The sequence below is a fragment of the Gossypium raimondii genome, chromosome 3, assembly GCF_025698545.1.
Source record: "Gossypium raimondii isolate GPD5lz chromosome 3, ASM2569854v1, whole genome shotgun sequence".
Taxonomy (NCBI): domain Eukaryota; kingdom Viridiplantae; phylum Streptophyta; class Magnoliopsida; order Malvales; family Malvaceae; genus Gossypium; species Gossypium raimondii.
Genome location: NC_068567.1, coordinates 55763700 through 55835788, shown reverse-complemented (window position 1 = coordinate 55835788; position 72089 = coordinate 55763700). Strand labels below are relative to the sequence as shown.

Sequence of the window (72089 nt, the reverse complement as noted above, 5' to 3'; positions counted from 1 at the left end):
GATTGATAAATTATTCTATTTGTTATGGTCACTGTGTTGATGTCTCTACATCTTACTGTATTTTTATATGTTTACTTAAATAAATCTTAAACTCACTTGCCCACAGTGTTTAACTTTTCATGTAAACCTAAAATCTAGGACCTGGCATACGGAGTATCTCTTTAAACATGAGACTGTTTTTAAATAAGCATATTTAATAAGTTCTTTGTTGGTTTTGAATTGTAATTTTATGTTTTTGATCTGTGGCTTGATTATTTTGTTTTAGGAATTTTTATGCATGCATTATTCATTCGAATGGTTTGGACTTAATAATCATTGATTGTATGTTATTTGGCCTAAGTAAAGTTTGACTCAATAAATGTTTTTCTGTTGCATTAGATTACATTGAGTTTTTGCAAAGTAAAGCGATAAACCAACTGATTTTCTAAAAATATCACTAGTAACAATAAAATGAAGTCTAAAGTATATATGACCTAATAAATGAATGTTTAACCTAACTCAAAGTAACAAACACGATTTTCCTAAAATAAGTCAGATTAGGGGTGTTAAAAGTATTAGTAAGATAGCCTAGCCATTTCTGTGGCTAATGTAGCCTTCTCAATCTGGTCATAACATCTAGGCCGGGTTAGGGAGGTTACAATTTGCATATAAGAGCTGCTAGAAAATGAGTGGATGAACCACCAATGTTGCAGGTTGATACGCTACTAGATAATTTGTGGATGAACCACTAGAGTTGCAGATTATTAATCTGTCAGAACTTCTTCCTTTCAAAGCGTCCCGCCCCATACAATATAATATGATATGTTTATAACAGATCAAAATGGTAACAAATAATATGCTTATAATATATTGATACGACAACAATAAATATGCTTTTAAAAAAAACTAATCAGTACAATAGCAAAACATATGCTTTTCATAGGCTCAATTTAACGGTATCATGAAGCATATTGAGCATACAATCAGAAATATAGATCCAACAGACATATATATTATTCTCATATCATGCATATATATAAGAATTTAATCAATTAGATCATAGATTCTAACATTATTCATATTATCAAGGACTCAATTGAATAAAATAAAACACTAAAAATAGTTTTGGGAATATCCAAGGACTAAACTGCACATAACATAAATTTCTTGGGAAAAATTGTAAAGTAGAGAACACAATCATATGGACAAGCCGTGTGGAAGGGTTACACACACGGTTGTGTAACAGATTGTGGTTGTGTGGAATTTGTAAAATTAACCTACAGGAGAGACACGACCGTGTAGAGGGTTCTTGGCTGTGTGAGATTCGAACTAGCCTAGGGTTCCAAAGGTAAATGGTTGTATGAGAGGCCGTGTAGTCCACACGCTCGTATGGAAGACTATGTGGCCTTATTCCTAAACATGGTTTGCCTCGATTTACTAGTAAAAGAGCACACACTTTTCATTGGAAGCCCGAACGACGTTCCTTACATTCAAATGTAATATGATGCACCTAAAATAAGTCATTCAAATGAAATTTATGCACGATTTAATGATTGGTTTCAAGATTTATCAAGATTATTGAAAGATTCGGTAAGAACCAAAAAAGATTGATTAATCGAATGTAAGATTAACATCAGATAGAAATATTATGAAAATTTAGGATCCAAGCATCAGAAACGAGATGTACTTATTGATTCTTGGCAAAGGTAGGGATGTTATTAATGACAATTACAAAATCGATAGAAAGAACGACTAAATGGAGGATGATTTGTTTCGGGAAAACAAAATAATTATCCACAATTAGGATGAAAATATGGTTTAAAGAAAAAAAAAAGGAAATAAAAAGAGAATAAATGGAAAGATGGAGGGCAAATTCTATTAGGATTTGAAAAGGGGAAAATATGAAAACATAATTAGGAAAAGAAGAGAAAAAGATGGAATTTTGAGGAAGGGCAAGATATAAATTCTAATTAGGAAAGAATTGGGTCAATTCCTAGGATTTACAAACCCTAGGGGCGTCACTTGTAATTTCCCTAATCTTTTGCTGAAATTTGGAATTAAAATGAAAGGAAATGGAGGCTCAAACTTGAGTTACTTGGGGCTTTAGAGTTTTAAACGTTAGGCATGAGACCTATTTCTTGTTTATTTTTGGCACTTAATCATATAGATATGTTGTGGAGTGTCTTTGGTGAAATTATGAAATAAAAAAAATGAGGGGGCTCAAACTTGGATAAACAAAACGGAAAGAGTGGCATGCTAATCATTAGACCTAAGGCCTATTTCTTGCTTAATTTTTAAGCCAAATAATATTTGTTTTAGTGTGACTTTTATCCTATGTTGTTAAAAATTAAAAAAAAATAAATGGGAGAAATTTGACTCAAACCTTAACGCCTAACCAATTAATCTATATCTTATTTCTTACTTATTTTAGTCACTGAATTATATATATTTATTTCGGCTCAACTTACATATTCTTTATTAGCTTACACATTTACTCAATTTTTTATTAATTTATTTAACTTTATAGTTCTTAGCACATTTCACTTTAGTTTATATATAATAATTATTACTCGTAGTTAAATTTCATTATTAATATTTTAATTCATTTCACCCGTTTCCAATTAGGTCCTAACTCAATTAAAACACACTATTTTCAAATTAAACCTTGTAATGAAGTTTCATTCTAGATTAATTAATATAATAATACCTGATTATATTATTGTAATACTTTAATTAATCATTTATGACCCTAATTTCGGTATCCATTTCAAACTCTCGGTTTATTTACAATGCACAAAGATAACTTTATAAATCGGGGCGTGACCACTCTTGGTTTTCACAAACTCAATTTTTTGAATCCTATTTTTGGGGTGTGACAGTATGCGCAAATACTATGCATGTAAGTCTATCAAATATGAAGATATATTTCGATTTTTAATTTATCGTATTTTGTATTAAATTAATTTTAGTTTTAATAGATTAGAGGAATGCTTTGTGACTTATACAATAGTGTACTTGCAAACTTCGTTAAAAAAAATTCATTTAACTTGTAATAATATAAATCTAAAAAAGGGGTTTGTAGAGTGTGCGTTGCCCAGGGCCAGGGTCCAATACTCATGCATTAAAACAAAGATCGAGTCAAAAAAGGGGTTTGAACTGTGTAAACTAACAAAACTAATGGCAAAAGTAAAAAAAAAAAAAAAAGTAATTCAAGTAAAAGCTACATATGGTGTGATTATATAGAAGAGTAAGGTTGGGAATATATTATGCATATATATGTTGAATCAAAATTGAGCTTTCCCGGAGACAGAGAAATAGTTAGCTTGGGAAAATGTGCAGGGGGAAACGAGAAGGGAAGTGGAGCATACAGCTTTTACGCCTTTGTGAGTGGTGGTGGACTCTGTCTTCAACTGCAAGCAAAGTTATGTTTCCATCATTTTGGTTTCTTCTCTTTTTCCCTTCTCCTTCAAATCAATACTGTATATTAATAACATAGAGTGCAAAAGCTAGTTAACTTTTTTTTCATTTATTAAAAAACAAAAAAGATTAACAATATCCCATATTGAACTCTCTCTCTCGTATCTAGAGTGGACAGTTTTTTAGCTAGAAATAAAGACCCCACAACGCAATATATGCCTTTCAATATCCTTCAATCATAGTTTTTTATATTATTTTTCTCCCTAAATTCTTTTTGCTTTTGGACCTGATATAATCACTTGATAGCTTTAAAAAAGGGCTTTTTGCCTTTGGGATGATTGGCCTTTTGGTAAAGATGAAGATAATGTATACAATCACTTGATCTGATCTACCATTCAAAAGGCCATTCCCAACAGTCCAAGCTTAGCTACTGACGGATGCGAAGGGTGAAGTTAGTTTGTTTGCAGGAGAAAGGACATGGAAATGTGAGACAAGAAGACTGTATCATCTCCTCTGCCAGCCAATTTGCTTCAAAACTTTGACAAAAGAAACAATTGTAGCTGGTTCAGTTATTAACATAGATACAAGTATTTTGACTTTGAGAATTCCTGCATTTGATGGAGGATTTTTACAAGATTAGGTGCAACTTCAACAAAAGTCAATTTGATAAACTGACTCTTTGTCTATTTCCCATATAAAATGCTTATAGAAAAAACAAACGTAATTGCTGACGATAAAAAAGCTGGACAGGAATACTGGAGAGTGGAGAGAAAAAAGTTAATAATAACACAAAAAATTTGAACACTATTTTTTTAATCAGGCTAGTAAAGATGTAAAATAAGAAAACCGCATCTATTTATACCCTTTTATTATTTACCATGTATTTTTTATTAAAATAATTTATTATCATCATTTAAAAAGTTTGAATGAAAAATAAATTTATTAAATAACAAAGAAAATAAATTGATTATATGTGTGACATGGCTTGTTGGCTAAATTTGTGAAATTTCATTACTTCAAACTTTTGTCAAGTTATATCTATCTTGATAGACATTGAGTGCAATGATAAAATACGTTGCATTCTAAAAACTATATATTATTATTTGAATTACCTGTTTCTTTGTTAAAATAGATTACCCCTATACATATCCCGAGAATTAAACTCTTTCTCTTTGTGAGTCTCTCCTTTTTTTTTTACATTAATTTTATTATAGGTTTTTATAATATCTGTTCTTTTTTATACAATGCTTAAACTAATCATAACCTCTCCTCAACCCTTAAAATAGGAGGATAATACGCACTTGAACCCACAACCTCCTACACTAGCAACATATATAAATAATTTTATATCATTTATTAATTTTGTAAACTCTAAACCCTATATACCAAAAATTTACAAATTAAAATGAAAGTTTTGAAAAATATTTTATTTAATATTTACAATTTAATAAAGTATTAACCAATTAAATATGACACGAAACACTATCTACAAGTTTAATATTTATTTAATGGAGTAATTAATGTTGAATTTATTTAAATAGAAAATTGGTGGTATACTTCGAAACTAGTTTCTAAATATATGTATTGTAATATTGATTTTGATTCAATAATTTTAATGTGAAATATGCATTAAATTTGGTTTATTATTATTAATTACAATAAAATCATATTTAAAATTTAATTTAAAAATATGACTTACTTTAAATATAATTTTAAAAAGAAATTTTGAAATCCAAATAATTATTTCGGAACTCAAAGTTTGAATATATACTTCAATAATAAATAAATAAAATGTTGCAAGCAAATATTAGAACATGAAAAATTTGGGAATACTCCGAATATATATATATATATATATATTCACATAGACATTGCTAACCTTGTCTTCTATAAATCCCTTGGCTCCTTTGTTCTCCAGTTATGTTCAGTGTAAAATTTATTTGAAGAAAATCTTCGTCTATGGCGCGATACGATATGCAAATTCTTTCTTATGTCGTTCGTTTTGCGCTTTGACAGTTTGAGAAACTTGTGCATCACTCGTCCTTTGTTTCCACGCCAATTGAGCTTATAGATCTTCATTCTACACACTCAATTAAGCATATTAGTACTACTTAATACTTGTGTTGGCCTATTGGGTCACAACACTTACAAAATAGTTATTTTATTAATATTTAATCATAAGGCCTAAATACCGAAAACGTAATATTAAATACTAAATTGCCTAGAAAATAAGCTCTTTAGGTGCAGAATTGACCTAAAATAACTACTACATTTGACAGCAGGTCAACTACTAACATTGCTTTAAATTTATCAATGGTTCTATTGACTTTCATTTTCTTTTTGAAGGTCTATTTACTACCTATTGGTTTGGAACCAAGTGGAAGATCAATTGAGGTCCAAGTTTGATTTTTCTATTATTGAATCTATCTCATCATTTATAGTTTCTTTCCAAAAAGTAAAGTCTTGAGATTTTATTGCCTCTTCAAATTTAATAGGATTAGATTTCGTATTATAGCAACAAGATATCTTGTTGCCTATACTTTCACCTTTACCTTCTACAATGAGCATAATGAAATCGGTCCAAAATCTTTGACCTTTTAATCATTTTACTTCTTAATTATTGACAAGATTCATCATTATTATCAATTTGTTCCAATGGAATCTCATTCTCATTTGAAGAATGAATTAATTGTTGTGGTTGTAATTGCCTTGAAATAGAAATTTATTTTCATAAAAATAACATCTCTTGATTTAATAACAATATTAATTGAAATTGAATCATTTGGTTCAATTACCATGAACTATATGCCTTGCTATTATGTGCATATCCTATAAATATGCATTCAATTCCTCATTCACTTAACTTTTTTACGTTTAGGTATAGAAACTTTGACAATAGCTCTACAGCCCCAAACTTTCAAATAATTAAGGTTTGATTTCCTTTTCTTCCATTGTTCATACGGGTTATTTTAGTTTTCTTATTAGGAACTCTATTCAATATGTGGCAATCTATTTAAATAACTTCTCCCCAAAAATCTTATTCAAGACTTGAATATGATAACATTGAATTTACCATTTTAGTCAAGACTCTATTTTTCCTTTCAGCTACACCATTTTGTTGTGGTGTGCAAGGAGCTGAAACTTGATGAATAATCCCAGTGGATTCAAAATAACTTGGATTATAATATTCTCCACCTCTATCCGATCTTAAGCACTTGATAAATGATTCACACTGAAATTCAACTTTAGATTTATGAACTTTAAATTTATCAAGCGCTTCATCTTTTGAATACAATAAATATACATAGCAATATCTAGAACAATCATCAATAAAAGTTATAAAATATTTCTTTCTACCTAATGTAGGAGTATTATGCATGTCACATAAATTGTGTATCAAATCAAGCATTTTATTTTCCTTTTAACCTTAGGGAAAGGGTTTCTAGTAATTTTAGTTAACATACGTGTATTGTATTTTTCAATATTATTATTAAAAACAAGAATTAAATTTTACTTATGCATGCCATTAAATTTTCTATAATTCAAATGATCTAATCTATAATGTGATAAATAAGAAGATTCAACCTATAAGCGAAACAATATATATATTCTTATTAATAATATTGAGTTTGAACATGCCTTCATACATATATCATTTTCCTTCAAAAATTCCTTTCTTAAACATAATAAACTTGTCTACCTCAAAAACAAGTTTGAAACCAAACTTATTCAACAGACTTCCATACACTAAAATCTTCCTAACTTCTGGTACATAATACACATCATTTAAGGTGAAAACCTTTCCAGAAGTGAATTGTAGTTCAATAGACCCTTTGCCTTTGATTGCTGTGGTGGAAGAATTTTTCATGTACAAGTCATTGTCATATTCACATTGTGTGAACTTTGTGAACATGCTTTTGTCACATGTTTGGTTGCTCCAGTATCAATCCACCATGCATTATCATCTTATGCCATATTAATTTCAAAAATCATGACAACGAACTTTCGTTAGTATCAACCTTAGAAGAATATTTCTTCTTTAAAAATCGACATTCACTCTTGAAATGTCCTAGCTTACCAAAATGGTAACATGAACTCTTTTGTTTCTTTTTGAACTTAGGTGCTCTAGTAGTCTATTTGAACTTTCTCTTGGATGGTTTAGTAGTTTATACTTCCTCCTAACATGCACATTGGCTTTTTCAGAATCTAGGTTCTGATCTTGCTTTCGATATTATTCTTTAATACGAATATAATTTGCCAAAACCTCAAGAGATATTTTATCTTTATTATGTTTTAGACTTCTTTTAAAGTCTTTCCACGGTGGAGGAAGTTTGTCTATAATTGTGGATACAAAAATCATTTGATAATTATTGAAACAACAAACAAGAAATTTCTTATAGCATCTTTAGTCATGTATCTTATCTCCAATTTGTCTCATAATTCCTTAGCGGTGACCTTGTTTTGGTAGGTGTTGAACAAACCATCGGATAAATCATTTAATATGTGGCCTATGCACATGTAATCAGCATTGTAATATTTTTGCCTTTCTCGGGTTGCAGCAACAGATTTGTTTTCATTCTCTTCTGGTCTTGGAGTATCCAAAACATAAACAATCTTCAAAGTTAATATTAAGAAATGTATATTTTCTGTCATCGTCGAAAAATGCCACCATCAAACCGATCAAACTTAACAAAGTTGGAAGTCAACTCCCTTAGTCTGTCCACTTTCATGTGTTGTAGTAGCTATCATGAAAATGAATAGAACCTTAAAATTTTTAACGCTAAACATCGGTGAGGAAAGTCTCGAACACACGACTGGAACATGAACAACAACTCAAACAGAAAAATGAAGCAATAGAACTAGGCTCCAAGGTGTGTATCAAGCCACTATCTTTAAGGTTCTATTCATCTCTAGCTATACTCGGTGTGCAAATGATTTCAAGCAAATGAACCTTAAAGATACAATAAAATCCGGTGACTATTTGCATTTTGCACTGATGAAAATAATCCATTAAGCACTGAGCAGAGTACAACGAGAAAATCAATTTCTATAAAGAATTCTTGCAATAATTCTTTATAGAACAATCTAATAATAGTAGAAGATGAAGGAAGGATAGAAAGAACTTTAAAGATTTTTTTTTTCCAAATGAAATCTCACTCCTATTTATAGGAATTTTCATATCTCTTCATAGAGGAATAACTTTCAAAAGGTGTTTTATCTCAATAATCACATCTTTAAAAGAGACATAATTATTCAACTAATACCTCATAACTATTCAAGTAATATTGATAGTATAGTTATAATTCTTTGTCAAAAATAAGTGGTATAACTCTTGATCAATAACTAAAAATATTACACCCTTTCATTTATAGTTATTGAAACACTATAAATATTTAAAAATGTTTCAATAATTAATGTAATTACAAAATATTATATCTCAAATGACATGCGTTAATATAATATTTTCAAAGAAAAAACCAGAAACTAAAAGTCCTAAAATATGTAATTTAAAATGATTTTTCAAAATAGCATATTTATACCAAAATTTTGGCTATATATTAGAAAATATATTTTTAATTGAATTGGATTTTTTTTGCTTTTTAAGGTTTCGTATCTTTTAGTTTCTTTTTCCTTATTTACCATTTTTATTTTAAAAATCTGATATGATGGCATATAAAAATCAATAAAAGAAGAGAAAATTGAAAATCAAGAAAATTAAGAAATAGAATCAAAGAAATTCTTTGAATATATTAATAAATTCTTTTCATTTTGCCTTTATGTTTTTATATAAATTGGATTTTCACCGTAAAAAACCATAAAAATCAAAAGTTATTTTCAATCTAATTTATTGATATTGATTTTATGCTTAAAGTCAAGTTTTCACTTTAATTTCAGAGAACATCATCACATATTTTAATTTTTAAATTAATAATATTGAATATAAGCTTATACATTAATCTTCTATATAACTGCTACATGACCTATAGTCAAAGATTCCAAATCAATACATTTACATGGATGTATTTGAAAATATATTTCCACAAATAAACTAACTTTAAAAATCAATTTTGGAAATAAAATATTTTATTATTAATATCAACTTTTAAATATTATAACTTAGAAAAGAGTTGTATAAAAAAATGGAAATCAGTACCTCCTTTGGGTAAATTTACTATCACTATTAACATGTATTCTGAGATTCTTTTATAAAATAATTATATATAGATTTCAACAACTGTGCAATTGAAATTATGAACATAAATTTGTATTTCTAAGCTTAAATTGAGAAAATTGGCAAAGCTTTATTAGGTAGTAGTAATTTTACATGAATTATTTACTTAAATAGCAAAAATCCACATGTCATAATATTATGGTGCCAAATGGCAGAATTGTAACATAAACAGTGTTTTCTAAAATGAAACCTAAAATTGGGTTAGTATATATGTGAAAGATTAGATTTGTTTGCTCATGTCATATTTTGGTTGTGTCTTAATTTATAACATATTATGCACAATTTAGCAAAAATAATAATAAATCATTTGTGGTGTTTATCTCTAATGTGGAAAATAATATGATTTTGGCGTAAAAGATGAGAGTTTGCATAAAGAACTGAACCAAATGTGAAGATTTGGAAATCGCCTAGATCAGTGGGAGATAAATACACGCAGAGAAAGCAGTTTGGGGAATTGGCCTTGTTTGTCTTTTTATTGGGTTAGGGTCAAGATGCCAATGATTTGCACTCGAGTGTTTGGAGAAAACCTCTTCAATGCCTTCATCATGCCAAAAGCCAGGGAATGGCATGCATTCCTTCTTTCATCTCAATACTTCCCTAGTTCCTACACACAAAAAGGAAGTCATACCCCAACACAAAGCACCACTAATGGATTGGATTGGACCACCTCAACTAACTTCAATACTATGTGAATTTATTTGAAGGGTACTTGAAGATTAGTTGCACTTCCACATTTTAATCATTCCATTGCAATAATTATGAATGAAACAAATAAATTTATTAGATTATTTTATGGACAACCTTCTTAAGTTATGGTAATGGACAATGAAAGATTAATTTAAATAGAAACAAGTTAAAAAGTGAATGGTAGGCTTCTTGGTCTTGGGTTTAATATTGTAAAAGCAAGGCAAAGGGTCCCTAATCCCATTTTCACAAACAGAAAAAGTGAAAAACTGTTGGATATGAGGGATGGGATTAGGTCAAAAAATAAATGCAGCTTTAAGAAATGTAACTTGTAGAGGCTCTCTTCTTTCCCCATGCGCACCTTTTTACAAAAAAGAAATCAATTTTTGCCTCCCATTATAAAATTCTAGTGCACATGAGCATGAGTGCAGGCAGGGGGGGGGTACCCACCTATATGGGCCCATCCCATGCCTTTATCTAGTTAGGGAGACTACAGGGCGCGTGGTGAGTGCCATACCCTGCTGCGTGACAGTGGCTGCAGTTGGTGGATTCTTCAGTCTCAACGATACAATACGTATTAATTGAAGGATAGCTGCACAAGTAACTGACATTTTGCAACGGTACATTAGAAAACTGACAAAATTTAAATACCAATGTTAAATATGAATATGATGCGCCGCAGGTTTTGCAGTAACCCCAACACTTCATTCCTCGTTAGGTTTTTTTTTTTTTTTTAATTATAAGAGAAAGATAAAACTCTAATAACAACGCGATTAGTACGACTCTGGACCCAGGTCACACCTGAGGCGATGAACATCTTAACTATCAGGCCAACATATTGGAGTAATATATACACATAAATTGATTTGATTTGAATTAATTTGTTTGTATTGATTAAAAATTAGTTTGAATTGACTTAATTTTATGAATTAATTATTCAATTAGTTTATTTTTATGGCAAATATTGATATAGTAATAAGTTAACTTGAAGAAATAAGTTAAATTATACTATTACTCTTTATATTACGCAAATGTTGTGGATTTAGTCTCTATATTTTAATTTGATTATTTTAGTTCCTATACTTTTAGAATTTTAAAATTACAGTCCTTATCAAATAGTAAATGTCAAATTCATTAAATTAAATTATGTTATTTTTAAAATTTGACGCGACAAACATATTACTACATGTGTAATGTTGTGTTAACTTTTTAATTCCACATATTACTAAAGAAAAGCCAATTAATGGATTTGACTGTTGTCGTTTGCGTCAATACCGGAATTTTGGAGTAAGAATAATCCATTTGGAGAACATGGATTAAATTTACAACTTTTACATGGTACAAGATTAATAGCACAATTTAACTTGAAAAGTGGAAAGGCTAAAAGTGACCAAATAAAAAAACACAAAAAATAAATTTGTTGAACTTATAAAACTAAATTTAGAACTTATGTATAATAAAGAAAGTTTAAGCCAAAAATAATAATGTAGCTAAAATTAATGGAATAATATTTATTGATTGATTGATTGAATAAACGGATGAAACGAATGAACAACATTAAAATCATTCTCAAAAACTACCCCAAACCTTAAACCGAGGGCAGAAAGATATTAGGAAATGAAATGTCATATAGTTATCATAGTGGTAGAGGTAGATTAGGAAAAGGGAATTATAAAGTTAATAGAACCTTACACAGACTGAAATATTATTACAAGAGACAGCTATATGCCTAAACAAATCAATCTATATATATCCTTCTTCATTTCATATGTTTGACATTAAACCTTTTGTCCCATTCCTGCATGAAAAAAAAAAAAACTTTTAACCTTCTAATTAATTACAAGAATGTGAATACTGCATCAAGATCTTTTCAATTTGAAAGAAGATTAGGCCTTCTCTTTCACTAAATCTAGTATTCTAAGTCAAACTACCAGAAAAACCCTAATGCTAATGCTTGATTTATTGGTGCTTAGCATATGTTAAATATACATAGATAATTGTGTCACATGGTAGCTAACAAACATATCTAATGAACAAATATTTGTGCCTCTTCAGCACTGTTATCAAAACTATGATTTATGAATACAATGATGTAAAGCATATGCAGAATAGTGGGTGTATAATCAACATGGCGATAGGAATTAAATATTCATATATGTTGAATGAAGCGCCGTCGTCAACCAAAAACATGAAACTCAAACTGTGGGAAGAACATACATAGGTAAAATAAACATGTTAAGCAAATATTTGTGGTTGAATCCAATAGAGAAATGACTGCTTTCTTCCTATGAATAAGTAGTAAACCTTTGGAAAAACGTTTCCTCACTGTCCATAACTTTTCTTCACTCTCACCCATAAATTTAAGCCACCTTTTTTATCCGGTTAATACACAATAAGCTGGGCTAATTTATGTATATATGCTGAAAAAAAAATAATTGAAAAATTATACTGAATCTTAAAAATTTATTGACCTACACTATTTTTAGAGAGAAAGAAAAAATGCGTATTACAAGGCGCGTTTTCGTTGCCACATCAGTGAAAATGTGCCACTTAGGATGTGTTTTCCTTTCTGTCTCTAAAAAATGCGTCCTACAGGGCGCGGATGTGGGTGAAAACATGCCTTGTAGGACGCGTTTTCACTTTACTAAATTTTTTTTCTTGCAGTTGAAAATTAGAAGTTGGTAGATATATTTTTATCCGTATTTGAGATAGATATGGTTATAGTTTAAGGAATGTTTGAATTTACGGTAGTGCCATGGAACTAGGTGACCTACAAATTTCATTTGTCATGTGAGTATGGACCATCACCCAGGAAGTCGGATCGTGTTGCAACTCAAGGTCCCAGTTAACGGTGATTATACAGTCTATGGTTGAAGTGTAACTAGAGGTTCAAGTTTACAAAGGTTATGCTGTTAAAGGATGGAGCATAAATGGGCCTCCAGTTGGCAGTGGTTATGCAGGCAGGACAACTAGTTTTTTCCCGTCAGAGGAGGACGGTTTATAAAACCCAAAAAGAATACGAGGAAGTAAAGCCAGTGACCTTTTAGTATAATAAGTATTTCTTTTTATCCATATCCACTAAAGGTGGTGGCCTCGTTATTATAACCTATGACATATTTAGGGTGTAACAAGTTTTACTAATAGGGTCTCTACCTTTGGTGGACATGGACAACACGAATTACATGATTATATTGGTTGTTGTGTCCGCATAACCACCGTCAACTAAGGCCCTAGTTATGCTCCATCTTTTGACAGTATAACCATTGTAACCTTGAAACCCTAGTTACACTTTAATCTGAGACATATAATCACCCCAACTTGGACCTCGAGTTGCAAAGCAATATCGGTTTCTCAAGTGATAGCATCATATTTACACAACAGGTGAAATTTGTAGGTCATCGAGCTCTATGACATCATCGTGAACTCAAACACAACTTAAAACTATAATTATGTCTCCCTCAAAGTGAGATAAATAAATCTTTAAACCCCGAAAAATTTAATACGCAAGAAAAAAGAAAAAAAATTTCGTTTACTGAATTTAGGGGATGACAATATGCATTTATATAAGCGATGGAGCGGGGTAAAATGAGAAAACGCACCCTATAGGAGGTGTTTTTGTCTAACATGTCAGTAAAAGAGCTTACTGTAGGGAGCGTTTTTAAGCGTTTTATTGTCACATGCCAATTAAAAATACTTTTTGCAGGGAGTGTTTTCATTGTTGTGTCAAATGAAAATACCTCATATAGGGAGCGTTTTCTCTTTGGCCATTTCAACCCAACCCACATCCATTGCTTTTGCCTTTGAGCCCCTGCAACTCAGGATTCTCGGGATAGAAAAAGAAATTTTTTTCCACGCTTCATGCCTTTGTGGGGAAGCATTTTTTCCCTCATAAAAGAGCTTTATAGAAAGAGCTCAATACAAACCTTTCATTTTCCATACTGGCTTTCAAAGCAAATTGTTGATCTAAATGATACTAGGAACTAGGAGTAATTGGCATTGTCGTGAAAACTTGAATTTCGTCCTTACGTTGTTGTCGAAGCAAAGGTAATTATTTAATTTACGTATAGGTTTAAGGTTTTGGGTGATGAGTACTATATTTTTTACTATTTTCTCAGTTTTAAACATGTGAAACAGGTTATTTCATTGAAGATGAACAAACGAGTGAGAGTTCTTATCCATTACAACAGTCAAATTTGTGAGATTGAAATTGACCTTATTTTTGTATCATTATAAATTGAAGATTTGATATTCAACCGGACCATAACGTTAAAGGAGCTTCGGACAAGGATTAGGTGCAAAGTGGGGGCCCGGAGAAGAATTTCAAGCCTCAAATATAGATATATTTCGTCATTGAAACTCGCTAGATATGCCATTTTTGAGATTAAGCAGGATAATGATCTCGAGCAGGTGATCAACTCTTATTGCTCAAGTGGGAATATAGTGCTGGAGTTGTATGCTGACTTCGTCGAGAAGGAAAAATAGGGTTCGAGCTCACAGACACCCTGCTCATCAAATCCCACGCCCAATGAAAAAGTTGAAAGTCCACCCACAAGGTTGTACGGTGGAATGACATCATTGCTACAAAGCTCATACTAAGACCCGCCAGAATCATCATCAATGGTGAGGCATTCATTGGTTTCACCCCTCAAACATTAGGGTGGGGGATAGTTGGGGGTATTTTGTCAACGGGCCTATGATACTCCCGCACGATATTCTATAAGTGCCTTTGATTTTAATTTCGGCACACCGATGTTGAACACTAGTAACACTTAGACGGACACACAATCAAATTACTATGGTGGGTCAAACATAAGTGGTTCTGGGGTTGGCTGTGAGTTTACAAAAATGGATGATCTACTCTCGACAACATCGATCAACGAGGGCACATCCAACCCTAGATTTGCAAAATGGGTTGATAACGAAGATGGAGAAGAGAACGAAGAGGTTGAAAAGAACAAACAAATAAATAATGACCCAATAAAGGAAGCGAGGCCCGGTGGTGAGAAAATTACGATAATTTTAGATCCGGATCTCATTCCTACTGAACCTAAGGATGGTAGATTTGATAATGAAGCTGCGACCATTACTCGATGGGATGAACCGAGTTTCATGGCTTACTAACCCCACCACACATGCGAACTCTTGATCTTGCTACAGAGAGAGGTCTAGAATTCCCAGACCTCCCTCATAGAAGACTAGGGCATGCATCATTGTCAACAAATTTCAGGCATTTAGAAGTTAGGATGGAATTTGACTTCAAAGATGCTTTTATAGTTGTTGTCAAGCGATATAACATACAACTTGTTAATTTCATTATTACGTGCTCTCGGTCCGATAAATATAACGTGAAGTATGCAATGCGTGCAATAGGATGTACATGAAAAATCATGGCATCTCTGAGGAAGAAGTCGCTTTAAAGGATTTAGAAGTTTATCGCGCCACATACATGTGTTGTAATTGACATGTACCATGGTTACCAATATTGAGTCGATTTTTGACATTTTTTCTTGACTTTCTACTACGTATGGTGATGATATTTAATTTTTTTGGCATGTCGAACGATCATCCGAAATTAGATTTGGATATGATATCTAACTTTATATTACCATTGTAGCTGTAAAATTTTACCCGGGCCCAGTGCCAAACTAAACCAAATGGCCCAAACCCAAAATAACAGGCCCAAAAAAATTAAAAAAACAGTAGCCCAAAAACACTAACCCATTTTCAGAAAAAAAGCTTTTGACCCCTGGCCGCCGCATGTCTGCCATTGCCATTGTTGCGCTGCACCTGCCACCACCTGCTTCACCGACTTGCCTGCAAGAAGTGACAACAAATAGATTAAAAAAACCTTGTAAAAATGGCTATAAAAGCCATGATAAATCGATTGTTATAGGGGGAGGATTTTTTTTGAAATAAAAGAAAAGAGACAGATTCAAACACATAAAGAACAAACAGTAGATCGAAGAAAAATAAGTTAGAGCGCGCAAAGGTCGTGTTTTTATTTCCGAAACTATTTAAATCTCTTTATATTCTTTTTTTTAAAAAGAACTATATATATAAATATATATCAAAATATAAAAAACCTTACCTTTTTATTTTTTTTACCGTGGACGACAATATGAATTCTTAGGATTCCATGGCCACTACGACTCTCCTCACCAGATTTTGGGCAATACTCAGAGGAAAAATGGAGAGAAAGAAGCTTTTTTTTGAAAACATGAAACAAATGATTTTTATTTTAAATTTTTTACTTATATTATGATTTTTATTTTAAAATTTTTACTTATATTGGCACTCAAAATGACGTCGTTTTGAGGCTGGCCTTAAACGCCCAAAACGACGTCGTTTTGCCCTTGACCCGCGCGTTGACCCTGTAACACCCCTAACCCGTATTCGTTGCCAGATTAGGGTTATAAGGCATTACGAACATAGCATGATAAAATACAGACATTGAACATTCAAAGAACATGAGTTCAATTCAAATTTTATTCGAATAAGCAATATTATGATATGAACATAAATATCTTTTCTATTATTTACCATACAAAATCATTTCTTAACAAATCCAAACATTAACCAAATATATATATATCCTATTATCCATTAGCACCAAATAGTTATTCAACAATATAACAAATCACAAATCAACTCTCAACCACTTGCATATTCGAATTAAACATAATTTAATACGTTCCATATGTATATTCATTATGTCTAAATATTTAATTAGCACAAACATATTCTTAGTTAACTCACGCAAACTAAAAACTTGCTTCCTCCAATTAATTAAACAAACCCAAATTTATTTTGTATATTATTTACTAACTTTATTTTCGTTTAAAAGGAAATCATACAACATTATATATAAACCAAAACATGTTTATTTATCTATCATAATCTTATGCATATAAACTATTAATGAGCCATTTCTCAAATAACAATATTTATTTATCAAGACTATACATACAACTCATATTATGTAACATATAAAACGACTAAAGATAAGTTATTAAAACTAACTTTAATATGTATAATTATAAACTCTATTTTAATGACTATTAAAACTATATATATAGACACCAAAATAGATCAAACAAGTAAGCCATTTTTCACATGACTTTTGATTACATTAATAAGTACTTAAACCAAAATCAACCTTTCAACTAAACTACACATGCCATATACTCAAAAACAACTTAGTGAAATACCAAAAGAAATTGTCGATAGTGTGATAAACTTTGCTGACGATCCCCGAGTACGTAGCAATCTCAAAGAAAAATCTATAAAACAAAAACAAATAAAAGACAATACAATACAAAGTAAGCTATCTTAGCTTAGAAAGTCTTGAGCAAAATATGATATATTTTATTGAATGAAACAATTTCTTAGATATTTTAATTAAAGCTGAATACAACATAAAAACATTATCAAAAGATTCATTAATCTCAATACATTTCAGTCATAACTATTTCACATTAAATAAACTTTCAATCTTGCACCTATCATTAGCATAATGTCGCATATATTCATCAAATATATATATACACATATAAGTATCTTTTTGTTAAATACAATCAACCAAATGTACTTACTTAATCATTAGATGAGTTTAGACATAACACATACCTGATTATTATACCTCAAAATCCCTTTTGACATCGCATTCACATTAAAAATTTCTAAGCACGTATCTTTGAATGACATACCAACACGAAGTCTGTTAAGTCTAAAGCTTACTGAAGTACACCAGCACGAAGCCTGCTAGACAATAAGTCTGAAATAATTCACCGGCATCAAGCTTGCTAGACATAAAGTCTGAAGTAATTCACCGGCATCAAGCCTGCTAGACATTAAGCCTGAAAACCAATTATATTCCAATATTCATAACCAACATACATTCGAATAACCTAACAATAGTTCATACCACTAAATTCAACTCATCAAACTCAATATATACATTCGGTCATTATCTATATCTATATCTATATATCTTATACTATTAGCTTCAAATTATAAAACTCAAATCATACTTTGGCTAGCATACATATAATTTATATAATTAATTTCAGCCTTTCAATTCAATACATACCTTGAATAACATATATGATATTCATAAAATTTCTTCCAACGTACAAAACACAACACATATATTCGGTTAAATATATATATTTATACAATTCATACATTTTACTTTAACTTAAAAATTCAAAACATATTGACCTATATATATGTACATTCGGCTAACACTTTTACACAATTCAAACTATTATATTTTTACTTATAAAACATATATATATACTAATGCAATGATATTTAATTGCTATTAGACTTACCTCGGATATCGACGGACAATATTGACTACTCGATTACATTCGTTTTTCCCCGATCCTAATCCGTTTTCTTCGTTTCTTGATATAAACATATTCAAATTTAGCCTTTTTAATTATTAACACATTCAATTTAGTCCAAAAATACATAAATGGGCAAATTACCATTTTTCCCTTGATATTTACATTTTTTTAATTTAGTCCCTATTGCATAAAACATAATATACACAAAATTTGCCCATACCATAAAAGAGCCGAATATTCATGGTTCTCATACAAGTCCACACATTTCATTTATTTCACATTTTAGTCCCCCATAAATTTAAATTTCACAATTTAGCCTTAAATATTCAATTTCACTAAAAATTCAAATACAAAACATATTAATCTTTCACCTGTCTTTCATATTTCATCAACAACTAACAAAAAGCTCAAGTATTCATCAATGGTAAAACTCAAAATCACCATCACATTCTAAAATTAAAACATGGGCTAAATAGTATACGAAACAACGATCACAAAAACATAAAAATCATTAAAAACCGGGACCAAAATATACCTCAATTAAACCAAGCAATTGTCGAAACCCTAAAGGCCATGGTTGAGTTCTTCCTAGCTTAGTTTCGGCTTTGGAGAAGATGAATGACACAAATTTTTGACTTTATTTTAATTATAAACCTTAATTTGTTAATTACCAAATTAACCTTATTATTATTAATTTATAAAACATATATAATAAGGTTAGTAATGTAATATGCCACCCACTAACTAGTTTATGGACTAATTACTATTCAAATTCTTCCACTTTAAAAGACAACCTCATTTTAGTACTTTTAAAATTTAACCTCTAAATTTTTATTTTTCGCGATTAAGCCCTTTTTATCAAATTGAGCCTTCAAACTATCAAATTTTCACACGAAATTTTCACACATATAACTTAGCATGCAATAGACATTAAAAACATTATAAAAATATTTTTCTGACTCGGATTCATGGTCCCGAAACCACTCAGTCCGATTAAGGTCAAATTGGGTTGTTACAACTCTCCCCCATTTAGGGATTTTCGTCCCCGAAAATCTTACCAGTGAATAAGTGTGGGTAACATTCTTTCATTGCATCCTGTAGCTCCCAGTTTGCTTCTTCAACTCCGTGTTTATGCCACTGTACTTTGACTAACGAAATTTTCTTATTTCGTAATTCTTTAACCTCACGAGCCAAAATGCTAATCGGTTTTTCTTCATATGACATATCAGACTTAATTTCAATCTCGGTCGGACTAATCACATGCGAAGGATCAGATCGATATCTACGAAGTATTGAAACATGGAATACATTGTGAATCTTTTCTAACTCAGGTGGCAACAACAATTTATAAGCAACCGACCCAATACGCTCTATAATCTCATACGGTCCAATGAATCTCGGACTTAATTTGCCTTTGCGACCAAATCTGAGTATTTTCTTCCACAGTGAGACTTTTAAAAACACTTTGTCTCTAATCTGAAATTTTATATCATTTCTTTTCAAGTTTGCATATGACTTTTGACGATCCGATGCTGCTTTCAAATTATCCCGAATCACTTTCACTTTCTGCTGAGTTTCTTTAATCAAATCAACCCCGTGTATCTTATTCCCGCTAAGCTTGGTCCAATACAATGGTGTGCGATATTTACGACTATATAATGCCTCGTACGGTGCCATTTTGATACTAGATTGAAAACTATTATTATATGCAAATTCAATCAAAGGTAAGTATCGATCCCACGTAACTTCAAACTTGAGAATGCAACATCTCAACATATCTTCAAGTATCTGAATGATTCGTTCAGATTGGCCATCTGTTTGAGGATGGAAAGCTGTGCTAAAGTGTAATTTCGTTCCTAAAGCATCTTGCAGTTTCTTCCAAAACCGCGATGTGAAGCTTGGGTCTTTGTCTGAAACAATAGAAATAGGCACCCAGTGAAACCTCACAATTTGAGAAATGTATAATTCAGCAAGTTTATCAAATGAATAATTAGTACGGACCGGAACAAAGTGAGCCGATTTTGTCAATCTATCAACAATAACCCAGATTGCATCTTTCTTGCTCGGTGTCATCGGTAAACCGAATACAAAATCCATCGTGACTCGGTTCCATTTCAATTTAGGTATCATGATCGGCTGAAGCAATCCAGAAGGTGCCTGATGCTTGGCTTTTACTTACTGACATATTAAACATTTCGAAACAAAGTCAGAAATGTCTCATTTCATACCATGCCACTAATAGTGTTGTTTCAGATCGTTATACATTTTCGTGCTACCCGGATGAATAGATAATCGACTATTATGAGCTTTATTCAATGTCATCTGAATTAACTTTGAATTTTTCGGAACACATAATCGGTTTCTAAATCTCAAACAATCCTAAACATCAACTAGAAACTCTGAATCAACATTCAAGTCACACTGAGCATGTTTTGCAATTAAATCATCATCGACTTTCTGAGCTTCACAAATCTGTTGAACAAATAACGGTTTTGCTTTTAATTCAACTATTATCGCCCCATCATCATACATAGCTATATACGTGTTCATTGCACACAAAGCAAACAATGATTTTCGACTTAGGGCATCAGCAACAACATTAGCCTTTCCCGGATGATAGTCAATTACAAGCTCGTAGTCTTTTAGTAACTCTAACCACCGTCGTTGTCTCAAATTTAGATCCTTCTGAGTCATCAAAATATTTTAGGCTTTTGTGATCAGAATAAACATGACATTTTTCACTGAATAAATAGTGGCGCCATATTTTCAAAGCAAAATCAATGGCGGCCAATTCGAGATCGTGCGTCGGATAGTTCTTTTTATGTGGCTTTAATTGTCTCGAGGCATAAGCTACAACTTTGGCTCCCTGCATCAAAACACAGCCCAAACAGTTCAAAGATGCATCACTAAAAATAACAAATTCTTTACCCGTTTCTGGCTGAACTAGTATTGGAGCTTCGATCAAAAGGGCTTTCAACTGATCAAAGCTTTTCTGACACTTTTCTGACCACTCAAACTTAACATCTTTCTGTAACAACTTCGTCATCGGGGTCGCAATCATAGAAAAACCTTTCACAAATCGTCTACAGTAACCAGTGAGTCCCAGAAAACTCCAAACTTCAGAGACACTTCTCGGAGGTTTCCAATCAAGTATAGCTGAAACTTTACTCGGATCAACAATAATACCCGATGCTGATACAACATGACCCAGAAAATCAACTTCATGCAACTAGAACTCACATTTACTGAACTTTGCATACAATTGTTTATCTCGTAAAGTCTGTAACACAAGTTTCAGATGTTCGGCATTCTCGGTTTCATCACGAGAGTAGATCAAAATGTCATCTATGAATACTATCACAAACTGATCCAGATACTGTCTAAATATCTGATTCATCAAATCCATGAAAACAACATGTGCATTAGTAAGGCCGAAAGGCATAACTAGGAACTCATAATTTTCGTACCTCGTTCGGAAAGCTGTCTTTGGCACATCAGAGTCTTAAACTCGCAACTGATAGTAACCCGATCTCAAATCTATCTTCGAAAACACTGAAGCCCCTTTTAGTTGATCGAACAAATCATCAGTACGTGGCAACGGATATTTATTCTTTATAGTCACCTTATTAAGCTGCCGATAATCAATACACATTCTCATCGTTTCGTCTTTCTTTTTCACGAATAGAACTGGCGCACCCTAGGGAGAGAACTCTGTCGTGCAAAACCTTTATCTGTCAACTCTTGCAGCAGTGCTTTCAACTCTTTTAATTCAGTCGGTGCCATACGGTACGGAGATATCGAAATTGAAGTCGTCCCCGGTACTAACTCAATGCCAAATTCTACCTCTCGAATAGGTGGCAAACCCGGTAATTCTTCGGGAAACACATCTGAATACTCACACACAACTGGTACAGATTCAATCTTCTTTTCGGTCACTTTACTATCAAGAACATATGCAAGGTAAGCTTCACACCCTTTTCTCAGATACTTTTGAGCCAACATCGAGGATATCACTGCTGGTAAACCATTCAGATCATTAGATTCAATCCGAATAATCTCGCCATTCTGGCACCTTAAATCGATAGTCTTTCTTTTGTAGTTAACCACAGCATCGTGTAAAGTCAACAAGTCCATACCCAGAATAATATCAAACTCGTCGAATGGCAACAACATCAAATCAGCCGGAAAACACAAATCTCGAATCATCAGCAGTCAATTCTTACACACATTGTCAACCAAAACACACTGGCCTAGGGGGTTTGATACTCTAATCACAAACTCAGTAAACTTAATAGGCAAAGTCTTACTGGATACTAAAGTCTCACAGACATATGAATGAGTCGAACCAGGATCAATCAATGAAATAACATTAGTATCATAGAGAGTGAAAGTACCAGTAATAACATCTAGAAAAGAAGCCTTCTCACGAGCACGGATGGCATATGCTCTAGCATGTGCACGAGCCTCAAATCGAACTGTTGTGTCATTTTTTCCTCTCTGACTACCACTTACATATTTCAATTTAGCCTTAAATATTCAATTTCACCAAAAATTCAAATACAAAACATATTACTATTTGTAATACCTCGAAAATTTTTACAATAAGATATTATTTTTGATATAGTAAGGAAATAAAGTGACAAAAAGGAGAATTTTGAGTTATGACAACATTGGGAAGTATATTATGACATATTAATTCAAGAAAGGATTAAATTGTAAAAGTGAGAAAAGTTTTGTTACCCAATCATAAATACTCAAAATTTGAGGGGTTAAAATGTAAATATGAAAAAGTTGAAGGATCAATAGTGTAATTATTTTAAGGGTGGGATAATCTAGAACCTAAGGAAAATGGATGAATTGGGACCAAACTGAATAGATGAAGAATTATGAGGGACCAAATTGTAATTTTACCAAATTAAGTGATGACTCAATGATGGAATTTAAGATCTAAAGGGAAAAATGGTCACTTAGAAGAGAGAGAAATCTAGAAAATAATGATGATGTTGGAGATATTTTAGATTAAATAAATAAATAAATATTAGTTTATTATATTTTGATTTGATTTTTTTTTCTGAATGATATTTTATTATTTGATTTAGTGTATATATATATGTGGAAAGAAAGATGGAAGCCATCATCCAACCATTTTCCATACGTCAACGTGAGAAGAAGAGAGAAAGAAAGAAAGTTTTGCTTTCTTTACAATTTGGTCCACACACCAAAAATTCACCATTTTCACTTAGAATTCAAAGAAATTTCTATAGCCACCAAGAGAGAAAATTGATAAGGAGACTATGGGGAGCTAGAATATCAAGTTAGATTCAAGTAATAGAGGCTAGAGGAGAGAAAAAATCAAGTTAAAGATTGAAATCAATGGAGCAAGGTAAGAACATCAAGATTTCAATATATTTTTGAGTTTGATATTATTGAAAAAGTATGAAATTGATGTTAATGTAGGGTTTTATTATATAAGGTTCTATGTTCTTGATATGTTAGTGAAGAAAAATAAGAGAAAGTGATGGGAAATACTATAGAGAAAGGGAATAAGGGTGTTATAAATTTAGTAATCAACATTTTGTGCTAAAATAGTTTTGGATGAAATAGTAGGTTAACTTTGAAAAATAACCATAAATCATGGAAATTGAATTAGAGTATGAAAAAATATTAAATTAAATCTTATTGAGTCTAGTTTCTCATAGAAGAAACGGTGTAATCAATGGAATTGTAAATTATTAGATATAATAAATTTTGTGAGACAAGGTTAGAATGAATTCGGGTTCCCCTATTCGACTTTGGAAAATCATTAAAATTGTACAAAAATTATTATGAGTTATAATTTATATGATTAGAATCCTTAATAAGTCTATTTTAAAAAGGAACAAACATCATCCGAATCCTATACAATGAGATAATTAATTTTTAGTGAAGAAAGGTCAAAACTGTCAGACAGCAGAATTGGGATGACTTTAAAGAATAAATTGTACGTATTGGCTGAACCAAAAATTATGAAACTTTTATGGTAAAAATATATGTGAGTCTAGTTTCATATAAAATTTACGGATCTCAATTCGGGGTTCTGTAGCTTAAGATATGATTAATTTAGTGACTATAAAACAAGTGAACAACTTGTCATGAGTAAACAAGTAAATAGTGGTAATATATATATCAAGGATTCGGAATGGAGTGGAGGAGGAAAAATAATATATGTGAATATTTAGCTAATATGAGTTTATTTTAAAATAGCTAATTTACATGTTTTAGGTTCGAGACTAAATTGAATAAAAGTAAAATTTTAAGGGTAATTTTGTAAAATGTCAAAATGACCAAATTGCATGAAATGAATTGTTTTATCATTTAAATTAATAAATTGAATGAAATATTAATTTAGATCATGATTTGGGTGGAAATTCGAAAAAATGGAAAATTACCAAAATGTCCCTGAATTTTGATATTTCTGCAATTTAGCTCGATAAGTTCGTGTAACTTGAATTATATTCTTAGATGATTGAAATGTATGTTATTGATGAAACATTGATATATTTGATAAAAAGAAAAAAAATCCCGGTTGAATGGAAGGAAAATTCGATGGATCTCTGAAAAGGAATTGACAGTAAAAATGATCTAGCCCGGACGGGTGATCCTATCCTGATATAGCCCTCCCGAAGAATATGTGTGAAAAAGATCTAGCCCGGACGGGTGATATTGATATAGCCCTCCCGAAGAATATGTGGAAAATTGATTTAGTCCGGACGGGTAATCCGAATTAGGGTCTGAATTTAGCCTGGACTGGTAATCCCGACAATACTCTATGAGTTTATATTACAGGGGATTTAGCCTGGACTGGTAATCCCACTGTAAGAAATGAGGTTTGAGGGAGTGTGCTCTCTGAATTGAAAAATGCGCACATGAATATGAATTGATTGAACCAATTTGTACACTAAAGTGTACCTTGAAAATCAATCGAAATTTCGAGAAATTCAACTGGATAAAATAGAAATTGATAAGTACATAAAATCATGAAATTAAACTTGAAATACATAGAAATGATAATTATTTGATATACTAAAATATGACATGGAAAATACATGTATGTGAAACTTACGATAATTATGCATATTCAAGATTATGAACTCATGGAATAAATATTTATTGAACTTATAAAAAATTATGGTATATGAAATATTGTCATAATGAATTGAATAATTTATATTTAAGAAGAAACAACAAGAAAATGATATGTGTCATGACATGTAAATATGAGACTATCTTTGATACGTTGATACAAGGAAAGTTATGTGTATTAAGACGAGTAATAAATTTAAGTGAGACATGGCGAGAAAATAAGTTTGTCAATATTAAAGTACGCTAACCAATGTTGTTGTTTGAAGTTTAGGCAAGTGCCAAATTACTGTTGAATGATAATATGTTTAATTATAAGGTGCATTGGAATGGTAAGTGCTTAGATGAAAATATAATTGAGCTTATGAAAGAGTGGAAATGTTTCAGTTATGCAATTTCTTATGAAAAGATTTGTTATGTGATACGCCCGTATGAACCCTACACCTAATTCGGAAATAAAAAAATTTAAAATCTATATATATATATATATATATATATATAGGATTCTGCGAAAAAATTTCTTATGATTCCGATTTAATCCCAGTAGGTTCCTAATAAATGTTTTGGGCTTCGAGAGCCCAATAGAGGGAGATTATGATTATTTTCAGAATATGAATAATAAATGATTTAGAATTATTGAAAATGTTCAGTAAACTCTGGTAATGCCTCGTGCCCTATTCCGACAACGGATACGGGTGGGGGGTGTTACAATCTTTTACCTATCTTTCTTATTTAATCAAAAACTAACAAAAAGCTCAAGTATTCATCAATGGTAAAACTTAAAATCACTATCAAATTCTAAAATTAAAACATGAGCTAAATAGTACACGAAACAACGATCACAAAAACATAAAATTCATTAAAAACCGGGACCAAAATATACCTCAATTAAACCAAGCAATTGCCGAAACCCTAAAGGCCATGGTTGATTTCTTTCTAGCTTAGTTTCGGCTTTGGAGAAGATGAATGACACAAATTTTTTACTTTATTTTAATTATAAACCTTAATTTGTTAATTGACCAAATTAACCTTATTATAATTAATTTATAAAACATATATACTAAGGTTAGTAATGTAATATGCCACCCACTAACTAGTTTATGGACTAATTACTATTCAACTCCTTTCATTTTAAAAGACAACCTCATTTTAGTACTTTTAAAATTTAACCTCTAAATTTTTATTTTACGCGATTAAGTCCTTTTTATCAAATTGAGCCTTCAAACTATCAAATTTTCACACGAAATTTTCACACATATAACTTCGTCTTTACTCTTTTTATCAAATTGAAAGCCCTAAATTTTTGTTTTTAATTTCAATTTAGTCTTTTTTATCATTTTTCTATTTTATAATTAAAATTAATTAATTTAACATTATTATTGTCATTATTATTTTCCTTTTTTATTTATTTACTTACTATTTTATTTAATTAATTAGTTTCACATTATTATTTCTATTATATTTCTTTTTATATTTATTTACCTAAATATTTTAAACACATTTAATTTATTATATTGTTTTATTTATTTATATCTTTTATTTTATTTTTAAACTCTAAATTATTTATTATTCGTATTATTATTATCATTATCATTATTATCTTTTTAATTTGTATAATATTTATTTGTTCATATGTTCACTATTATTTTTTATATATAAACATATATATATTTTTCTTTTCATTTTTCTTTTTATTAGCTTGGTTGCTCTATTTATTTTATTCAATTTTCGTCTTTCCTATCATTATCCGTATTAACGCGTTTATTATTCTGTTATGCATGTTAACGATGTAATTTATTTTTGCATTTTTACTACAACTTCGTCTTGCATTTTACTCGATATGTCAAAAATTTTGTTTAAATAAGTAAAACTTCGTATTTAGATTCGAGAAGGTTGTACCCTAACTAACGGGGTTTCAATTTTCGTGATAAATCTAAATACATGAACCATTTTTTAAGCATAATTTTTTTTATTAATCTCGGGAATTAATAAAAGACCGTGTTCTAACTTACGGAATATGGTCTTTTCTAAAACCGAGATAATCGAATGTCTTTCAAATAAGTAAATTTTTCGACATGTATTCTCGTATCGTGAATTTAAGACATTGTGTCCTAATTTACGGGACGTAATTCTCATTCTTGATTAACGTGAAATACACCCCTTTCTAAAAAAATTTCAGCGTTTTAATAAAAGATCGTATTTTAAAAATTTCTTCAAAGTCTTCAATTTTTGACATTAAGACACTAATTAATCAACTATGTACTAATTTTGGGCATTACGAGGGTGCTAATCCTTCCTCGTATGCAACCGACTCTCGAACCCATCTTTTTGAATTTCGTAGACCATAATCGTTGTTTTAATAAATCAAGTCGTTTATTCAAAATAACCACTTTTCAAGGTGATCCGATCACACCTCATAAAAAAGGATTGGTGGCGACTCCTGTGTTCGTTTTCATTTCCAAAATTAAAATTGACCCGTTTTACAAAAGAAATAGTTTCGACAGCTTGGCGACTCCACTGGGACCCAAAACAAGAGAGTCAAGCCACGAGTTGATTACTTTTTGTCTTTTTGTTGAAAATTGAAAACTTGATTTAAATGTACGATCCTTTCGTTGCATTTCATCTGTCTTTATTACGATCTTCATCATTGTGGTTTATAATTGCTGTGTTGGTTTAAGTTTTGGTATCTTTCTGCACATTGCATCGCTTGACCGCTTGATTATACCCTTTTAAGTGGGAGTGAGAAAGTACGCCTTCGTGAGGTTTTCACCTCCGCATGGGATAGTGGATCGCTTTCGGGATATATCCGTATCTCTGTCTTTGTAAGATTTTCATCTTTGCATGGCCATAGGGAAATGTATTCCCCTGAACTTAACTCAGTCCGTATGAGCCTATAATGGGTGATGATCGTGGAATCTGCTAGTTTGGGTACCTTTACTTTAGAACCAAACCGCATATAATGAACCGTAAGAGCCTACCCTAGGTAGAACCACGCCAAACCCTAGCGGTCATCCAAATAGGTGCTCTTTTTTTTCTTTATGTTTTGTACTGACGTGTTTTCTTTTATGATTGCAATGCATTTTCATCATAGAAAAGAGGTGTTGATTCATGTTCAATTGCTAAATAGAGAGCTTGTCATGAAAAATAGATTTCTTGATAAAGTGGAAGACAATGCGGTCATCCGAATATGGTCTGAGAAAACGTAACGAGGGAAGGGTGATATTCTGATGAATAAGTACACGACTTTACTTCGTTGCCCGAGGATTTAAGCTGACAAAGATTATTCGAGAGTCGCTAACGAGCATCACGAGGATGAGTGAATAATGGGTCGTGGCTTGGATCAAGCAAAAAAATGAGATAGATGAGGCACCCCTTTGAAGAGTTCTCGAGATTCGATCTTAACATACGGATATGAGGAAAAGGATCGATGTATTCACTTTGAGTATTAGGGTAATACCGTATATATAAATATCCGTTTTATGTAAAGAGATTTGTTTTCTAGTAAAGTTTTTCCAATATAATTGAATCAGAATCAACATCTCTTTTTGCATTCATTCCATTCATTTGCATTACATTTCATTGCATGCATTAAATTTCACAAAAGGACCCTAATTATTCAAAATTGTTACAGTTACTAAAGATTAGAACAAATGCAGAAGGATATGCAAGATCAGTTGCAAGCGCAACTGCAAGAACAGTTAGCAAAGGTACAACAAGAGATGAGGGATCAGATGCTGGAATCCCAAAGAAGTATGATGAACCAATTAACGCAGTTACTAATCGGGGGGCTTGAAAAAGGGAAAAGCCCAGTGGTCAACTCTGGAGATGATAATGAAGACCTACCTATCCCCCAAGTTTTACCCCGATAAGTGTTCAAGCTCAACCAGACTCGCATCTATAAGGGGCAGCCGTTACCATCGTACCCCAACAATATCAAGTCGGTACCTCGACACCAATGAATTACCTGACAGGTTCAGGTTCCATTCTAGGGGACAATCCAACTAATCCTGTAGTTCCTGACCTAGGCGAAATGACAGAAATAGAAAAAGCAAAGATGGAATTGCCAAAACAAATCGAAGATCAGTACAGGTGGTTGGAGGAAAAACTCAGAGCAATGGAAAATGTTGATTACCATTAGGGGGTTGACGCCAAGGATCTGAGTTTGGTCCCAGATCTAGTACTTCCGCTGAAATTCAAGACTCCAGAATTTGAAAAATATAATGGAACTAGTTGTCCTGAAGCTCATATCACGATGTTCTACTAAAGAATGACAGGATATGTTAATAACGATCAACTGTTAATTCATTGCTTCCAAGATAGTCTGATTGGGTCAGCTGCCAAATGGTATAACCAACTGAGCCGTGCCAAAATCCACTCATGGAAGGACTTGGCACAGGCTTTTATGAAGCAATACAACCATGTAACAGACATGACACCTGATAGAATTACACTGCAGAATATGGAAAAGAAGCAAAGTGAGAGCTTCAGGCAATATGCCCAAAGATGGAGAGAGGTAGCGACGCAAGTCCAACCACCTCTTCTGGAAAAAGAAAGAACAATGCTTTTCATCAACACTCTGAAATCCCCGTTCATTAACCATATGTTGGGAAGCGTTCCCATGAGCTTTTCAGATATAGTAATGTCCGATGAGATGATTGAAAACGCGATAAGGAGTGGGAAGATAGACGCGAGAAAAAGTGCCAAAAGATCAACCGCGAAGAAAAATGAAAATGAAGTGAGTAATGTGAGCAAAGGGTATTCCAAATCCGTCACTGTAGGCCAGCCGAGGGCCGTGACTACTAGTTATCAAGGCACCTCAAGGCAAGAATCCAACTCGACGCCAAACACAAAAAGACTCCAGTTCACACCCATCCCGATGACATATAGAGAGCTGTACCAGAATCTATTTGATGCGCATGTGGTATCTTCATTCTTCTCGGAACCCGTGCAACCTCCGTTTCAAAAATGGTATGATGCGAACACTCAATGTGAATACCACGCGGGAATAACAAGACACTAAATCAAAAATTGCACTACAATTAAAAAGTTAGTTGAAAGGTTCATCAAGATGGGCATCGTGAAGTTTGACTATCCATCAGGACCTAATGTGGCAGGAAATCCGTTACCCAGTCATCCAGTCCTAGGGGTAAATGCGATAATTGAGAATGAAGGAAAGAGAACCAAAACCAATATTGCAGAAGTAAAAACCCCACTGAAATGGGTTTTGAAACAAATAATAGACATGAGATTAATCATTCAGAATGCGGAGAAGAGACCAAAAGGGATGAGGAGCTACTGTGAGTTCCACGCTGAAGAAGGCCATAAAATCCAGAAGTGTGCTGAATTCAAAGCTTTAGTGCAGAGCTTAATGGATAATAAAGAGTTGGAATTTCTTGAAGAAGTCAAATGCCCGGAAGGAATATCAGGGAATTTGAACATTAACATCGTATCCAAAAAGGGCACCGGGGAAGAGAATTTATCAGGGAGTGTTTTGAACAATGGGACTGTGGAAGAGATCCCTTTATTTTTGTAGAGCTAATTCAGAGTAATGTCCAAAACATGCTTATTGCTCTAAGCCTAGGAGCAATAAGAATCATTTTGTGAAATTGGCTTATGTCCAACATCTTTATTTCAATAAAATGTATCTTTATTTCTCAGTTCGAGCAAATATTCTTTTTCATTCATAATTATACTATACAGATAAATATCCTTAGATTCTTTTGTTCTTTGGATCTCTCTTCGTCCCTATAATAGGTCTCCAGATATCAATGATATGAGCGACATTACTATTGACTCAGAACCTCATTTTGAGCAAAATAGGTGTCCAGAGAAACCTCAGGACTTTGAAGATGATCGAGACTGTAACTTATTCCTGATTTGGATGGTAGAAAAAGATGAGAAACAGATCCTACCTTACAAAGAATCAATGAAATCCATGGCTTTTCTCAATTTGGGGCAGGGATGTCATTGGGCCAAAAGCTTCTGGCGGTCATCGATTCATCTTTTTGGTCGTTGATTACTTCACTAAGTGGGTGGAAGCTACTTCATATGCCAATGTCACAAAGTCGACAGTCAGTAAATTTTTTAAAAAAGAAATCATATGTCGGTATGGAATGCCAAAAAGGATCATATCTGATAATGCATTAAATTTGAACAACAGCACGATATCAGAAGTTTGCAGTCTGTTTAAAATTAATACCATATCGCCCCAAAGTGAACGATGCAGTTGAAACAAAAAAAATCAAAGAACAAAAAAATAAAAAAATAAAAACCTCTACCGGGGCAACGCCTTTCTCTTTGGTTTATCGTGATTTTTCCCATTGAAATTGAGATTCCTTCTCTTTGAGTTTTTTTGATCCAATCCCAATTGAAGAGAAAGGTTCAAAGTTATTTGTTATGGTCAAATATACTAAAAACAAATGATGCGAGCTCACCAAAGAAGGTTCGCCCTAGAAAATTCCATGAGGGGGACCTGATATTGAAGAAGATCCTCCCCATGCAAAAAGACTTTAGTAGGAAGTGGATGCCAAACTTGAAAGGACCTTATGTGGAAGGCCTTATCTGGAAAAGTGTTGATTTTGACCTGGAGGGATAACAAGGACTTGTCTAATCCTATGAGTTCAGATTCAATCAAAAAATGTTTCATAAAAAAAAGAAAAGAAAAATAAAAGAAAGGAAAAAATGAAAAAAGAAAAGAAAAATAAAAAGAGAGGCCAAGGTGAAAACTCGCAAAGGGCGCATTGAGACCAAAGGGGTTTTGAATTGAAAACTCATGAAAAGGGCAATTCAAATTTTGATTGAAAGTGGGGCATGCGGTAGTCTTACTATGCTTGAATTAAAAAGAAGGAAGGATGCTACACTTTGGGGCATCAACAAAGCATTCTGAATCTTCAAAACACATCAAGTTCAAAAGGGTCCTTAAGAAGTTTATGCAGAGAAGCTCATGCTGCGATATATGGGGCACCTGTTTTCATCTTATTCATTTCGTACCTTAGCAAAATTTGCTATCTTGATTAATTTATTCATTTCAAGCTTTGTTCTCAATAAAGTTTCATCTTTTCTATTGCGATAATATTTTTTAAGCATTTTTCATTGAAATAACGATTAATGGACTGAATATTCAAGAAAAAAGAGTTCTGCATATTACTCTAAAAGCTTCTAAATAGTGCGAGGACCTGAAATAGGACTATTGTTTAGAACTAACCAAACTTAAGGGTTGGAAACATTTGACAAAGAACAGTCTAAATTGTGACTATTTCTTTGGATTTTTTATTAAAGATACCAGCTGAACGAGAAGGCATGGTAACACATCAATGATAGAACCTTGATGAACAACGAGCAACGACAAAGCATTAAAGAAGGATCATTCTTGAAAATGACACTCTGCATTCATACAAATATCATTCATACAAATCTAGTTAGGAGCATTTGATTCATTCTGAACATGACATCCTAATCACTAGGTATAAATAGGTCCATAAAATAGATTCTACAGGTCATGTTCCTCAAAGAACAGATCAGTGAAACCACAAATCCTATACCCTTGAAGTTGCAGTGGGTTGGATTGAAGTTAGCGAATCTTATTTCCCTAAAGTTACATTGGAACAAATTAAAGCTACAAATTACAGATCTTATCTCTCTGAAGTTGCAATAGGGCAGATCATAGTAATCCTATCTCCCTGAAGTTGCAGTGGAGCGGATTAAAACTAGAAATCCTATACCTCTGAGTTTGCAGTAGGTCAGATTAAATCTATCATAGCAAACATTATCTCCCTGAAGTTGTAGTGGAGTATGTTGAAGTTACCAGACTTATCTCCTTGAAGTTGCAGCGGAGCAGACTGAAGATAGTGAATCTTATTTCCCTAAAGTTACATTGGAATAGATTAAAGCTACAAATTACAGATCTTATCTCTCTGAAGTTGCAATAGAGCAGATCATAGTAATCCTATCTCCCTGAAGTTGCAATGGAGCGGATTAAAACTAGAAATCTTATACCTCTGAGGTTGCAGTAGGTCAGATTAAATCTATCATAGAAAACATTATCTCCCTGAAGTTGCAGTGGAGTAGGTTGAAGTTACAAGTCTTATCTCCCTGAAGTTGCAGTGGAGTAGGTTGAAGTTACAAGTCTTATCTCCCTGAAGTTGCAGTGGAGCAGACTGAATATAGCGAATCTTATTTCCCTGAAATTGCAGTGGAACAGATTGAAGCTATAAATTACAGATCTTATCTCTCTAAAGTTGCAGTAGAGTATATCATAGCAAACCTTATCTCCCTGAAGTTGCAGTGGAGCAGGTTGAAGTTACAAGTCTTATCTCTCTGAAGTTGCAGTGGAGTAGACTAAAGAAAGCGAATCTTATTTCCCTGAAGTTGTAGTGGAACAGATTGAAGCTATAAATTACGAATCTTATCTCTTTGAAGTTGCAGTAGAGTAGATCGTAGCAAACCTTATCTCCCTGAAGTTACAGTGGAGTAGGTTAAAGTTACAAGTCTTATCTCCCTAAAGTTGTAGTGGAGTACACTCAAGATAACGAATCTTATCATATCAAACCTTATCTCCCTGAAGTCGCAGTGGAGCAGGTTGAAGCTACAAGTCTTATCTCCCTTAAGTTGCAATGGAGCATACTAAAACCACAAATCTCGTCACCCTGAAGTTGCGACAGAGTAGATTGAAGCTACAAGTCGTAACTCTCTGAAGTTGCAGTGGAGTCGATCGAAGCAACAAGACGCAATGGACTGGAATGGAGCTACCTAAAGAAGAAAGACACCATAACAAGTCGAGACTTGGCAAGGCCAGGCAAAATTGGCCCTTTTAAAGTCTTTGCTTTATTCTCGTTACACGACAATGAGCAAAGAGGGGCAGCTGTAGTGACCTAATTTTACCTGAGACCAGTGCCAAACTAAACCAAATGTCCCAAACCCAAAATAACAGGCCCAAAAAAATTTAAAAAAAAAACATCCCAAAAACCCTAACCTATTTTCAAAAAAAAAAACCTAACCCTAGATGCGAACCTAACCCTAGGTGCGCCGTACCTAGGGTCTTTTGACCCCTAGCCACCGCACGTCTGCCACCGCCACTGTTGTGCCGCACCTGTCACCACCTGCTTCACCCACTTGCTTACAAGAAGTGACAACAATTAAATTTAAAAAACCTTGTAAAAATGGCTATAAAAGCCATGATAAATCGATTGTTACAGAGGGAGGATTTTTTTTGAAATAAAAGAAAAGAGACAGATTCAAACACATAAAGAACAAACAGTAGCTCAAAGAAAAACAACTTAGAGCGCACAAAGGTCGTTTTTTTATTTTCGAAACTATTTACATTCGAAAATCTCTTCATTTTCCTTTTGTTTTTTTTAAAAAAACCATATACATATAAATATATATCAAAATTTAAAAAGAAACCTTACCTTTTTATTTTTATAGCCACCGTAAATGGTAGTCTTCCGCAAAGGATTCCATGACGCCAATGCGGCTCTCCTTGCCGGATTCTGCGCAGTACTCAGAGGAAAATTAGAGAGAAAGAAACAAATGATTTTTACTTCTATAGGCACTCAAAACGAGGTCGTTTTGAGGCTGGCCTTAAACGCCCAAAACGACGTCGTTTCGCCCTTGACCTACGCGTTGACCCGACCCGCCTAGAAGGATCCGCGTGTTTTTGCTTGATGGGCTATTTTCTCTTTTAGTCCTTCCGTTTGTTTTATGGTTTACAATCAGGTTTCTGTCTTTTTTTAATTTTGCCCTATAATTTATTTCGGCTGTCAATTTGGTCCACCTTAAAGCTGTGCGTTTTGGAGGGTGGGGATTAGTGCCATTTGGTCCCTCCTTGTTATTCGCGCGTTCAAATTGGTCATTTTTCTTCTTATTTATTTCTGATTTGCCCCTAAATTTCCTTTTTTAATTTCAATTTAGTCCTTTTTTGTCATTTTTGCAATTTTATAATTAAAATTAATTAATTTAACATTATTATTATCAGTATTATTTTCCTTTTTTATTTATTTACTTACTATTTTATTTAATTAATTAGTTTCACATTATTATTTCTATTATATTTCTTTTATATTTATTTACCTAAATATTTTAAACACATTTAATTTATTATATTGTTTTATTTATTTATATCTTTTATTTTTATTTTTTAAACTCTAAATTATTTATTATTCGTATTATTATTAATATTATCATTATCATTATTATCTTTTTAATTTATATAATATTTATTTGTTTATTTGTTCACTATTATTTTTTTATATAAACATATATATATATATATTTTACTTTTGTTTTTTTTCTTTTTATTAGCTTGGTTGCTCTATTTATTTTATTCAATTTTCGTCTTTTCTACTTTTATCCATATTAACGCGTTTATTATTCTGTTATGCATGTTAGCGATGTAATTTATTTTTGCATTTTAACTAGAACTTCGTCTTGCATTTTACTTGATATGTCAAAAATTTTGTTTAAATAAGTAAAACTTCGTATTTAGATTCGAGAAGGTCGTACCCTAACTTACGGGGTTTTGATTTTCTCGATAAATCTAAATACACGAACCCTTTTTTAAGCATAAATTTTTTATTAATCTCGGGAATTAATAAAAGATTGTGTTCTAACTTACGGAATATGGTCTTTTCTAAAATCGAGATAATCGAATGTCTTTCAAATAAGTAAATTTTTCGGCATGTATTCTCGTATTAGGAATTCAAGACATTGTGTCCTAACTTACAGGACGTAATTCTCGTTCTTGATTAATGTGAAATACGCCCCTTTCTCAAAAAATTTCAGCATTTTAATAAAAGATCATATTTTAAAATTTTCTTCAAAGTCTTCAATTTTCGACATTAAGACACTAATTAATCAACTAGGTACCAATTTTGGGCATTATGAGGGTGCTAGTCCTTCCTCGTACGTAACCGACTCCCGAACCCGTCTTTTTGAATTTCGTGGACCAAAATCGTTGTTTTAATAAATCTAGTCGTTTATTCAAAATAACCACTTTTCAAGGTGATCCGATCACACCTCATCAAAAAGGATTGGTGGCGACTCCCGTGTTCGTTTTCATTTTCAAAATTAAAGTCGACCTATTTTACAAACAAATGGCTTCGACAACCATGGTCAAAGTGAGTCTTAGAATTTCGATCGCTATTTTGATCGCACACATCCGCAACGAGTTCGGTTACACCGTGTCCTACCACAAGGCATGGTTGGCAAAGTAAAAGACGTTGGAGAATATGTACAGCGGGTGGGAGAAATCCTACAACAAATTGTGGCAATAATGTCAAGTACCGAAGTGGTACATATCACGTTCCGTAATTGAGCTGCAAACGAAATTTGTATATTATGATGATGTATTTGTCCTGAGAAAAAAGTTTTCCAGTATTTTTTCTGGACTTTCAAGCAGTGCATAACTAAATTTTGGTACTATAAGCCACTTATCCAAATTGATAGCCCATTCATGTATGGGAGATACGAGCATAAGTTGTTAATAGTTGTTGCATAATATGGTAACTAGAGAATTCTGCCAATAGCTTGTACAATAACTCCAAAAGAATCCAGTGATGACTAAGATTTATTCTTAACTATCTTGAGAAGGCATGTTGTGCCACAGCCCGATCTGTGCATCATTTTCAATAGGGGCACTGAAATTCATGCCGCTTTTGAACAATTTTTAAGCCTTTGGGATCGTACATACCATAGGTATTGTGCGTGTCACATAAGGTCTAACTACATGAGCCAATACCATAATGATGCGGAGCAACAACATGTCATTAACATGGGTATGTTGTGCATAGAATTTTTTTCCTATACTATAGTTTGACATATACATTTTGGGTCACTTTTCTTGAATGTGTTGTTGATTGTTATTGACAAGGTACGAGCTCATCCAACATCAATTCCATGAAATGTTGGAGAGACTACAGGCCGTAAACCAACTGGGTACGTGGTACCTTGATCGGATGCTTCTGGAGCAATTGACGCAATAGTATGACAGAGGATTAATATACATGCACATGACCTCGAACTAGTGGAATGCATTAATTCCCTGCTGAAAAAGACGCATCATTTGTTGATAACCTCGGTGGTCAAGGAAACATATTTTCGATTAGCAGTCTTGTTTCCAAAGCGAGCTGAGACATACACGGGACAGCTAAAGGGCAGTCATGTTTGGTGTGAGTCAGTGTTGAAAGATATTGGGGAAAATGTAGAAATCGCGAACTTAATGACTATAGTGTGCCACTTACGACCAAATCAAGTATTTCGAGTTAAGCAACCCCATAAACCCGAACGTGGAGTTATTGGTGTAGCGTACCGCGTAGACCTCAGACAAATGACATGTGACTATAGGAGATTTCAAGCACTTTGTTATCCATGCGTACATACAATTGTTGCATGTGCCTCAAAACGTATAAATTGCTTGACCTACATTGACGAAGTTTACAGACTTGAATGAGCATATAATGTTTGGAAATCTGAATTCCCACCTGTCCCTAATGAAAGCATATGGTCGCCTACATCGCATACTCCTTTCGAGTTGGTACTAGATAAGAACTCGCAGCACAAGCCGAAAGGTCGACTGAACTCAACTCGTATTCGGGGAAATATGGATATTCGGGAGCGGGGAGACACACCGAGGATATGCAGATATTGTAGGAATCCAAGGCATGTGAAGCCAAAATGTCCATACAACCTGAGAGCATCGAGAAAAAGAGCTAATTAAAACACTAACTTACTAACTTATTCATTTATTCATTAATTTTTTCTGTAAAGTGCAAGTTATTAGAACTTCTTCAAGTAAGATATATTACAATACGCAAGCCAAAGTTTTAATCCGAAATTAGAAAGTTTCTAATCAATTTTTTGCTTTCTTAAAATTTTGTACCTAACAAATCGACGAGAAAAAAAATAAAAAAGTAACATAAATAATTGTAAATTTTAAACTCATTAGATGATATGTTACAAAGCAAACCAATTTAATAAATTTGTTTGGGGTTAATTTATACATATATGTTGAAGAAGAAAGACAATTGAGAAAGTAGGCTGAAAATTTTAAAATTTACCAATCTATTCCTTAAAACTATGACCATGTCTATCCCAAACATGAATAAATAAAAATCTACAAACGTCTAATTTCCAATCGCAAGAAAAAAATAGAAAAACTAATTTTTGGGTAAGTGAAAATGCATCCTACATGGCGCATTTTCACTGATGTGACAGTGAAAACTCTCCCTATAAGACGTATTTTTCTTTCTCTCCAAATACAATATAGATTGGTAAATTTTTTAAATTTCAACATAGTTTCTAAAATAATTTTTATAATTTATTAAACTTTCAAATATTTTAATTAGATAAAAACAAATTTAAATAGGTTATCTCAATATGAATACTCATAAATTGTAGTATGAATTATTAACAAATCCATAAATAGGACCTTTTAGAGGGTTAGACAGAACTTTTGGCTACATTGAACTTTGGTGCACATTGCAAACTAATTGTTTTGGCATTTTTATTATTTTGTGGATTGCTAAACCTTTTTTTTTTCCAGTTAAAGAAATTTTGAAGTTTGATTCGCAAAGTTTGAAAGATCTAATTATTCTTAATCTTTTCTTTGTTCTTTTGCATTTGCATGTCTTTTGATTTAATTACAAATATTCAGGTTTGTTGAAGATTAATACCGTATTCAATTGCTTAGCATGTAAGTCTTGTCAATAAGAATCGTTAAATCTATAATTATTTAGTTTAATCTAATACTAGTGACAAATAACATAGTTGGGCATGACGGATATATGCATTTTATGTTGGTTAGAACTAGGTATCACTCGATCTTAATGTTACTGGTAAGTAGACCTGTTCAAGGGTAAGGTAGCCCATCCGGTTTGAATTCAATTTAAATAATAAAAAATACTTTTTTAATTGTAATGTAATTATAAAATATATAAAATATCAATAAAAATATACATTTTAATATTTTATTAATTTTTTAATATTAAAAAGATCTTTTTTGGGTGAGCATAGGCATGAAAACTTTTTTGGAACCAAGTCTCAGTCCGACCCGGTTCGGCCCATAAACAACTCTACTGGCAAGCTAAATCATAACTACAAAGTTATAGGATTGTTTATTGGTAAGGGAAATAATTTCAAACGTGTTGTTACTTGGTCATTGAGATGATAAGGAGAGGTTGATTGTTAGGCACGACATCGGTAACTATAATTAATTTATTAAAGAACAATGAAAATTGTCTTTGCATAATAATCAAACTCACAAATCTAACGAAAATTTCACTTTTAGATAGAGCTTCCTCACATTTTTCCTTAATTTTTAATTACTGTTTTTCTGCAAAGTTTTAAATTTAGCTTTTAATTTTAGTTCTCTTTGAATTTAATTTTAATTTGGAGTTTTCTCAAGAAAAAAAAACCCTATATATTCATCTTTATTATGTTTACTTTTATTGGAGTAGAATTGATATCTATGGACTCAGCCCTATTCACTACTATCCATAAATTTATTTATTTTTTAGTAGGAATTTATTTTGGTAATCTCAAAAAGTATATGATATTTTCTTATATATTGAGTTTCTTGAGTATTTCAAATAACACAAAAAATATATTTGAATGAAAAGTAGTCTATTTTATTAGGAGTGAAATCGAGTTTTAGTAAAAAATAAATTTTAAATAAATTCATTGACTAAATTGATTTTGGTCTTCGAGACAAATAGTAAAAGATAAAAGCAATACTATATTTATATTCATTAATTTATTAAAAAATGATTTAAAAATAAAATTATACTTAAAATATAACATTCTAATAAAGTTACCGTGGAAATAAAATGGGAGCATATAATGATGCAACGCAAGCCGAAAAAGAACTCCAGCCCATCAATCAGGGCTTGTTGTACGATCCATCAGAAATACTATGCAAAGCATCAGCCCATTCATGATGGAGGAGAAACATATGATCCAGATATAGAGGGATATTGGCCTGAGTTTTATTGTTATCGTGGGAGGAAGTAGGATACTGAAAGAAATTGCCTCCAGGAACTTTCATTTCATAAACTTCCCAAGGAATAGCCTCTTTAGTCTTGATACTTGAGACCGAGTGTTGTTGGCAGTCAGGGCCTTGTTCTCATCCATCTTCATCTTGGAACAAAGATCTCTAATTATTTCTCTCTTCTCATCGTTTCTCCTTATCAACTCAGCCTGGTGACTTAAGTTATCCTCTACCAGTTCCGACACCTTGAACCTTAGTTCATTCCACAGCTTCTCATTTTCCAACATGGCCGCTTCGTAACCATCACTTGTATTCCGCTGCATTCCAATGCCATTGCTCGTTTTCTTTTTCTCTCCCTGCCTAATTTTATCCTCTGCCTTCATCTTTGACTCCTTGCTAGACACATGGTTCGAGACATCATCGTCGAATTCAGTCTCAAGATCAGGATCGTCAGCATTCAACTCAACATATCCTTGGACTTGGTTGACAGGACTTGACAACGACGATAATAGTGTTGGATGAGAACCGTGGTTGAGTTGGGATCTCAGCTGCTCGTACTTATCAGCTAAGGAGCGGTAGGATTTGTGCAAGTCTTCAACCATTTGGATGAGCTGAGGTCTCTTTTGATAGTACATTTCAGCCCTCTTGGTGAATGAATCTCCCTCATCTTGCAGGATAATGCTAAGAATTCCATTTATTTTCATATCAAAGTCTGCATAACCAATTGACAAGCGTATGTCAGAAAACTTAAACCAGTGTATGAGCATGCACAATATGATTATAAATATTACCATAGGAGGCAGCGACATGAATGGGATCCATTCGAATCAACTGAACAAAGTATGTTTGTTGTAAGTAGCACATGACAAATGAAAAGCAGAAGAAGCCATGGGGGAGAAGGGGCAAACAACCCCACAGAATTGATTTCTAATGCGTATGACTAAAGTAAAAATTTTAATTTTGCAGCCAAGGCATATTATTGAGCTCGTCTCTTCTTGAAGCAAATGCAACACTAATATCCACATATGGTTGAAAGGACAAGTTGGGTAACATGCATGGGCCCAAAACTACTAATATTGTGATTATGTGAATCAAATGCTTTAATATTTTGTTTCACAAATTAAGGAACTCCATTAATCGAATTTATTAAGATAGTTAATTACATTTTAAACATCTGTTTAAACTAGTATCAGGCCTGGATAATGGTATGAAGCCCTTCAGTAGCAGTTCTGTAATCAACCTAGTCCACCCCTCTTTCTCCTCCATTAAAACTGACCCTTCCCTTTGATTACCAAATTTCACATTAAAAAAAAAAAAAAACACAGAAAAACAATAACCAAACTCTTTTTTTTTAGAAAAGAACAAGTAAAAGACTTTTCTAGTCCTTCCTAATTTTGATATTGAGTAAATTAATTTAATTTCTATTAATTTTAAAATTGAGCATCTATAACAATTAATCACAATATTAATATTTTTCATCAATTTTAAATAAATTTAATTCATATAATAACAAATTTAGAGCTTAAAGTTTACATATTCTGTCTGCTTTTTTTTTTTGAAGCTAAAGTACATTCTTTTTAAATATTTAAGATTTTTAAAATTTCATACAATTTTTAGATACTTTTTAGAATCGGGATCAAATTGATAGAATATGTAAACAACGGAGGCTTAATATTATATTATATCAATCAAAATTAAACACAATTGATAAAAACCATTTATTATCGTGATTAATTATCTTTAATTCCCCAATAAAATTTAAAGGTTATAAGGTTTTAAGAAACAAATTGACTCCTACCTTTATATTGGGTCGATATTGTTATTTTTAAAAAGTTAACATTTTAAAATTGTTATAACTTTTTTCTATAAACTTTGTTTATAATTTTATGATTCTTAAATTTTTTTAAATTTGAAAAGTGCTTAATTGATTTTTTTTTAAAATTGTTATTGAGGTCTTTTGGCCTTTAGTCTATAAGTTTAAAATAAAATTAATTTACCTTCAATAAAATAGTAGAGGCAAATTGGATAAATTTGTAAAGGTCGATAGCTGAATTTTTATTATACCTTATATATAAATATCAAAACAAACATTTCACAGTGCAATTTTAATGGAGGGACTGATTTGCTCACTTATCTAATGTATAGGGTTGTTTTGTCTATGTTTTATTATTTTTAATCTCTTATTTTAACATATAATTTAATAAAAATCATGCACTAACCGTCCATAATAACTAAAAGGAAATTTGCCACTTAAATCCTTAACCATTTACTTTTTAAACTCTTTTAACTAATATAAATCAATAAAATTAGCTTTTATTATTTTTACAATTTAGTCCTTTTACCATAATAACTACTCAAACATCAAAATTACCAGACCAATTTTTAATACGACACTCTACTAATCTCGTAAGTATTAAATAAATAATATTATGAACTTACTCATCAGAATTGTGATCTCGAACCCACTATTTTCCGATACCACTAAAACTAGGCTATTATAGTAGCTCCTGCCACCTCGATATTGATGTTTGTATTCTTGATTGTAGCTCCTATTAGAACCACTATTTGACTTAGTACTTTTGGACTAATCTGTTTGACTAGGCTTCTACTAAACCATGTTAGCTTGTATAGAAAGAGAGGCCACAAATTCAAGTTACCTTGACATATAATCAATTAGCATTTCAGCAAGAAGTTCAAGAGGAATAGGAGTGGCTAAAGCCACAACTCTTAACTGATTCATATTCAATTGGAAGTCCTGCAAGGATGATACTAACTTGTTCTTGATCAGACACAAAACTCCCTGCTGCAGATAAGACATCACACATATTCTTTATTTTGAACAAGGATTCTTTTTTTTTCAGTTACCCTTTTTTTCTAAGAGTATAGCATATGCCTTAGACTTGAGATCCTAAAATTAGATAGAGTGCCAAAGCAATTCTCAATGATGGACCATACTTCAAAACTGGTGCTAGCACTAGTCAGATAAACTAGTATATCATCACGTACAATGGATAACAACCAAGATGCCAACAATACATCCTATTGTTTATGCAATAGAAAGTCAGGGTTGTCCACCAAGCTACCATTTGCATCAAATGTAAACTGAGGAATATTGATAGATCCTAGAACATAATATTGCACATCATACCCTTCAAGAATGAGCATAATTTGATGCTTCCAAAGAAGAAATTTGCTCTTATTGCGTTTAACAGTTTAATGTTTTGGAAACTGTTGTATTCTTCTGACCACTCCACATGCAGCTATCAATGGTTTACTAACATTTGAGGAAGATTGATGCAAACTACCTCCATTTCTAAAGATCACTTCTAGATCCATGAATAAAAACCCTTAAACACACAAAGAACTCTTCTTTAAACCAAAAGAAAACACAAAATACACTTCACGCAGCCAAGAAAAATGTTGGCTTAGATATCATGTTTGAGTATGCAATAAACACCAAAAGAAAGAATAGGTCTACTCATTTTATATCATTTGTTCTAATAATACCATCAGGACCGAACTATATATTTACACAAGAGAGGAGTTAAATGAATCATCCAAAGATCCAACTAACAATCATCCTAATAGATTCTTGACTAACACATTAACTGAAGAATATATAGATTACAATGAGTTAACTAGCTTAACTAACTTTAACTGCTAACTAACTAACTACTAACAGAAACTATCAAACTTGAAACTGTAGCACCATACTTGCAACACCATACTTCAATCAGTTGGAACCTTTGCTGAAGTTAAGTGTTCACACATTTATACCTTAATACTTAGTAGCTCATGAAAAATTCCTTTAACTTCAACATCTCAAAGCGATCAAACCATTAGCCAAAAAAATTAATTTATTTAAAAAATTCATTTAAAATTAAGAAAGTTTTTATACAATTTTTATATTACTCATAAACCTCTATTTTTATATCGTTGTAGCTTAATCTAGTTAGCCGAGGAATATTTTGCAAAATTGTTAAAGATTTAAATAGTTACCATTGATAGTTCTTGATGTTTTGTTGTTAAATACATTGGTTGTAAGCTTAGATTTGATAGTAGACTAAATTGTACAGTGAATTTAGTTAGTTTTGAGCATAGGGACCAAAATGAAAATATTGTTAAATAGCTTGGTTGTAATTAATGTTTCTATAGTGTTTAATAAGGATGAAATTGAAAATAGGTTAAAATTTGGAGCTTAAATGTGAAAGATGTGATAGTTTCGATTTTAGGGATTAAATTTAATAAAATGTGAAAATTTAAGGAAATTGTGAAAACTAAAATTTAGTTGACAAAAACACTACATAAGATGAATTAAAGTGTTTGGCATTGATAATTTAGATTGAATTACTGTACAGATCAAGAATTGAGCCAACAGATAGATAATTGAGGAAAATAGAAAATTACAGACTAGTCCCTCACACTTCAACTATTGTTGTTGGTACTTAGTAAGTTCATAGGGTAAACTTTTAAACATACACTTGTATTGTTTGTGGTTGAAATGAATATTTTATGTGTATTGATTATACAGTGTATTATATGCAAATTGATACAAAGGTGAGAAACGAACTGAATCATATTGAATTATATTGATATGTAAATTATGCCCGGATAAACAATAGGATAATATACAATTGACATGCAAATAGGGCTAGTCGTGCGCTTGTATCAGATTCGCACTTTTGTGTATTCTAATTCGCACTTCTATTCCTATTGGTTCGCACTTTTATGCCTATTATTCTGCACTCTGGTGCCTACTAGTGTGGTGTAGTTACCCACGTATCTGTATCCATTCTTTTAGTTTATCGAGCTTATCGTTTAAAAGAAAATATATATTATGAATTTGTATACTAATTTGAATCGAATATGTTCATATGCATTATGAACTTTTATGTTTGAATTGACTAAAATGGTATAATCGTTTGGTAGTTTTGATGAAATGGTATTAAATTGATTTTGTACAAACAAATGGATATTATATGGTTATATATTGAATGCCCACCTTTCGGTTGTGACATAATGGGATAAGAAATTTAATTAAGCTTGTTATTTTGATATGATAATTCTGTTATGAGGTAAGTTTACGGTCTTCTAGACATAATGGTTATGTTTTCTTGTCTTCTAGATACATTTTGCGGAACGTAAAAATCGGATCAATTAGGAGCTCACACTATCCAGCTTCTATCTTAGTAGCTCTTTTATTGTTCAAGAATTGGTTTTGTGGCATGTACATAGGTTTGGTATAAGTGTCGTTTTGAATGTTAATGTTTAAGTTATGTGTGAAATACTTGTTCTCTATTATAAAATGATATGTTTATAAGTCTTGTTAAATGGAATAGTGATTTTGAAAGATGGCATGATTTGGGAATGGTTTAAGATGTTTAAATCGGTAAACTTATAACAATGTTACATGATATGTTATAAGCTTTGGTAAATCTTTATAGTGGTGAATGGTCAAATGTTTAATTGATTAATTTAGTGAATGGAATGATCATTGTTACATGGTAGGTGTGGAATGGAATGAATGATTTGTATCAAATGCTTGAATGTATTGAGATGTTACATTCGATTTTGAATGTGATTGAGGTGACTTGAGGTATATTGGTTAGAAATAGGATTTGATTATGTCTTTGGTATGGTTTTGTGCATTTGAAATAAGTCTAAGAATTGGTTATTGCACATACATTATTTAAACATAAGACTTGTATAGGTAACTTGCTTGAAAAGGCTCATTTTGTTGCTCACACTCTAACACACAACCGTGTGCCATACCCGGACAGGTGATGTAATAGCCTGTTTTCTAGTGGTGTTGAAAACAGTGATTTCAGGACTACAATTCTGACGTGTTAATCCGTAAATATTATTATATAATATTTACGAGGTCATTAGTGTCAAATTAACTCGTAAAAAGTGCAAAAGTCAAATATTATTAGTAATTGAGTCAAATGTTTGGAAAATAATATGATAACTATTTATATGGCAATAAAATCATTTCTAATTTATGGTGGACTGACTTTTAGCTTAATGAATAAGTTTTTGATTAAATTTTATAATATAATTAAGTAATGCACTAAATGAAAAAAAGATGAAAAGAAAACCACTTGTTCCTTTTTGTTTGTAAGGGTTTTCTTCATTATTTCTTATGAAATTTAGGTTTTAAGGTAATTGAAATGAAATCTAACTCATTTAATGGCTAAATTGTGAACTTATAAAAGTATAGAAAATGTGCCTTTGTGATAGTTGGAAGTTTTTTTTTTGTAATTAAGTTGGGTTTTAAGCTATGAGTTGATTTTGATTTAGTTTACAAGGTAATTTTTAAATAACTTGTAAGCTTATGAATTAAAATGAAAGTATGAGAATTTAGCATGGATTTTTATAAAGTTTCAAAGGTTTGGTGGTTGTTTTGGAACAGTTTAGCATTAAGCTATTCGGGTATATGGGGTTTAATTATGGAAATAGTCTTGTTTTGGTTTAGGGATTTATTTGAATGAAGTGTAAAAGTTAGTGGAAAATGTGAAAATTTGCAAATAGGACATATTTTGTATGAAATTGAATATTATATGAAAGTGAGGTTAATAAACTGAAATAATTATCTTATAGATCAAGAATAAGTTGATAATCAAGGAAAAGAGAAAGTCGCTGAGTACTCCCTGTACTTTCGATGTCTTTGTAGTTTAGTCCCAGTAAGTTCGTTCGATTAATTTAATATATTTTAAAATGCATATTGAGTAAAAATTTGATTGTTTAATGTTTAATTTAATACACGTGATGTTAAGTTAATAAGAATTTAAGTACCGAACCTTTTATAACACTGATTAGCGATGATATCTCCTAAGCCAGATGAACGTAGGTTAGAGTACGATTGGCATACCAATAGGTTATAGTGTTCGGTGTACAAGTTTGACTTGAGATGAGATGATGGTTCCTGATCTATTCATGTTCACTGAATATACCAAATTCCGGCATTTGTTGCAAACTATTGCGTTATATTCATAGTGTTTCTAGTGTGTTATCAGGGGTGGATGTAAAGCCTTCAGGCTTGGCACCTAGTGCCAATGCATTTTATCAGTTGGATTTGCTCATTTGAGTGTTTGGTGTGTTTCTGATGGATAACCATGTATTCATATCCTCATATCGTTCACCAGGCAATATTCTAGTGTAAAGCAATTGTTATAGAAATGTGGAATGCTTGATTTTGAATTCTTGATAGCTTAGTGATTGGATAATGAATGATCTCACTCTTGTTGAATATCGAATCACTTGTTGTGAACTGCGGTTGATAGGAAACTCTGTTTATTAATCTTGTTATTTGAATTAATATGTTTAATTTGGTAAGCTTAATCGTTTTAGTTGTTGAACTTACTAAGCTTTAACAAAGCTTACTTGTGTTATTTGTCTTGTTTCTTGTAGATAGCATTTTTGTGAAAATTGGGCGATCGAATCCACTTGAAGAAGTCACACTATCCGAGGACCTTTTGGTAGATTTTGATTGCATACTTTGGCTTATATGGCATGTAATAGGAGAATTTAAATATGTTTTGATGGTATACTTGTATGGTGTTGGTTAGATTGATGAAATAATGTTTATGTTTTGTAATAGATTAAAAGTACACGTGTTATATAGTATTGTTGTGCTAAATAACCATTTGATATATGCATGCATAACGCTGAATTATAATACATATGAAAGTGTGTGAATAAGAAGGTAAATGGTAAGTTTAGCATGAAGTAAGGTGTTGTACTTTGGAACTGAATGCAAGTAATTTGGAATGTGTGTTTGTGACTTGTGTTTCTAGTTAAGGTAAGTATTTGAATTGTGCTGTCAATGGTGGCACATTGGTTAGGCACATATGTTGATTGTCTTATAATGATTTGAATGTATTTTAAAGGCTTGTTAATAGGTGTTTTGGTGTATATCCTGGAACCTTCCCAAATGGGACTGAAAATGACATGTTTGGGGCCAAAATTTGGTGTACACAAGCTTTCACCCGACCATGTGCCACAAACTGCCAACCCATACGATCATGTGTCCTTATTAGTCTAGGTGTAGGGTACACACAGTTTGGTACATAGTTGTGTGATTCAAGTTAGTAAGTTGCACGGCCTAAGGGCACGAGCGTGTGGAGTAGCCACACGACCATGTTTTGAGTCACATAGCCTGAGCTCTGTCACACGATTTGGACACTGGGCCGTATGACCCCTGTTTAGAAAATTTTTGAATATCCTCTATACTTTCCTATTTGTATCGAATTGGTCCCTCTTTGCTTCTAAACTATCTTTAAGGCCTTGTAAACTCTATTTAAGCCTCATTAGTGTATATTTTGCATTGGTTTAAATGAATTATGATTGTTGTTATTTAATTTCTATATTTGAATCTATTTAGTGTTAAATGTTTTAAATTGTACCTTAATACTCCGTAACCTTAATCCAGTAGTGGAGACAGATTAGGGGTGTTACAGGTGACACGGTAGTGTGCATTGTATGAATTAAGAGATTTCAAGGTAAAACGGGTTTAGTAGGTTATACAGTTGGCCACATACTCGTGTGGTATATGGTATACGGTCTTAGTTTGTTATACGACTCAGCGGTACGACCGTGTGACTCTACATTACACGGCATCAATCTTGTGCATGGTTTGAAGACACAACCATGTGTTGTTTTGTGTTTTTACCTCACTTTTATGTAAAATTTCAAATTAGTCACTGTTTAGTTCTCAATTGTTTTTAGAGCTTTCGTAAGCTCTATTTAAGCTCGAACTCACACAAACAACATGTTATATTTGAATGATTAATTTCAAATGAATGTTTAAAAGAAATTTTGAATTAAAACTATTTGCGCCTATTTTTTTATTTACTGTAGCATCCCGTTACCCTGACCTGGTGATGGAAATGGGTGAGGGGTGTTACAGCTACTATCGAGGTAGGAGTAGAGGAGTTTTTTTCTCATAATTGAGCTTAGTGTCAACCCTGTGGCAGGATTGGACATGTAGTGCAAAAGTGTGACTACGGGTTTGATGATAACTTCACTAGTTTTTTTTATTTGGACCAAGGAGGGCAGATGCAGGTGAATTTTCATCAGTTTGGTGATCAGGGTCCAGGTCACTGTTGTGGTCATAAAATGCAAGGGAATCTGCCTTATTCTTCTAATTAGATGAATGCTCCTATCAGAATTGGTAGCCTCCCTCAGTCAAACTTCAAGTTTCAAGCAGGAAACCTTCCTTAGTTAGGATATTCTTAGCCAGAATGTCACTTGGTTTCTGCTAGTGTTGGTGTAACACCCCTCGCGCAACCCGATCGCCAAGTCCAAGCTACAAAATGCTATTCTAATTACCGAAGCATCAATTATCAATTAAAAATTTAAATTATGATATTAAACACATAAATGCACGCAAGGCAGGCATATAATAAGATATATAACTAAAAATGGGACTTACGTAGGCATAAGAAGGCTCTTTTTATTAGTTCACTTTCAAATTATGACCAATTTATAAGGATTCTAAATGTTTGGATCGATGTCACGACTTCGTCATGTTCTCGTCATGGCATAGACATCATAGTATGTCATGTCACGATAACATGCCTATACTCTTCACAACGTCACTCACTGTAATGGCAACGGTGCGACATCAAAAGTTCGAAATTGCGACGTTGCCCGTATTTTTGGAAAAAATACACAATTTGGTACCTAATCCAAAGGTACCAACTAAACATATTAATAGACATATTCATATATCATATTCACTTATACGAAAACATGTTTATTTAACCTAGAAAAATGCTACTAAGACATCAAGCATATGATGATTCAAATAGCATAATATATATACATGGTCAAAATTAAAACATATTCAATCCATCAACCCAATCAACTTACCATTTCTTTTATATGCAATTCTTGGCATACCTATATGACATTTTTAAGTTTAAAATCATCAACAAAACAACATCAACCATAGCTAAGCCACACACTATTTGCATAGCTCAAGTAAGACCATCAACACATGTTATTTTCATGTATGCATCAAATTAACCATTCTACTTACCTCATTTCATTGTTCTCAAAATGCCAAGATCAAAAAGATTCATATTCTTCATTTCTAAAGACATCACATCTTGAATAATGCATTAACTAAATCATATGCCATGGCCAACACTCAAAATCATTATATACTATAGTCATCACAATTTTCAACCCATCAAAACTTTTACACATTAAGAATTACACCAAGACACTTATATACATGCCACAACCCTTGACTCAAAATTATTGTAAAACTATCAATTAAGTGATAGTGTGAGCTTCGAGACGATTCAACTTGACAAGTTTCTGTAATTTGACTATCTACAAGGAAAAGGGAAAACAAACAAGGTAAGCATATAGGATGCTTAGTAAGTTCATAGGTATTAAACAAAATTTACCTTATTCTTACCAACATTTCTAAATTATTTTAACTTGGCACCAAATTTGGCTATACATGGCAATCAAAACACCAACATTTGTAAGCATTTACTTAAAATAATACTCAATCAAAGGACATTACATTCACATATATATCAATGGATCATATACCATAGTAATAATAATTTTTAACCCATCAAGAATTCTATACATCAAGGATTACACCAAGACACTCATATACATGCCACAGCCTTTTACTCGAAATGATCATAAAACTACAAATTCGATGATAGTGTTAGCTTCGAGATAATCTCGCTTGACAAGTTTTGCAAGGTGACTATCTCCAATGAAAAGGGAAAACAAACAAAGTAAGCATATAGGATGCTTAGCAAATTTATGGGTATTAAACAAAACATACCTTTTTCTTACCAACATTTCTAAGTTTGTTAAACTTGTAAACATTTACTGAAAATCAATAACATATGATATCACAAGTTTTTTAACATTCCAATTCATATAATGACCAATGAAACATCTAGAGTATGAATATATTAGTCTGGCCCGGACTAGTATATTGTACTTGGGAGACAAAGTACTATAATTCAATAGACTTGGAAGACGTCACTAAAAGCCTATACTTCCACCCTATTGGTTATAGAGTACTACTTTAGCTTTCGCTCCGATAAAAAAGAAAAGCTAGATGACAAGAAGGCATTGGTTGTTGCTTTAGCATATGAACGCTATGTTAATCCGACCTCTTCTATGTAAAAGGGGACTTTTCTTAGAATATCGGGCATAGTGGGGGGTATGTAGAAATACCTGTGCTAAAGTGGCATGCCCTAAAAAGCACATGTCATACTCAATTAAGGGATATCACAACCACATATATATCAACGACAATACTCCAACAATTTTTCTTACACGATTCATTTAATAACTTACCATTTGAATATCAAGTTCATTTCATCCTATTTCAATTTCTCAATTTCATATAAATGGATTCTCCCAATGAACCCTAGTAAATAGACTCAGATATATAGGTATCTACACCACACCATTTACTCGTCCAAATTGAATATATACATGTCAGGTTTCCTAGTCGAGTTAAACCTTTATAACGACACATCTGGTTACTCGTCTGAGTTAAACCTGTGTCACATATATCCGGGAATCCGCAACAAATGCTAAACCTCAATAACATCGGTAACCAATCTCATGCAAGCGCACACAAAACTCTATTGGCATGCCAATTGTATCTTAACCTTTACTAAGTTCACACTCGCATCTATTACACATATAAACATCACTGTTCAATTTAGTCCTACACGCACACACACACACACACACATACTTATACAATTCAAATACATAACAACCTAAGTAAATAAATACCATATGAATTTACCTAATCAAAACACGAAACAAGTTTATTCTTCAAGGAGTAATAAACAATTTTTGTTTTTCCTCAATCGCCTACATTTTGATTCAATTCTTGATCTATACAATTATTCCACACAATCCATCAATATTAAACATTTTCATAATATTTCATGACATGAATGAACCTATGAAATCTCATTTTGGATACCACTAAAGTTTTACATTTTATTCAATTTAGTCCTTGAATTGAAATAGCCACAACTTTTAATTTTTAGCCTTGGTTTAATATCGACTTCAATTACATTCATTATGGACCATTTACTTTTTATTTATTTTGAAACTTTATAAAATTTCACATTTTATTCACTTTAGTCCCTATATACAAAACTAGCAATTAAACTTTACAATCTAGTCCTTTTCATAATCTAAGCTTAAAATCTATCAATTTCTCACCAATTTATTCAAGAAATCAACAATTAAAACTTTCAAAAATGTTAAAAACTTACAAATTGGTACATGGGCTAGCTAAATCAAGCTCTCATAACCTAAAAAATATAAAAATTATAAGAAAATGACTTGAAAATGCTTACCAATTGGATGGTTGAATGTTAATAGCTTTAAAGGGTTTTCTTTGGTTTAAAAATGGTGGACAGTAGGATGGAAAAGAAAATGTTGCATGTTGTCCACTAATTTTGGCTTTTATAACAAGATTAAAACTTAGTTAATCTAAACAAATTAATTTAATCATTGTCGAAACCATTTTTTTGAAAAACAAAAAATTTAATAGTCGACTTGAAAACGAAACGAAAATTGTAGTCGCCACCGATGTTTTATTGAGGTGTGATCGGATCACCTTGAAAATGATTTTGGTCTGCGAAATTTGAGAAAATAGGTTCGAGAGTCGGTTACGCATGAGGAAGGGTTAGCACCCTCGTAACGCCCAAAATTGGTACCGAATTGATTGTTTAATGTCTTAGTGTCGAGATTTTGAAAAGATTTTTAAATACGATCCTTCCCTTTTTTGTTAATGTTCATTTTATAAAAGATGTTTGGATAAATTGAGGCGAATGCTAAAGACCTCCTTGTCTCAGAGTAATAAAATGTCACACCCAATACATTAGGGCACGACGTTTTTAGTCCTCGAGAATAAGCTTGTCTTTTGATTTTCAAAACTCGTATGGTGAAGTTTAAGAAGGAAATTCAATTGCTTTAAGTCAGATGAAAAAATTGAAGCCCAATACGTTAGGGCACAATTTTTCAAAATTCCGAGCATTGAATATAACCCTTGTTATCATTTTAAAATCATCATTTCAAGAAAACGACATGTCACATCCAATACATTAGGACACGATGTATCGAATTCCTGAAAATGAGTTTTTGGTTTATGTGTTTTGATTCAAGAAGATTTTCGATTATTTAGATTCAACGAGAAAAATTGGAACCCAATATGTTAGGGCTCTATTCTCTCGAGGATTCCAAATTTCGAGTATTGCGTTATTTTGAAAGTTTTTGGATAGATTGGTTTTGATACTTAAATGATATTAAACGTAATTCTTTTAAGGCGAATAAAGCGCGATGGAATGACAATGTGAAGTGATAATTCGTAGGCCGAAGTATACACTAATGAACACAAATAATCAATTGATACAAACAAACAATACCGTATGCTTAAGAGCAATCGTTGCATGTAAATATTAACACTTAAAGGCTAATGAATTAAAAATCCATAATATACATTGAAATAAATACCATATATCAAAATATTTTAATAAAACATCCATACATATAAATTGCTACAAAAATATATTTCAAAATTATTGATAGATTATACGCAATAAGTTATAAGAAAATAATATTGTATCCTAAGAATGCATAATTCAATTAAATATTCACATATCATAATAAAATAAAAGTTTAGCAAAAATACGAAAATTTTAAAACATATGCATAATAATGAGTCAAAATGATAACACCATGAATTTATAAATAATAACTAAAACATAAATAAAACATTAACATACAATAATAATATACGACTTAAAATCATGAGAGGTAATGATAAAAAAAATAAAGGTATAAACAACATGAAATAATAGGAATAACAATAATAGCAATAATAATAATGATAAAAAAACCTTAAAAATGATAATAAAGATAAAGAAATAACTAATTTTAAGGATAAAATAATAGAAGGACTGATTCGCAATCAAGACTAAAATTTAAGAGCCAATTCGAAAATAAAACAAGGGTGCGAACCCCACTGAACACGCGGATAACCAAGAGGGGTCATAAGGGAAAATAATCCATCCCCCAAAACGCAGCGCAGTGACGCGGGCTGAATTGAGACAATATCAAAATATCCAGCAGAATCTAAAAGAATTAAAAAACTCGATTTTGATGGAATATAAAACGCGAGGGACCAAGTGCATAAATATACCTTTCACCGCAAAAACACGCGGATCCCTAAGGTATTAGGTCGGGTCGGCGGTTATAACTCAATACAGTGTCGTTTTTGAAGCCATTGAAACGGCATCAAACGACGTTGTTCCTTGTCAGTCTATAGACTAAAAACCCTAATCAATTTGCAGCTGTTTCAATTCAAAATCAAACCTAAGAAAAAAACTTACCTATTCTCTCTATGCGCCGTTCTGCTATATCATATAATAGAGGTTTTCCGAATCCCATGCACGACTCCGATTGCGACGGAGCGAGCATGTAATAGCCCGATTTTAGGCTTAGTCGGAACAGTGGTTTCGGGACCACAAATCCGACGAAAAAAAGAAATGTAATGGCTTGAATTTTCAGAGGTGTCGGAACGGTGATTCGAGATCACTAAATTCGACAAATGGGTAGAAAATATTATTAATTTAGTAAGTATAAGTTAAATATGAAGTTAGGAAAATTTTTGAAATAGTGAATAGTGCACTAGAAATAAATATTAAAATAATTAGAATCGAAATGAGGTATCAAGACCTCGGGGATTTTAAACTGAGCCATAAATATTTTTATAAATATTTATGGAGTGTTAAAAGTTAGTATTAAAGTTTCGTTAAGAAATTTTAAAGTTCCGATAATTAATTGAACAAAAGGACTAAATTGTAACAAATGCAAAATTTTGGGAAATGATTAAATAGCTTAAATGATAAAAGGAAGAGGGCTTAAAAGACAAATAGACCCAAGGTCTATTTGGGCTGGACAACAGAGGCATGAAATCAGCAAGAAAGTAAGGAGAATTAAGGGCAAAATTGGAAAATTGCAAAATTTGCTTAATAAAGTTAGGACCCAAGTGGAATTATCGAGATTTCTCTTCATTTTCTGAATTCTCATCAGCTAAAACACCATGGAAGGGCTTCTTCAAGCTGGTTCTTCATATTTTATTACAAGTAAGTTCAATTCTTGACTATTTCTTGAAATTTTGTATTTTTATGACTTTTACAACTAGGCCCACTTGTTAAATTCATTAGTTTTGATTTTATGAAAGAAGTTGAAAGTTGATATGAATATGTGCTGGAAGTATATGATGATTTAGCATGAAATTAGAGCTTTAAATTGTTCATATGCTGATTTTATTGAAAGAATTGAATAGAAAGTGAATGTTTGGGACCTAATAGTAAAAGAGTTTGAAGATAGAGTTATATGTGGAAATTCTGAATTTCAATAGTTGTGTAACAACTTATAATGTCTAGTAAAGTACTAATTGAGAAAATTAGATTAATTGAGGGTTAATTGAGAAAGGACCGAATTGTATAAACTGTGAAATTTGGGGCAAAATGGAAATCAACATTTTGCACTAAAGCAGTTTTGGACAGCAGCAGTAGTGTAACTTTGAAAAATCACCAAAAATTGTAGAGATTGAATTAGAGGATGAATAAAATATGAAACTAAAGTTTATTGAGTCTAGTTTCTTATAAAAGAAATGATGTAAGCAATGGAATTGTAAATCATGAGATATAATAGATTTTGTGAGACAAGGTCAGAATGAATTCAGGTTCCCTGTTCTGAATTTGGAAAATCATTAAAATTGAAAAAAATGATTATGAGTTATAGTTTATATGGTTAGAATCCTTAATGAGTCTATTTTAGAAGAAACAAGCTAAAACATCATCCGAATTCTGTACAATGAGATAATTAATTTTTAGTGAAGAGTGGTCGGAACTGTCAGACAGCGAAACAGGGGAAACTTTAAAGAATAAACTGTACTATTTGGCTGAACCAAAAATTATGAAAATTTTATGGTATGAAGATATGTGAGTTTAGTTTCAGGGAAAATTAACGGATCTTAATTTGGAGCTCTGTAGCTCCGGATAAAAATAATTTAGTGACTCTGACTCGGATAAACAGCTTTGAATATACATGTTAGTGAATATTGAAATTATGGTTAATGTTGTTTAAGTGTGTTATACACATTAAGGATGTGGAATGGAGAGGAGGAGGAGGAAAATTGGGAAATATATGAATGATTCGTGTATAAATGGTCATATATTTGATTATAACTCATAAACGATGAAATATGAATGATGCTTATTTTTGTGCATTATTGGTCATGGTTTAAGCTCATGTGTGAAAATAAAGTTTCATAGTATGTGTGTATGGTATATTCAGTATATGATTTGGCATGAAATAATACCATGAATGGTTTATGAATTAACACATGTTGGTAAGCCTGATATATGAATAAATGATCAAATTGAGCGGAACGCGGATTTGAGTACTTCGATCAAGTGGCAAAGTGATAAGTGATAGCTTCACTACACTTATCGATCAAGTGACAAGTGGAAAGTGGAAAGTGATAAGTGATAGCTTGGCTACACTTATCGATCAAGTGACAAGTGAAAAGTGATAAGTGATAGCTTCGGCTATACTTATCTGATCAAGAGACAAAGTGATAAGTGATAGCTTCGGCTACACTTATCTGATCAAGTGACAAGTGAAAAGTGATAAGTGATAGCTTCGGCTATACTTATCTGATCAAGAGACAAAGTGATAAGTAATAGCTTTAGCTACACTTATCTGATCAAGAGACAAAGTGATAAGTGGCTACACTTATCTGATCAAGAAACAAAGTGATAAGTGGCTACACTTATCTGATCAAGAAACAAAGTGATAAGTGGCTACACTTATCTGATCAAGAAACAAAGTGATAAGTGGCTACACTTATCGATCGTAAACAAAGTGATAGGTGGCTACACTTATCGATCGGGGACAAGTGATAAGTGATCATACGTAAGACCATAGTTATACTATGGCAAAGTGAAAGTGAAGTACTCAATTTTCCGTGACCGTCCCTAATTTGATTAAGGATGGTAAGTGACAAATGGGCCCGAAAGAATTAAAGTAAATGGATAAGTGGTAGTGTATTTATATCAGGACGATGTTGTTATTCAAACTAAAGTGATATTTTCATTGCTAAATTGAGAATTTCATAAATGTGTTATTGAATGGTATAATCAATAAACATTGAGTTAAATGGTAAATACGTATTAGTTTTGAATTTGATGTCATTGAATTGTACGTGAATTAAATGGAAATTGCTAGTGATATGATTTAAATTATGAGCATGAGAAATTGCGAATTGAATGAAATGGAAATGAAGCATTAAATTGCATGAGTATGTATCGGGTCTCGCAGGCCCTAATTATTATGATTATAATATTTTGAGGATATATTGTGAAAAGTTATAGAAACATGTTAATTATTTTGAAAGTTTTAATTTTGATGAAATTTTATAACTCGGTTAAATACGTTTACAAGTGTATGTGTTTTGGTAATGCCTCGTACCCTATTCCGGTGTTGGATACGGTTAAGGGGTGTTACAGAGCACGAGGCCAGCCACCAGGTACGCTCCTCACTCTAAACTTACTTTCTCTTTTATTTTTTCGTATCAAAGAAAGAAGAAAAATAAAAAATAAAAAAAACAGCAGTAGAAAGACGCAAAGTAAAAAAAAAGGTGAATCACCTTCTTCTTTTTTGTATTTAGTATTTGTGCCCCCCTTACAAATTCTGTTTAATGGCTTTATAGCCGAAGATAAAACAAAAAAAAATGAAACATATTTTGCTCTCTTTTATTTGCTGTTGTTTCTTGTTCGTTTCTGTTTGTTTGCTAGTGTGCAGGGATGGCATATGGAGGGTGGACGTGGCACGTACGGGGCCTGCGTGTGTGGCTAGCGGCGACTGAAGCAGAAAGTTGCTGAAGGCTTAGTTTCCAGAAACCCTAGGGTTTCTGTTTGTGATTTATTTTGGGCTTAAATGATTTGGGCCAGGGTTAGGTGTTAGGCTAATTGGGTTGGGGATATTGGGCTAGGCTAGTGTTTGGGTAATTTAGGTTAAAAATGATTTAGGCCATGTTGGGCCCATGTATTTGGACTGTGGGTATTTAATTATTTTTTTCTTGGTTTTTATTTATTTATCGGGCTAGGCAATATTGGGCCATTACAATCGTGATTTATTTTAACTTAAATAATCAAACTTGGAGAAATTTCACAACATCATCCACTATCACATATTCCAAATTGGTTTAATTGTCATTTTGAACCTATGGCTAATTACAGTTTAAGTCCCTAAGTCTTTGGCCAATTAAAAACCTAAAGTGATTGGACTTTTACAATTTAGTTCGTGTACTTTAATTAAGTAATTAATAGATAAATTTGATGGGTCAAACATCAATATTCATTTATACCAACTCCATAAATATTCATATCTAATATTTAAGGACTCGATTTATGGAAATGGGGTTTCAAAATTGTATTTTCTGAAACCATTAAAAATCAGGCTATTACAGTTGGTGATCAAGTGTGGTATCCAAACTCGAGGGACACTAATCATGTCACCAATGATCTTTCCACTCTCAATGAAGTTTCTAAATATATAGGTACTGGACAGTTGTTTATGGGAAATGGTACTTGGGTACCAGTTGCACATGTAGGTTCTTCATCTATTCTTTCTGGTAACAGGCGCTTGCATCTCAAGAATGTCCTTCATGTTCCTCATGTTTGCAAAAAAAATTATTATTTGTTGCTCAACTTGTCTAGGATAACAAAATGATTTGTGAATTTCACCCTCTTCATTATTTTGTGAATGACTTACAAACATGGGTTGTTTTGCTAGTAAGACACATTCAAAAGGGGTTATACAGGTTCAATTCTTCACCACAATAAAGACATGTTGCAACCTCTACTAGTAGAGCCTCAAACTTTACTAGTTCACTAAATCATACTCAATTAGCATCTAGTTCAATTGTTGATTTGTGTCATAAGCGTTTAGGACATCCTTGTAGTAAAGCACTTCATCAAGTACTTTATTGGAAAAAATTCGGTTTGTGATATTTATAGCAATAAATCCTAGACTCAAATCGTACATGTGTTTTCGAATAGAAGGATCTTTGTCGTTCTCGACTTTTAACCAAATGATCTTATTCACTATTCTCATACCACAAATTTCCTTCAGTGTGGGCTTGATCAACTCAAATCAAAGACAGAAACTAAAAGTAATTTTCTTTTCTTTTGGGGTGAAAACAAAAATTTTCTTCTCAAACAGAAATCGATAGAATTGTTATCCCAGAAAAGATATTTGATTCAACATGTAATTCATTTCTATTCATTTATTTTTATTTGATTCAACATATAAATCATTTTTTGTTACAACGAGCTAGCGGAGGGACTAATTGGACATATGGAATTGAAGCTCAAATGAATTCTAATTAAGTTTTAGTTTTTCACTTATTAATTATAAACTCATTTAATCATGAAGTCATTCTATTATGGTATCGTGACTGGCTCTCCCCAACGACAAACCATTATGAAAGCAACCTGATTAATGCTTGTCCAATGACCTTGTCATAAGTGTGTTACCCTCATAGGATATCCTTAATTTCTTTGAGATAATATTCATTCTCCCAATATGATCCTATTTTATTTCATGGTAACCATTACATCTTTCTTCATGAAAAGTCAATCACTATCAAATGGTGATCAAGTCATCCATCACAAAGACGAATGACCTGTGGCCACGTTTATTTTCCATCAACCATGTAATGCCGACAAGAAGATATCATTTACCCGTGTCTGGGGATATGAAATCCAGTGTTGTGAATGACACTACATATTGTAGAATTTGTACACCCAACGCACCAGCTTTTGGTTCCTTATTTATTCGAACTCAGGCTTTTACTTACATTAAAGTGTACAAGTCACGTATACATAGTTTATCATCCACTCTGGATTTACGTATGCCACACTATGAATGTCACAAGTGAATAAATCTAGAAATAGATTCAAGATCTATTCTTCTTGGGCCTAATCCGATGTACTATCAGTCCAGTTAGTCACATCTATGTCTTTATCTTCTAAGAGTCCTCCACTTCGATGCCTAAAACAAAACATCTCCCCAATTGGACTTGATAGATAACATATTAATTTTTTAATCAGTTTGTTATTTCTGATTAGGTTCGGCTACTAATATAAATTGACTTTCTATATTACGATTCGACTACGTAATAACGTTTAATATATAGGTAAACATTAGAGAACCAGTGAGCAACATTTACTTCCTTTTTGCTTTGCATGCAAAAATAATGCGAGGACAATATACAAAGTATTAATTTAATTTATGATTAATTTTATTAATCAATCTGTTCAAAAAATTACAAGTGCACTTAGACAACAATACTACACTTAAGGCACCAGACCCAACGTATTCTCTAGTTGTAACATTGTTTTACAAGCATCTAAACCTCTTATTGTCTGTTCTGCTTGTCAGCTTGGAAGTCTCACAATCTTCCTTTTTCTGAATCTAAAACTATTTACTCATTTCCTTTTGAGTTGATTGTATCAGACTTATAGGGTTTTGCTCATTCGACTTCAGAGGGTTGCTCGTATTATGTTTACTTTCTTGATGCATATAGTAGGTACACATGGATATACTTACTAAGAAATAAATTAGAAGTTGTTGAAAAGTTTATTCAGTTTCAAAAGTTTATTCAAGTTCAGCTTAATTCCAAAATGAAAATGTTTCAAAGTAATTGGCGTGGTGAGTTCAGGTGTTTTTCACAAATGTTTAGTCAATCTGGTATTTAACAAAGGCTAACCTAACCTCACACTTCAAAACTGAATGGTATTGTTGAGAGAAAGCACAGGCACATTGTTGAAACTGGTTTCACATTACTTGCTCAAGTTACTCTCCCCATGTACTTGTGGACATATACCTTTCTTAGTGTTGTGTATTTGATCAACAAGCTTCCCACACCTATCTTACAAGGAAAGTCTCCCCATGAGCTACTATATCAAACCAAACCAGACTAATTACATCTCAAGGTTTTTTTTATGTTGCTATCCCTATCTAAGGCCTTACAACATGTACAAATCACAGTTTCGGTCCAAGGCCTACACCCTTCTTGGCCATAATGCCCTTCATAAAGGTTACAAATGCCTCGATGAGTCAGACATGATCTTTATTTCAAGATATGTTATTTTTTTATGAGAATTATTTTTCATTAGCTTCAAAATTGACCAAGAACTCTCTAATTTCTCCTCATCAGGAATATCAAAGGTCTTCTGTTCCTATTGTCTTCTCTCAAGGACTTGGTTTAACTAGTTCAGTTGCGATTGCTAATTCCCCTTAGCTGCTTCCTTAGCTCCTACAGACAATGTGTCACCTCTAGAACCTAGTTTAGTTGTTTCCATTCGAGCTAAGCATATTCCAAATGTTTCACCTGCTCCCCCTCTAGCAGTTCCCTATATTCATCTCATGCAAACTCGATCAAAGAGTGTTATGTTCAAACCAAAGGCTTTTTCAGCTGAACTGTCTGTTCAAGAGCCCCTAACTATTAAAGAAGCCTTCACCAATCCTGAATGGACCAAGGCTACTCAACAAGAGTATGATGCCCTACTAAATAACAACACATGAAAATAATTCCTTTTCCTCTCAACAAGAGAGTAGTAGACTGCAAGTAGATTTGTAAGCTCAAAAAAAATGCTAATGAGACTATAACTAGATACAAGGGAAGATTAGTACTAAAAGGGTATATTCAACAGGCTGGGATTGATTTTTAGGAAACTTTCAATCCTATGGTCAAACCAACTACCATAAGAGTCATTCTCACTCTGGGAGTAACTTATAGCTGGAAGCTAAGGCAAGTTGATATCAACAATGCCTGTTTCAATAGTGATTTTAATGAAGAGATTTATCTGAGCCAACCATCTGGTTTTGAGACACATGTTGGTGATCAACCACTCGTTTGAAAGCTCAAGAAGGCCTTTTATGGCCTTAACCAGGCACCTCGAGCTTAGTTTCACAAGCTTAGAGAGTATTTGGTTGCCACTGGTTGTGTCTTATCCAAAGCTAATACTTCTTAGTTCATCAAAATTTCTAGCAGTTTGGTGCTTTATGTTTTAGTCTATGTTGATGACATCATTGTCACAGGGAATCAATCAGCTTATGTGGATGTTTTGTCAAGTTATTGGATTTAAAATTTTCACTAATGGACTTAGGGCAACTACATTATTTCCTAGGCATTGAAGTGTCTTACACTTCTAATGGGTTGTTTCTGAGCCAAAGGAAATACATCCTGGATTTGTTGAATAGATGTAAAATGGATTACTCGAATGCCTCTCCTACTCCCATGGTCACTTATTGCACCTTGTCAGGTCATTATGGTAGTCTAGTTAAGAATGATTCTAAGTACAAGAGCATTGTTGGTGCTTTGCAATATATTATTATTACTCGACCAGAAATTGCTTTTGATGTCAACGGATTGTGTCAGTTTATGTACAAGCTACTTGAACAAAATTTTAAGGTAGTTAAAAAGATCCTAAGGTATCTACAAGGAACTCTCGGTTATGGTGTCACCTTCAAGGTTGCCTCTCGGTTGTCTCTAATGGGTTAGTCTGATGCCAATTGGGAACTGATCTGGATGACAAGAGGTCCACAATTGGTTTTTTTGTCTTTCTAGGAGGTAATCAAATGTTATGGGGTTTAAAGAAGCAACAAATAGTCTCTCGTTCCACTACAGAAGCTTAGTATAGGGCTTAGCTCATGCTACAACTGATATTATTTGGCTCGAGTCCTTGTTGGGTGAATTACAAGTTAGTGTTGGTGGTCAAGATGCTATCTGGTGTGATCATTCAAGAGCAGTAGCAATATCAACCAATCATGTCCTGCATTTTGAATTCAAATATCCTGAATTAGACCTATTTTTTGTTCAAGAGAAAACGGCAGCAACCAAATTGATGGTTGGTCATGTTCCAGCACAGGACCAGGTCGCAGATGTTTTTACCAAGCCTCTTTCATCAGCGTTTTTCAATAAGTTTAGGTTTAGTCTTGGTGTTGTTAGCAAATATGAGCAACAACAACAGGAGGTTCAAGATCAAGGCTGCCATGAAGACCAGCAGATAGGTGAAATCAAGGTATGGAGATGTGAACACTTAGTTTCAACAAAGGTTCCAACTGACTGGAGTATGGTTCTGCGCTTTCAAGTTCAGTAGTTTCTGGTAGTAGTTAGTTAGTTAGCGGTTAAAGTTAGTTAAGTCAGTTAACTCATCGTAATCCGTTAATTCTTCAATTAGTGTGTTAGTCAAGAATTCGTTAGAATGATTGTTAGTTAGATTCTTGGCTGATTCATTTAACTCCTCTCTTAGGATTATTTGAGCAAATGAAATAAGTACACCTATTCTTTCTTTTGGTGTTCATTGCATACTCAATTAGATTACCCTATAGGAAGTTTTAGTAGTTTAAAGGACAGTTAAAAGAATTTTAGTTTGAAGATACTGGTTTTAATTTGAAAAGTGATAATTTTCTTAAGAAATTTAATAAGCTTTTTTTTCCTTTAAATATTATCTGTTACAATTTTATCGAATATCCTCAAGCCTGAAATGTATTATAAAAAAAACTAAAAGAAATATAAATAACCCTTTTCATAATACGTTGTATGAATACAACATATATTATAAATTTCAGTACGTTTACTTAATCCTCACTGGGGTTGAAGATGTAAAGTTTAAAATGATGGTGGTACAAGTTGACAGAAATTGTAATAATTAAATAAGAAGCCAGCATAGCTCACAAATACAATTTGCTTACGTTATTCGCCCTTTAAAAAAAAACACCATTTCAGGGCAAACTATTTTGATTTCTCCATCAATTAGAGATCAAAGAAACAAAACTAAAAAAAAATAAATGAAGGGGCGTTGGATTTCCACAACTTAAATAAGAATAATACATCACATAAAAGTAAGAGTAAAAAAAGGATGTGATTGAAGTTTTCAAATAGGGGTCCTGCCATAGTGCAAAACCATGAGATGATCAGCGGTTGAGGTACGTGGAAGCAGAGTGACTGCGTCTCTTGAACTCCATATTTGATCTCTTACCTGCTGCAACGTCAACGAAGGTTGAAGCTGTTGCCCTCTACATCTTATCTCTATCTGCTTTTATCATCGTACATTACGTTCTTTGTTAGTCATACCATGAAAGCTACTGTCAATACATATATAGGCATGAAAACGAAAGAAAGGATTTCATATTCAATGGTCTTATTTTCCATACTTTTTGTACAAATGTTTCAGCCTATTTTGTTTCAAACCCTTAGGAAAGCTACTCTCTGAAGTAAACTAAACTTGGTTATTTGTTGACAAAGAGACCGGAAATTCTTCACTTGAAAGCAACGAAAAGATGTGAACATGCAATTGTTCTTTTTCTTGGATGCTAAAATTTGAAGACATTTTTGTAAAAAAGTTTCTGTACTATTAATCAAATGGAAAAATATAAACAAAATAAAGAACCACTCCACCATTTCTTTTCATTCTTCAATGCAGTGTTTTCTTCTTTTTACGCTCTTTAAAACAAAAGTAGTTATTTATATTCATAATAAAAATTACGAATTATTTGGAGAGGTGCGCCAACATATAAACTTTTTCTAAAAAGCTACCTTTAAAAAATACATAAAAACTACCCAAAAAATACCTTTCTTTTAAAATAAATATAAGTTACGAGTTATGAGTACCACATATTGTGATTGAGATAATGGGTTCAAAAGAAACTAGTTTAATACATATTTGTTTGTTTGCATTAGTGTTTTACATGTAGTGGTGAAGTCATGCTTTGTCACTGCCTTACCTCCTCTCCATCTTATGCATCTTCAAACTTCTACTAACTATTACTTAGGTCAGGCATGGAACTCCACCCTCTAAATCCTGCCCGTTTATTCCACCATCTTAAACTGCCCGAAATAATCATTACCCTCCCCACATCCCAAAGCTACTAAAACATTTTATTAAAATATCAAGTAAAAATATTTATACTTATTTAATTAAGATCAGTCCATATTTTTTAAATAATCTATTTCTAATGATAAATAAAATATCCATTTTATAACCTAAAACAATATTAATATATTTTACATTATTTCTTAAAATTAATCAGAAGAAGAAGAAGAAGAAGAAAGTCTCTACCCATTCTAGTACCTACGTGTGTCATATTTAACATCTCTACGTTCCTTTCTTTCTCCCTAATTCAAAACCCTAATGTCTCAATATTCCATGCTAATTGCGTGTAGATATTTTTTTGTTAATTCTGAAAATTTATAAACTAGAATTAGTAAGTTGTTATTGAATCAAAATAAGGATACTCCTAAGATTATTTAATAATTCATGCTGCATGCATTGGGTTCACCAACAATAAATAAAACAAGTCATTTTCATGGGGAGGCTCTTATTTGTCTTTCCATGCTTTTATGTTGGGGGAGGTTCTTTCTCAACAACTAGGAATGATTGTGCTGTGGAATTATCCCTCATGCATTGCTTTCTCCCGACGTAAAATATGTGGGGATTTTTTTTTGAAAAAGAAAAAAAATTTTGTGTGGTTGGTTGTGGAGTGATGATGGGGTGTTTAAAATTCCGTCCAAGTGGTGCACTTAAAGATTATTATTTTTTTTAAATTTATGATGGTCCCTTTTTAAGCACACTCCATGAGAGAGAAGGAGGGCCTACCATGAGCTGTTTATGAAAGCTGAGATTAAAGAGGCGAAAGCGTGACGAAGGAGGCGAAAACGCATGCAGATGGGAGAACGACAGGGTCCACGTGTGATTTCCATGCCCCTACCTTAAAATTTTACTACACGTTTTACTTTTTATCTTTTTTGTGTTCACGAGTGATAGAAAATAAACCCAAACATGAAGGTGTTCTCATACAAATTTTTTATTGAATTGATGTAATTGTTTAATTAAACATCAAAGAAATACATATCAGTAGAGTTATGAGTAATTTAATATATTTTTTTAAAACCCTAAAAACCATTCTTTTTATTTTTCTCATTTAGTATTTTTATTAAAGTTTTTAAAAATTTTTATTGGAAATCTTTATTCTTTTTCAAGAAAAAATCATTAGTTTATAAGACAAATACATGTTAAAGTCAATGCATTGCGCGTAAAAATTACAAAAATAAAGATCAAAGAAACCTTTCCCACCTTGGTTAAACAAACATTTTTCCCACCAGTCCAAGAGGCTAAATATATCTTTTAGAGGTATTCCTTGCATTGAGGTGTGAAAATGGAAGAAATGGGGCCATGCTTGTGTAGATTATGGGTAATGATTATGAGGTGTAAAAGGGTAATTAATCTTGTGCCTAGGTACTAGTACTATGCACAAAAATCATTAATTGAAGGGCTATGATGGTGTTTCAAGGAGGAATATAGAGAGAGAAAAGAACCCTACATCTACGCTCTAAATCACTTATAACACTAATCATTGGATATTTGGTTGCATGCCATGTGAACACAGGAGAAATTTCTTATCCCTAAAACAAACCCTTAGTTAAGGCAACAATATTTTATGACAAAACACCTGGCGGTTACCAAGGATTTTCCATATCAATGGCATCTGTTGACCTCAACAACTACAACAAAAGTTGTTATTATAATTAAAAACAAGAGGATGTATGAACATGACACACATACATAAAACATATATATTATATGAGCATTTTGAGATTAGGTGTATATTATTCGGGCCGGGCCAAGACTACAATCTAGCAGTAGCTGCAACACTTTGGATTATGATTTATATTATATAAAAACGAGATATTGATTACTTGATAGCGTGAAGTGAAAGGAAAGAAATATATGCATTCGTGGCATAAGAGTTGACCTAATAATGCCTCCATCAATATTTTATAATTGAAACTAGTACAGCAAAACAGAATGTCGAGGATGTCCTTTTATACTTATCTAGCAAGCTAACATGGTTTAGATTTTTTATGTGGGAGGCAGACAGACAAATTAATGATACTTGGAGTGCCGCAAAGGACAATAGAACGAAGGCTAATTTAATGTAACTACACCAACTTCTAATCTAATAACTTGAAATAAAAGGTTGTCTTAGCTTGACGTACCCGAAAGGGAAAAAGAAAACAAAATGTTTCTTAAGCTAAGGCAAACAAAAGCTTCATTTTGGCTTTTATGTATGACTTGGGCACATATCTACATGCCTTGGTGCATTACTACCATATGAAGAACATATGGTACTAATGTTCCAAAATTAATTATATACCCTAGAAAAGAAACAAACTTTAAACCAGCTTAAATTTTAAAAGCTTATTTGGAGAAGAAATAATTGCATTAAATTGATTATAAAAGGGATGGGACGAAAACATAAAGTGAATAGAGTTAAGAAATTGAGATACACAATTATTGAGTTATGTAGTGCACCTCGCCCTCGTGCACAAATTATTGAGGTATAGACCTCATTTTTCCCTGATTATGACACAAAATAACTTGAATTTTCAGCACTGCCTCAAGAAATGGAAAGAAAAAGTAATCAATTTTCTTCTTCTTTTTCTTAGATTATAATTTGTGTAGAGATTTCAAAACATGATGGGTAGGGTGTTTCAGGGAGGAGTTGCATGTGTTTTGTGAATCAGACAATAATAAAAAACTATGTCCATATCCCATACCTAATTATATTGCGTGTAATAGAAATTACACTTGTCTAAACAAATTAAGCCAATGTATTAGGGGAATTATAGTATTTATTTTAATTATTTAGATTGTATTGATCATGATTTGTAAAAATTATTTTTAATGAATTGTATGGAGTTTCTTCTGGTACATATCTATTTATCTTTTAATTTTCTCACGTTCTTTTCAAAAAGATTCATCATGATTATAATGAATCAAGTTTAATCTTATATTGCCTATTTTTTATACATTATGAATTATAAAATTGCATATGTATGAACGAAGAAAATACAAACTTTTGTGTATAAACACATTTTAATATATAAAATTAAACCATGCATTGTTTTTCAATAAATTAACATGCAAGTGTTTTGTGCAAATTAATTAAAGAATAAGTGAGCAATTTTCTTTCATATTAATTGTGCACCTATAAACACACTCTTTGAAAAACATTCTACTTTAGAAATTTTAATAATGTCTTTTAAAAGTGCTTGTTGCACTTATTTCACTAATCCGTTAACTATCCTTAATAGTAAATCTTAAATTAATGAAATATAGGTTAGATCATTGATTTTCATATAAATTTATGGCATATGAAATAGTGAACCCCATTATAGAAGAGTACAGTTATTTTTGCGCTGAGAAAAGGAGGTGGGTTAGTAGTTTTCAATATTGTTTTACATGTCCAAACTTGTACTGTCACTAACAACACCCATAACTAGAACAAGAAGCTCATAACCATTTTACAAGACTGGTTACCTTGATATGAAAATCCTTTTGGCAATCTTTACAACCATAGACTACATGTCAATGCCCTAATGATGTTAGATAAGTAAAAGGCTATCCTAAAACTACACTTCCCACCTAAATGCACGATGATATCATACAAGAAAAAAAGAAGAGAGAATAGAAAAACCATGCATTTAGTTCTGCTGTTTCTGGCATGTCTTTAGCACCAACCAAGTCCCCTATGTAGTCATAAATTTGGAGGTTAAAAAGAAGGGTTGCTTTTTTCTTTTTGGATCTTTTGAGTTTTATGCCGCCTGTGTTTTGGTAATCTAAAGCATGGGGTAGCATTTAATTCAAACAAAGGAATTTGCATTTATGTTTTATATATAAATAAATACCTCTGATTCGCTATCCAGTCTCAGCTTGCTAACCAGATACTTCATTAACAATCGAACTGTCATCTTTCCGTCCCTGCTAGATTCCAACCAAAATAAGTACACTTGTTATATATTAAGGAGTTATTGTGAAAGCCTGGAGAAAACTACAAGTACGTAGAAAGTGATTAATTGGAATATAACAAAGGGATAAGCTTTGTTACTTGATTCTTAGGTAGCTCTTCCGAATCTGAGGCAGAAACGGTTCCTTTGCTCTGACCATATTTTTAGAACATAAAAAAAAGGTGAATTTCATCAGAAATTTGAAATCTTTCATTTTTCAAATACCTCAAAGTGATATGATTAAGAAGAGGAGAATTTTCAAACAAGAATTGAGGCAAATATTCTCTTCCTCTCTCTCTCTCTCTTTTTTTTTTTTTTTTTGGTATGCTGTTCTGTGCAACTTACTGATTTTGCGATGCTTGAAGCATAAACCAAATGCCAGAATGGGGTCTTCTAGGAGGATCAATGATTCTAACATCCGAGCTCGGCCCTGCAACATCCATTTCGGACAGCACCTGAAATGGTCTGGCAAAATAGGACCCCAATGGCACCAAAGAAGAAGATGAGGAGGAGGAGGAGGCGGAAGGAGCTGCTGCTATATTTTGTGCTATCGGCCTAAATGAGGAGCTAAGCTCCCCATGATGAGGGAACGTGGAGCTGCTCCCTTGTTGGTGTTGAAAGAATAAAGATGAGCTAAAACTATGCATGAGCGGTGGAGGTGGCGGAGGCGGAGCTCGAAAGTCAGGCATATGAAAGATAGGGCCTAATAATGGCCTTGCTTGTTGCGACATACCACCAGGTAATAGATCAAGCTCAATCATCCCTCCTCTTCTCGCCGTTGGATCGCCTTGGTAATGCTTGTTGTCATCATATCGTGTTGGCTGACCCCCTAAACCGAGTTGGAGCCAACCTTCATCTCTCTCTAACTCTAGTTCTTGATTGTTATCCTTAGAGTTGGAGCCCGCTTCATTAAGACTATTAGTTGTTGATTCATCTTCAGCCATGCGATTAGCAGCTAGATCAGATCCTACATAAGCTTCAGCGTGAAAATCATACCCGTAAACACGGCTCATAAGCCCAAAACTCTCTGTGTAACTGCTACCACAATAACCATAAAAGCCGCCGCCGCCACCGTGAGGAAGATGATGCTGTTTAGGAAGATTTTCAGCAGGAACCATGGTCATATCCGGTAACCCAAAAACACCAACACCCAGTTTCTACTATAACAAAGAGAAGGAAGAAGGTGCTGTTGCTGCTGTTTATAACCAATTCCAAGCTTGGTCTTGATATCAACATAAGCCATGGATGAAAAAGGTGTTTTCAAGACTCTGGTGTTTAAATTGGATTGCCATAAGCATGTTTTGGAGAAGAGAAATCAAGAAAGATAGAGACACCCATTAACCAGAGAGGAAGTGATGTGGTTATTGAGTTTTTAATGAAGGAGAATAAAGGGTGTAAATCTGACTTTCTTTAATTCTCTTTGTTTGGAAGCTTGTGGAAATGAAATAGTTAGAGAGATGGTGGTCAGTCAGTCAGTTAGATTAATCAACAATAATATCCATTTGTATGTCTTAGGGAGGAATCCTTTTTTGACTTTATTAAGAAGAAATATATGCTCCACCTATTTTGTAAAAAATATCAAAAGGGTCCCCCAAGCAAACACCTTTAAACTTTAGGGCATGTTCCAAGGAGAAAAATGACTGTAAAAGGCTCCTTCTTTTTAGAATATCACAAAAAGGTCATCCCTACTACAATTGGAATGTTAAAAATCAGAAGTGAAAACCTATTTAATTTTGGTCACACTCTGCAACAGCCATAGGATATTAAAAAAAAACATTAAATTTCCCCTGAAAGAGAAAAATATAATGTTACTTGGTTAAATAAAACATTCATAAAAGTAATAATATTTATTTTTGAGAGTCTTGAAAGTTTTAATTTGTTTCATGTGATGGATGTTTTTGGCTTAGGAATCACCATCTTTCTTTACTTCCAAAAAGGAATAATATAAAATTGTGAGGAAAAGGCCAAATTTAAAAACATGGCCTGGAAATAAGACAAGTGAGTGGCATGGCATAATCACATTACCTGTCAATTAATTATAATAACTATGCTATTAAGAGCTATATACTGATGTTCTTCCCAAAACATTTTATATTCTACTCTCCCCCAAACAGTATATAAATTTTATATTTTTCTTCAAAATATACTTTTCTACTTTTTATATTGCATATTTAAATTTTATATTTTATGTCCTAATGTGATATCTTTGGTTAATTTGATGCTTATTTTTTAACTACATTTTACCATTAATTTTTAACGATGTTCACATGATAATCAAGTAATAGTCTACATGTGCTTCATGCTAACATGACCATATTTGTCTTATATGCCACATTAACAAATAATTAAAAATTATAAAATAAATTCATAATTCAAAAGATA

The 72089-nt window shown here is 32.5% G+C and overlaps 3 protein-coding genes and 1 long non-coding RNA gene across 6 annotated transcripts in view; 2 read left to right on the top strand and 2 right to left on the bottom strand.

The window, feature by feature from the left end:
* Window positions 1-31, top strand: part of LOC128039643 (uncharacterized) — a 2263-nt gene extending 2232 nt beyond the window's left edge. For both annotated transcript variants that reach the window (XR_008194090.1, XR_008194089.1), the window contains exon 2: window positions 1-31. This exon is cut by the window's left edge. This is a non-coding gene — a long non-coding RNA (uncharacterized LOC128039643).
* Window positions 32-30049: 30018 nt separating this feature from the next.
* LOC128039985 (uncharacterized) lies at window positions 30050-30802 on the top strand. The gene has a single exon (XM_052628942.1). It carries the CDS (start codon window positions 30050-30052, stop codon window positions 30800-30802), a length of 753 nt encoding a protein of 250 aa, XP_052484902.1.
* A 9688-nt stretch (window positions 30803-40490) lies between these two features.
* LOC105794812 (protein NETWORKED 3C) lies at window positions 40491-41728 on the bottom strand. The gene is made up of 2 exons (XM_012624149.2): window positions 41554-41728; window positions 40491-41474 (listed from the first exon to the last, which is right to left on the bottom strand). Exons 1-2 carry the CDS (start codon window positions 41624-41626, stop codon window positions 40816-40818), a joined length of 732 nt encoding a protein of 243 aa, XP_012479603.1. The 5' UTR covers window positions 41627-41728; the 3' UTR covers window positions 40491-40815.
* A 22822-nt stretch (window positions 41729-64550) lies between these two features.
* LOC105794810 (uncharacterized) lies at window positions 64551-71186 on the bottom strand. Of its 2 annotated transcripts, none has more exons than XM_012624146.2 (4): window positions 70053-71186; window positions 69809-69859; window positions 69609-69681; window positions 64551-64956 (listed from the first exon to the last, which is right to left on the bottom strand). In XM_012624146.2, the coding sequence occupies exons 1-4, from the start codon at window positions 70829-70831 to the stop codon at window positions 64795-64797; spliced, it is 1065 nt and encodes a 354-aa protein (XP_012479600.1). In that variant the 5' UTR covers window positions 70832-71186; the 3' UTR covers window positions 64551-64794. The 2 variants fall into 2 exon arrangements, with proteins under 2 accessions (XP_012479600.1, XP_012479602.1); XM_012624148.2 differs by having other exon boundaries at window positions 64551-64953; window positions 70053-71185.
* Between the last annotated feature and the right edge of the window lie 903 nt (window positions 71187-72089).

Excerpts from the sequence above, each read along its gene's own strand:
- LOC128039985 (XM_052628942.1), top strand. The coding sequence starts at position 30,050 with ATGACAGGATATGTTAATAACGATCAACTGTTAATTCATTGCTTCCAA.
- LOC105794812 (XM_012624149.2), bottom strand. The coding sequence starts at position 41,626 with ATGTGCTACTTACAACAAACATACTTTGTTCAGTTGATTCGAATGGAT. Across the intron at positions 41,475-41,553 it reads TCATGTCGCTGCCTCCTATG|ACTTTGATATGAAAATAAAT; the intron begins GTAATATTTATA and ends TTGGTTATGCAG.
- LOC105794810 (XM_012624146.2), bottom strand. The coding sequence starts at position 70,831 with ATGACCATGGTTCCTGCTGAAAATCTTCCTAAACAGCATCATCTTCCT. Across the intron at positions 69,860-70,052 it reads CTTCAAGCATCGCAAAATCA|AGCAAAGGAACCGTTTCTGC; the intron begins GTAAGTTGCACA and ends AAATATGGTCAG. Across the intron at positions 69,682-69,808 it reads AAGAGCTACCTAAGAATCAA|GGACGGAAAGATGACAGTTC; the intron begins GTAACAAAGCTT and ends GGAATCTAGCAG.